Source organism: Ambystoma mexicanum, chromosome 3q, assembly GCF_040938575.1.
Source record: "Ambystoma mexicanum isolate Mex_15411 chromosome 3q, UKY_AmexF1_1, whole genome shotgun sequence".
Classification (NCBI taxonomy): Eukaryota; Metazoa; Chordata; class Amphibia; order Caudata; family Ambystomatidae; genus Ambystoma; species Ambystoma mexicanum.
The window spans coordinates 281033087-281105175 of NC_090926.1; the positions used below are offsets into that span (position 1 = coordinate 281033087).

At 45.5% G+C, this 72089-nt stretch overlaps 1 protein-coding gene across 3 annotated transcripts; it reads right to left on the reverse strand.

Moving 5' to 3' along the window:
* Positions 1-7189: 7189 nt before the first annotated feature.
* Positions 7190-34832, reverse strand: LOC138582459 (zinc finger CCCH domain-containing protein 10-like). Of its 3 annotated transcripts, none has more exons than XM_069653768.1 (2): positions 34741-34832; positions 7190-9025 (listed from the first exon to the last, which is right to left on the reverse strand). In XM_069653768.1, exon 2 carries the CDS (start codon positions 8969-8971, stop codon positions 7994-7996), a length of 978 nt encoding a protein of 325 aa, XP_069509869.1. In that variant the 5' UTR covers positions 8972-9025; positions 34741-34832; the 3' UTR covers positions 7190-7993. The 3 variants fall into 3 exon arrangements, with proteins under 3 accessions (XP_069509869.1, XP_069509868.1, XP_069509867.1); XM_069653767.1 differs by lacking the exon at positions 34741-34832 and adding an exon at positions 33949-34125; XM_069653766.1 differs by lacking the exon at positions 34741-34832 and adding an exon at positions 31045-33346.
* Between the last annotated feature and the right edge of the window lie 37257 nt (positions 34833-72089).

Here is a 72089-nt window from a genome sequence, read left to right on the forward strand (position 1 = left end):
TTGTTGCAATGTAGAGAAGTTTGTGCGGTTTGTTGTGCTATAGATTTTGGTTGTGTTTGGTTTGGAGTTCGAGAGGTGTATGCAGAAAGGGAAATTGTTAGTAGGGTTGGTTAGTTTGCGTCTCGATGCTGAATTCAGGCGCTTGGCTTGCGCAATCTCCCTTTGTGCGGCTCTGTCCTGATCTGGGTCCGACTGGCATATAAGGTTCCTTACTCCTCTAGCCCCCCCCTCTACCATGCTCTCTCATAGCTCCCCTTATCCTCCCTTCATACTCCTGTGGCCAGTGCACCTGCCAATGTCAACCTCTCGGGTAGAGTGGTGATTTCCAATATCTCGACAATTCCACACCACTGTGGTACCTGGCGGTAACTAAGGGACGGGCGAAAGTGTTGGTGGGATTGTCTGGGGGAGTTGGCTCAGCCTTCGTGCGAGCCGCCTGTGTTCCAGTCTATCCGGTGTCACCCGTCCAGGTGCCGTGGGAGCTACCCTCTCGGGTCGGGGATGTCTGTGCCCTTTCCGGATTAGTCATCTTTTTTCCAGTTTTGGTTTCCAGATTTAGTCTGTGGTGTTGAAGAGCCAGGTTTTTAGTGATTTGCTGAATTTTAGGTGATCGTCAGTGTTTCTTATTTGTTTTGGGATGGTGCTCCAGGTTTTTGCGGCTAAGTGGTAGAAGGAGGTGCCTCCAAGTTTTTTCTTAAGGTATGGTTTGAGTTCCAGGCGGATTTCGTTGCTTGATCGGAGGGGTCTCGTTGGTTTGTAGACTTATTTTCTTTTGTAGGAATTCTGCTCCTTGTCCGCCGATTGCCCTGTGCGTTATGCACATTGTTTTGAAGGTGATGCGAAGTTTTACTGGGAGCCCTTTTAGTGTTTTTAGGGCTGGAGTGATGTGGTCTCTTCTGGATAGTTTGAGGAGTAGAAGGAATGGAATGTTTAAAGGTAACACATAAATGGGTTTTAAAGAGTTGGGTTGAAAGGAAAGAAATTGACAATAGACACTTATTTTTCAAAGGAAACTCATTCAGTTTTATATTACAGGCGGGGAGAAAGAGAACCCTATATATATATATACCCGGAGAATTGGCAGCACTCGAACCTATGAACAGAGAGAAGGGTCAAGGGACCTAACCAGATGCCCATACACAAATGTGTCTGCTGTGCAGTTTTGACAGTGGACAAACTCCTGTGTAAACTCCCATATCGTTGAATGGACTAAGTGGCCTATGCAGTGAAAGTCCCAGGAACTTGCTGCAGAGCATGCCTACAAAGAGGACAAATACGACCGGACAGACGATTTATGGAGTCCAAACCAAGATGATGCGGGTGGAAGAAATACACAATGAATAAAGAAGAGAGGGAAATTCAACGTGTAAAACTGCAAATGGGGAACCAGGAAATGTTATGGGACGGGAGCGATGGAACAAATGTGGAGTACAAGCCACACGTGAATAAAGTGCGACAAACGGGCTGGTAGGTTACCTGAAAGCGTGGTGATCTTCAAATTCCCAAAGTGGCTGTAAAATTATCTGAGGCATATAATTAGTTTAAAGATAACTGGGTAATAGTGGTGGGATTTAGATAAAAGTAAACAAAAAGGTATTCTTTAGGGACACATACATGTTTAGACTAGGAGAATATAATGTGTTATTACTGACATTGTAGAAATGTTGTAGGATACCTCCCGGGTGATTATATTTTTTATAATTAAAAAAAACATAACATTTGTACGTTCAATTACAAATGTATATGTCATCCATCATAAAAGTAAGAAAAAATGACACCTAAGAACAAAATACAGTGATTCCAATGCATTTGCGTTTGATATCTGAACACCATGATTACAAGCTATTTCCTTAAACTGTATAAAGTATAAGACAGAGCACATCATTTCCCACCTGCAGCAGATCATGCCATTTTTCCCAATTTCAAAATTTCTAACAAAACATACTGATAGTTGTTTGGATCAATGCCACTGGAAGCCCATGATTTCGACTAGTGGATCTTGCACATGTATAGGGAAAATGCAAATTATATATACTTCGGTTCTAGTTCATTGGTGTTCTCCAAGGCCAGAGCCATCAAGAAGTTTGCAGTTGCAATTCTAATGCTGATGGAAGGTTAGGCACGCCTCAAGTGGAGGAAGCCTGAATGGTGTTGTCTTTTCCAAGACACAAGTAAATTGGGTGTTGCATGAATCGAGAGTCTATGGGTCACTTTGTAGGAAAGAAGAGCATTTCAGGAAATCACTCGATCTCCCAATATTTTTTCTTTGTATGATACAAAGCAAAGCAAGGTTTGTGCAATCTCAATGTCACTGGGCCTAGTAAGATCGTTTTCTTCGTCTTCCCTCTGTCCCCACTCCCTTGACTTGCCGCACCTTGAAACACTTGTGCATAGGCGAGTTATAAATGCCATATCATAATTTGGAGGATGATCACATAATGGAGCCAGTCCTTTACTGAGTTCGCCTCTGGTCAAATACCAAGGCAACCTTAATGCATTTTGTCATTAACAATATGTTGAACAAAACTGGGGCTCTACCCACCCCCCGATTTAAGCATATTAAGTATTCCCTAAATGCTATATCCCTCCTTTTTACTCCAATATTACTAGATCTTTCAACAAGGCTAACCATATCTAAATGACCGTAACTATCTATTACGGTTTTTTAGAGCGCAATATCGCCCATAGGGCTCAGAGCGCTCACAGGGCCGAAACAGAAAACATATGGAGTGGTACTATAGCAGGAATATAGAGCACCGAAGAGGTTCACAGGGTTTTAGTTTTCTTCCTCATTACAAACAGGTGTGTCTTGAGTTGTTTCTTAAAGACAGTGAGGGACGCATTATCTTTTAAATCGTAGGGCCGTGGAGTTCCAAATCATGGTGCCCAATAGGCAAAGCTGATATCAGCTACTCTTTTCAGATTTGTGGTTGATAGTCATGTTTATCATTAGAACGAAGGTCTCTTCAGAAAGATGCTTTTGTTAATTTCTTGACAAGGTAGTTGGGTGAGGTAGCAGCTAGGCATTTGAAGACTATGAGGGTACACTTAAACCTAATCTGTGTTGGACTGGCAGCCAATGAAGTTTTCTCCTGGCTGCTGAGATTTTCTCCTGTCAACTCAGTCCAAAAACTGTCCTAACCACTCCATTTTGTATTGTTAGCATTTTTGCGATGTTGCTCTTAGACGTACCTTAAAACCTGTTGCTTGGAGAGGTGGGAGAGCTTAGAAATGCAGAAACCAGACAACCGTAAATATGTACTGTTTGCCTCAAACGAAATGCAGAACTGTCAGTTATGGAGCAACTTGTAAGAGATGCGTAATCACAAAGGCTTGTTTTAATTGCTAACCTCTCAGATCGATAACAGCAATTTGGACACGCAAAGAATGTGTTGACAAGTGCAATATGTGCCCAGTCTTATCATAAGATTTATTACACTTCATATTCTTCTGTACAGCATACCAACAGCCTAGTGCAAGAAAAAGAAAACCAATTTTGATGGGTGCTGGCTTTACACAATGCCACCCAGCTCTTCATTATTTACCAACAACTGAACCCAGTTAGTAGGTTGGGCACTGTTTTCGTTTCTTAGACAGGCCCCAAGAATAAGGAGCAGAAAAGCAATAGAACAGAACTAATGCTTAACATTGATTTTGACTGATTTGACCACGGATTGTTTTCAACATTCTTATACTCTGTATGTAGTATTATTGTTAATGTTTTATATGTAATTTTTTATGTTTAATGGAATTATTTCCCCCCGAAATAAACGAACAAAATGACATTGCTTTGATAGTTTGTACCATTCGACCCACAACATGTACAAGGGATCTATAAGGACCAAATTGCTTTCAAATCATTTATTTTGCACAGATAGATGAAAGGATACTGTGGTGAATCCTATGGAGTCATCACTGATCCCCAGGTCTAGTCTCCTCCTATGTGGCCTGGGCAAAGCAGCCACTACCTGATCCTGACCATGGGGTTGGTATTATGAGGGAGTATCACATGGGGAGGAGATGGCTGTCGGGGAGATGTGGTAACTCCATTAGGAGCGGCACAGTATTCTTCTCTTCCCTGTGAAGAGGACTGTATAGTTCCTAGATTCCAGATGGCATGTAATTTTTCCAATCCTTCCAGTGGTAAAACCCCAAGACACTTGCTTACCAGACAGGCACCCTAAGAAGGATATCCACTCACACCTCACATGTACATAGCCAAATTCATAGCATGCAACGTGGGTTCTATCAATATAGATGAGGAAATGTTATGATTCGAGGTTGGTTCGGGAGGCAAACACTGGGGCATTTTTCTAGAGGGTCGGGCAATATAGGAAGAGTCAAGGAATAGATGCATTCTCTGGTTGTATAAATGAGACCACAGGTAAATGCAACAAATCATCCTTATTATAACCATTTGAAACAAAGGACGAATTTGAATCCAATTCAATAATTGCGTGTTTGCATGTCAACCCCTGCATTAAGTTGTTCATCGCTATTGGAAGGGCAGGCGGTAGGAGCTTACAAGGAGTTTTAGTACCGGCCACAGCGTCAGAATCTAATTTGCCGCCATGTGCCGTGAAACCGGGATTCCTATCAATATTCACCCGAGTTGTCTTAAGAATTCCGCCCATTGGCGGTTCTTGTATGACATCTATAACTCTAGCAATAGTTTCCGTTTTTTTGTAAACCCGTCAAGGACTCACAACCCTTAATCAAGGTAATATCCGAAACACCAGCAATGTTGGTGTTTAACACGTGTTTTGTTATATGGTGGTTACGGATTGATTCATTCGAAATATGTAAGAATGTATGTTCCAGGGGTCTGGCGTCCTTGAATAAGAGTGGTTTAATACTGCCATAGTGTGGAGTGTCTTTACTCATTCTTCACTACATTCTGAGTCCGGCCAGCAGAGCGCCGTCGTGGCGTACTGTCCAATTGTTTTCGTTTGGGTCAGTACCCGCGGCAGTAGCGCGTTCAGGCATATTCAATTTCAAAGTGTATAATTCAAATTGCATGAACAGAATATAGTTTTGTTGATCATTCAATCCCACCTACGGGTCAGGATAATAAAGAGGACTTCCAGCTACGTTCTCAATCTACAATTCGTTTTTCAATCGTTTTCAATCCACTTTTTAAAACCTTAGTCAATATAAATCACGCATTAAAACATACATCATAGATAGATCTAAACATGGAGTGCAATTGCTAAATACCTCAGAGTACCTCCACAATTATGAAGGGAAGTAGGTCAGATGTGCTTGGTGCTGTGTGGTGGCTGTGCGCGAGCAGCGGACAGCACCTTACAAAGCAACTTCTAAAGCTGCTACTGAAGAGTGTGCTGAAGCGCTTACACCTGGTTGATATGGGCAAGCCCAAAAAGAGGTGGGCTCCCAGTGGAGTAGCCCTGCAACAAAGCAACACCACAAAAGGAATAATTAGCTAACGCTAACATAAGAAAAAGTCTACAAAAGGTCCATCAGCTTTAAGGGCTGGGTCATATCACATTTTGTCAAGATCCTAGGTTCCAAGGTAGCAGGAGTAAATCCGCTAGAGTCTGGACAGCAAACAGCACCATACAAAGCAACTCCTAAAGCTGCTACTGAAGCGCGCACACCTGGTTGATATAGGTAAGCCCAAAAAGGTGTGTGCTCACAGTGGAGCAGCCCAGTTTGTCAAGATCCTAGGTTCCAAGGTAGCAGCAGTAAATCCGCTCGAGTCTTGACAGCAAACCGCACCTTAAAAAGCAACTTCTAAAGCTGCACTTTTTATTCAAACATCCGTGCCTAAAACGCTTGTCTAAAGGAGCGTTATAAATGACATTCACCACACACCTTTAATTGTTCATTTATAGTGTGTGGGTCAAATACATTTTGGACACAAGGACGGCTAGTATAATTTTGAAGAGACACAGACATCTTTAGTTTTAGTTTCCTCGGCAGAGAAGCTCTTGGATAGGGCAAGCAAGGCCTTCATCCAACCCCTTTTATTTCAATAAAGATGTCCGATGAAAACATTACAACTTTGTGTCCCCCTCTCATTTCTGACCCCTCACAATAGTCAGTCACGTGGCATGCAACTCGGCTCTATTGGCCTTCGACATAACTACATTGGACGAAATCTCCCATTTAGTATTAACAAGCTCCAGCAAGATTACAAGTTGAGTAAACCACATCCAAAATGTGACCGCTTCTTCCTCAGCCGTATTATAATCCGATATATCAGCGGGCATTATTAAATCTTTCCCTGCACCATTGCCCTCCTTTATCCAAAGATAAATGGCAGAGCAAGGCCAAACTGACAGGTGACTGCCTCTATCCCAGTATTTCAATGGTACAACCTTATGACAAAATCCTACCGCTAAAAGTGTGCATTACCTAGGATTAGCCCTACCCAAACCTCACCCTGCCCATCTATTAATCGTGTGCTTCAGCATCGCTGTTACACTTTTGTCTGTCTGACCACCTCATAATTTGTTCTCTGCCCGTGTACGAACACTACATGCCCAATATCCAAAAAACAAAGCTTGGTTTTGTTGGCCTTTATGGCATGCAGTTTGGGTCTAAAGCCTTTCAAGTTACAGGAGTTTGGCACCAGCAAACGGAGTAACATTACCTTCAACTGTGTGTGTGTGTGTGTGTGTGTGTGTGTGTGTGTGTGTGCGTTCATGCTACATTCTGTGAATAGTAGAGATTTAATCGTTTTGGTGAAGTAAAGCCTGAAAATAGAAAAACGAAACCCTCTACATGCCTCCTTAGGATATTGCACAATGTTGTCTGCCTCCTATCTACTTTCATGGACCTTCAGTATGTGAGACAAACAGCATTACGGTGATTCTACATCCTGAAACTATGCAAATAAGTAATCAACAAAACAGGAAATACGTCCTAAGCACATTGTTGAATTGTAAGTCTGATTTGTTTTGACTGTATCTCCCATATAAATGAAATACACAACCACTATTGCAGACTGAGTTTACCTCTGTTCAGATAGTTTTGATCTGAGCAAAAAGGGAATGGTGGTTATATTGAGCAGTAAAAGCGTTTAAGAACACCCTCACCGCCCGTTACCAGCTACTGTTGTCTGTATTTGCAGCAAGTAGACCCAACTAGTACATATTTTACCAAAGCATTACAGTTGTAAAAACAAATTTAAAAAAAACTCCAAAAAAACGCACACACAATATAATTAAAACGGACAGATTTTTATACAGAAAAATGTTTAGAAACGTGCAGTTACACATCCAGGGAAAAGTTTGATGAATCTTAACTGTAAGAAACTATTTCATTTTTCTAACCTTTTAAAAGCAAACCGCAAGGATGTGAACTGCATTTTAGGTCAACATTAATTTGGATCATTAGAGGTCTTAGAAAGAGAGCAGAGCTTTGAATGTAGACCAATACAGTGAATCACTCCGCAACCTAAGCACAAGTTTCAAGATTGAAGAACTGAAGCAAAACTCCGATTACTGGTGCATCACAGGGTAGAGTTTCGTTTTACAAAACACTAACACAGCGGCAACACAGCGGCTGCATTCATTGGTACAGACGTGTCTCTTGAAGGCTGTTCGGAAAGACACTGACAAATGATCACGTTCTGCTTCGTGTAGCAGTGACCCCCAGCACATGAGCAAAGCGAGCAGTTTTTTTTTTAACAAGATTAAATAATAATTGTCACAATGTGTCTGGCAAAAAGCAAGATTTATAAACGTATTCTACAAATAATTCCCCCATATTAAACTGAATTGGTTACTTAGCACACAAACCATATCCAAGCGACCTATGGTCACCGCTCACAAAAATTGCATCAGAGAGAAAACCAAGCAAGTGTCCTTAGTCTTCGAATATTCATTGATCCACTCAATCATTTCTTTGATATAGCTATATTTCATACAGCCTTGAGTGCAAGGGGTAGGCTGTGCAATCGGAATAGTTAGTCCCACAGATACAAGCCTGCGGAGTGCACGGTCCTGCAGAAAACCGTAATGTTAATTTAGTTTGCACCACCAACTTGGGCTACTGTTTGTACGCTGGAAGACGCCAGCCGGTTGTGCTGGGAGATAAGGTGCGGCTGGAGGGCATGGCTGCTTAATGTGGTGTGCATCTGTGCAAGCCCATGGTTGTAATTTGTGACAAGGGGCGACATTTCACTGGCAGGTGCTACTGAAGTTAAAGCTATAAGTTTGGCCTGGTGCTGGCGGAACTGGGCGTTCTGCACCAGCAGTACTTCATTGGTGGCTTGGAGGACAGACGCTTGCTTCTTAAGCTCCTCCACACGTATACGCAGCAGGATGGCCTCCTCTTCAAGTTGGCGATGTTCCTGGGTATGAAGAAGAGGGGTCATGCTGTAATCACACATTTCCATCTGGGTGCCCTCCACTCGCCTCTTCTTCAGCATGTTGCCCAAATCCTGTAAGGGGGCGCTCAGGTAAGGGTTAACATATGGGTCATAGCGGCTCACAGCAGGAATAGTGCTCTGAATCAAGGCCGTGGTATCGATCCCCTGAATTTTTGCCTCAATTTGAAAGTTGTACTCCGATTTGAACTCGTAATCTCGCTGGATATGGCGGAACTTGCACTTGGCCCCTCGGCTGCACCCGCCCTTCAGGAAGTCCCTACAGATAGGGACCTCCTCTTTGCTGTTTGGAAGTTCGGTAGGCAAGAGGCCCAAGTTCGCAGCAACTTTTTGATGCAGATGGGGAGGGAGCTCTCCTGATTTTTTATAGTACTCCTCGTCTTGCCTGTTGCCATGAATGAATTTGCAGTTGAGGCGTCCGCACTCCTTGTTCTGAAAGTCGTGACAGAAAATAAACTCGTTCTTACTCACACCAGGGTCTGGCACGCTGGTTTCTGGGTGGCGGAAACGGCAGCGTAATCCTCGCTTGCAAACGTTGCGCAGGAAATCTCGGCAGACGTCATCAGTGTGGTCTCCGGCCTCATCGCTGCCACTTGCACTATCCCTGTCTGGCATTTTTACCCCCCCACGCTCTGCGCAGCACGGGCAAACGAAGCGCTCAGCGAACAGCTGCAAGAAAGAAAATGATTTCCATAAATTATGAACACCACCACAACTGTCAAAAGAACTTTGAAGGGAATTTTGCAAATCATAATACTGAGACAATTTCTTAAGAACAAAAGTCACGCTAAAACTATGGCTAAGGTTCCAGGCACCCAGAGGCCAAATTTACGTTTGGACACTGGTAAAACGCATCCTAGAGCAGGGAATACATGGGCGAAGCTTCAATCCTGATGTGTCAATTCCCAAAACAATATCTTGAAGTCTTGTATTCATGGCACGGATTTTGTATTAATATATTGTGATTCATTTTTTTTATATGAACATGTAATTGGATTTCGCCATTAGAACACAAACAATATTAATACACTATCGGTACCATATTCCAAACCAATCTTTATGCATAGTGGGGGGCAGCAAAAAATGTGCCTTTAAAATTGAAGTACATATATAATTGATGAAATTGTAGTGTCGAACAGGCAAAGTGCGTTTTTTTCACCAAAATATATCAGGACATAAGTGCATCCCTTACATACTCACGCACATTAAAAATGAACGCTTATCACTATAGCTCATTATAAAAAAGAAAATAATGCTTCTTGATCATTTTGGCCGCCTGAAAATGACGCTTTTCCATTGGTCTCAATAATGCTTACAAATTAGCAGAAAATGCCACAGGTCTTCATCGGCTCCCATTCCACATTTTGGGGATGCCCCCCCCCCCACTCCCCCCCCCCCCAATCCCATTTCAATTATCACAGGCATTTAGTGGGAGCCTGCCAAGTCAAAGCATCATTTCCTGCAATCAAGCGATTTGATCTGGCATATTTCAAATTTCTCCCTCTACTTCAAGAGACAAACCAAGTAGCTTTGTGCAGCTTGAGTGATGATAGTGTACCCAACATTACCGTATCCAATTCTCTATCATAGCGAGGGCTTTCCTAGATGGGTCCTTTCTAATTTGTGTAAACTCTGGTGGGATTAATTCTTTCACTTCATAATGGTATTGTATTCATATTGTGTTTGAGAAATCCAAATTAATAAATAATTAGTGGAGGTTATGGTTTGTATACCGAAATAAATCTTATACCAACAACAAAAAGTATTTTATTTTTTGTAGGTCTGTGCTTCTGTGTCGCTGACCACATCAGCCATTATAACAAAAGGTTAGACATAACGAGCAGTTTGTGAAACAACGTGATACTGAATTCTGAATCAATTAATTGGATTATGTGCCAACATCTTGCATAAGTACTGAAAAGAATTATAGACGTTTGCAAGGCCACAGCTCCCTTAATAATCAGTTACTTAAAATTCCTTAAAATACCAGTGCCTTAACAGCACAAGAAACGTCGGGTTTTTGGCACCTGTCCTAGCAACAGTTTAAAACCAAGTTATGCGAGCTCGCCTATAAGATTTGTTTGCAGTGTATTTTGGTTATTGTTCTCGACTATTGCACTTTTATAGTTAAGCAGACATCAAATTGAGAGCTCAAAGTAACAGATAATGTTAATAAAGGCGACCCGTGTGTATTGCAACAGATAAGGCAGCAGTGCCAGTGTGAAGCTGAATATCTATCTTAAGATTTAGAAATCATGCTCAACTTTTGAACAGCTACAATGGATTTCCATGTTGACAAAATGGTGCTTCCTATGATCTAATTAAAACACCCTATAGATTTGACAATGCAAAAGAAGAGATTTTAATACAAATGCAACATGAAAATTCTAGTAAGCATGTTCTCAAATTACAGTGCAGAAGGGAATCTGAACTGGAATCTGAACTGCAGGATAAGATAGACAGGCATCACGGACCACTGAACACTAGGACCAACAAAGCATTAAAGCCTCCTATGGAAGGAACAATAGTTAATGCTCTCAATTTTTCTTAGAAAGCAAGTTTTGAGAAATCACTGCCCTTTCTCCTTAAAAAGTGAGAGCCACACCTTCGATGGAAATGCCAAGTGTTGACAACAGTCTGGGAGCAAATTATGTCTCTTACGGTTGAACTAAGTGGCAAGTGGATATGTGGCTCCTGCTTGGCTCTGCCCTATACCCTCACGTCGTAATCACAGGCCATACATGTTAAGGCAAAATTGCCCCCATTAACGCAGGGGGGAAAGGGGTGGACCTACTCGCAATACTGTTTTGTTTGCGTTCCTTCCACACAGTTCTCCTGATGCAAGCTTGCTGGGCTTGACTTCCTTCTAGGTCATGTCTCCTATGCTAGCCTCGGTTTCCCAGATGCAGCCGATGAGTAGGTGTGGCCCATCGGCCAACACATAGCAGTAGCCTGCATCCAGGGTGAGGTTCTACCGCTCCACGTACTAGCGTCGGGTCTCTGCTGCTATCGCCGCAAAGGTTTTGGGTAGGGCGGACACAGATGGACTGCACAGGTATCACAGCACACACTTTGTGCCAGCCACATTCTACTTTCAAACTTGCTCATATTTTATAGGCAACAAAACTAGATGACCATTGGAGACTTCTTTTTACCATATGTTCGCCTACACATTTGGGAACATGTGAGGGAGCATCAGTGGGGTCCACTTATCAGGAGGTACCAACCACCCATGACACTGTTTACTAAGGAGCATCTGTTCCAAGACACAATCACACAACAAATTAATGGTTTTTAATGCACCACGAGCACTATTAAGCAAGCATGGACAATGGGACCGGGCACAGGTTATTGAGTGCTTGATACAATCTTTTCCCTAAAGAGGTGTTTGAACAAATAAGGCCATTGCCAATATGATGGACACTAACATTTGAAGGACATGTGTTTTGTCTATTTTTTCCTCATGTCATACCTACCCTTAAATGACAAATTTATGTACATTTATTTTCTTTTTAATATTATAAACTGTGTGTTACGTTTTTGTTGCGATTCTGTTCAAATTAACCTTGAAAACGACCCCGTGTCTAAACATGTGTCGGCTGTAACAAGAGAAAATAAATCTGGAACAGCAACATGTATGACTTTTCTAATTTATGTATTGTTAAGTAGATTATTGTGGAACACAGGGAGAATCAGCTAACATTATTTAAAGGTATAGCGCGAATCACCAGCACAAACAACCAGCTTGTACTTATCGCAAGAGGTTTAGGGTAAAACCTTGCTGTACTGGAGACGCAGCTTGCCACACTGCAAGCCTTACGGCCTAAGCACACTCGCATACGGTTTTTACCCTCACAAACCCCCTTATCATTTGTAGGGAGGCTGCACAAAGGTGTTTTGGGAGGGGAGGGGGCAAGAGATCCTCTTCCCCTACCTGTACGATATGCTGATTCCAGGTCATTTTACAGCAAACAGATAGGACTGACATGTTCTGAATTGCTTGTAGATTTCTGATAAACAACAAGAGGTTTAAGTCGGATCATTACCAGAATCTCCAGGTATCGGAGCCTTGTTTTAGACTAGCAGAGTCTGGTGCTACTGCCTCAGAACAAGAGCATCCTCATTAGTCAGGAGGTGTCAAGCTAGTGTCAGGTGCAGAACACCATGGTGCTGAGGATTCTAGGTCTGATGGTGGCATCAGTGTTTGTCACCCCATGGGCAAGTCTTCACCTGACCTCCTGCATCACACCTTAACGGCAATGGTCGCTGACATCTATGAACTAACAGGTCCCTGTCAGCACACAGTTCAGATCCCTTCTCCAGTAGCGACTCAGCAACAACAAAAATCTACTGAGTGGTGCCCCATCCACATTTCTATGCTGATCACCACGGATACAAATGCCGGATCTGAGCATTGTGCTTCAAGTCTACACCTAGCAAAGGCAGTAGTCTTTCCAGGAATCCCTCTGGTCATCCAATTGGTAGGTATTGCAAGTGATCAAGAGGGCCCTACTGTTCAGTCAGACAACACCAGGACAACAGCTTATGGTAACTGCCGGTCGGCAAGATAGCATCAGCCATCGTGTCTTGGGCAGAAAAAAACCCACTATCCTTCACCACCTGTGACATCAGGGGGTTTTGAAGGTACACACCCCCAGGGTCTGGAGATTATTCCAGGAGACCAGCACCACGAGCCATCATGGTAACCCCCTTATTGGGCCAAGAGAGGACCGTTTCCTCTATTGCTAGCCACAGTCACTCCTCAACTTCCCAGATCCACTACACTGGAGCCCACTCTGGAATCAGCCCACCAGATGTGTTGGGATGGCCTGGTCAACGAAAAGGAAGGGCCTTCAATGACAGGGCCACTCTCCAAGCAGACAAGAGTTGAGGAGGCCTTTAACCATATGCACTTATGCAAGAGTCTGAAGGGCCTTTGAACTTGGTGCAGTTCGACTGCTGGTTTTCTCCCCACAGGAAGGTTTCTTTATCTAATTATCTGTAATAATTTGTAACTTTTTGTATGGGGAGGGGCCATGTAAAACTGTCTCTGTATTAATCAGTGGCTGGCTCAAGAGCACCTGACCACCTGTCGGACACCTCGCCCCACTGATCGCTGGAAGAACCACGAAGAAGACGATGGCTCTTGGGCAGAAGTGATGGGAGATTCCATTTTACACACATATGGGGCAGCCACCTACGGTTATGTGCCATCGGTTATGTGCCATTATCAGCTCCATCTGCTAGGCCAATGACAACTTTCCATCAGCTGTTCTAGGGTCCTAGTCTACAGAAAAAACAATCTCCTCTTCTTGGCAAATAAAGGTTCACCAGGTGTTTCAACATGTGATGGATCTGGGTTTCTTCTTGGGCAGGCAGGTCGATCAGAGATTCTTTTCACATATATGGACAGGGGCGAGAAAATGGCAGGAGTAATGCACGGATTACTAACCAGAAATCAGCATTCCTGCCAGTCACTTCCCTCGTCACAGTCCTAAAACCGTCATCTCGCATAGCATGGTCCTCAATCGCCCATTTCCTTGGATATTTGGAGGCAACTTAATGTTAGGAGGGAATTCAGGGGGAGGGACAGCGGGAAGGGGGAATACCTTAACATGTATAGATTATAATGAGGTAGAGTGTGACTAGGTGTTCTGCCGATTACCAGTAAGTAATCAGAACAGAACATGCAGACCCAAGTAGCACTGGCAGACCTTTTAAAATCAGGCAATTACCGGGGGAACTAGTTTAAAGTTTAATTCTACTAGCCAGGGGTTAAAGGTGCTCCCCTGCTGGCAACAATGCCAGTTCTTTGCATGAACAAAGGATACTTCTGCATGAACAAAGAACACTTCTTCACCGCGTGAATTATCACTTGCCAATTGCTAGCGAAGACAGCAAACTTTGTGGCGTATACCATTAATTCTGGGACATTGTTGCATCTCACACAGGACATCCCATCGGTATATTTTGATCAGTTGATACACAGGGTACCTTTAATAATCTAGCAATCCCATTTCTAGGTGCATCTTAGTAACATTCCCCACTAAAATAACATGCGTTTGCTGCACGCCTGGATGAGGCCCATTGCCCCTCAATCCTTTTAAAAAAATGTCTTTTACACCTCTGCCGATTCTTACATATATTTTTGGCATTTCAGTTTTGAACGAAGTAACAGTGCTTAAAATGTTTTGCTTGTCAGCCAAATCCGGTCCAAACGTTCCAGAAGAAGAGCAAAGTTCACACTTTCCTCTCAGGAATACTCTGTGCTTCAAATGCACGTAATTACTAGTCATCCAGAAAAGAACCACAAGTGGTGGCCACATCCACCACAGCAGAGCAACGAAGCAAGAGCTCATACAAACACAAGTAAAAGGGAATGAGCCTAAAACTAGATACAACACCACATTAAAGAGCCCATCTGACCCAAAGATAAGGGGAAACCCGGGAGATGAAAGCTAAAGACCAAAAAAATAAATAAATAAAACGCCCACCAAAAAATATGCCTAATGGCACTTGTCACATACTAAAATCATAGTTATCATAGCTTTCCTTCAACCCGCTTTAGAATTTTTTTTGAAACATTTAATAACGTTGCTGTGTGTCCCAACGACCCACTACTAGCTTGTCCCCACCCCAAATATTATAAATCTTCAAACATCAAAAACGGTTACATTATGCACCGTACTGGTTACATAAAATGTCAAATGAAAAAACCTACTACATCCCGCTCAATCAGGGTTCAGACCACGACACAGAACTGAAACCACTCTGGCCTCAATCTGGGATGATCTTAAGATCACCGTTGCCTCTGCTTTTACTGGGAAGCTATTTCCATCTGTTTTTTGTAAGCGGAATCTGGGAATTTGGAGACAGTGGGAGTTGACTGTTCTAGTTTGGCGTGTGGAAGGTTTTCTGGTTATTCTTTCCTTCAGGTATGGTGGTGCTGCGTTATTTAGGCACTTGAAGGTTAAAGTAACCATTTTGAGGAGGATCCGATCGGTAATTTTTAGCCAGTTGTGATTTGTGAAAAGTGGGCTGCAGAAGCTAGGTGTTTGCATAAAACTGCATGGTCTACCAAGTCAAAGGCTGCCTACAGATCAAGGAGGTGTAGCATAGCTGTGTTTCCTTTATCGTTAAGTTCATCAATTTGGGCTTTAAGATCCATTAGGGCTGTCTCCGTGCCATGTTGGGGTCTGAACCCTGATTGGCGAGAGCCTAGTAGTTGATTCTTTTCAAGGTATTTTTGAATCTGTAAGTAGGCCACCCTGTCAATTATCTTCAGGAGAAAAAGGGACAGTGGTAATAGGTCTGTAATTTGTTGGAATAGATGGGTCTAAAGGTTTTGTTTTTTAAGAAGGGGGAAGACCCAGGATTCTTTTAAGCTACTTGGGACAGTACTTGACATAAAGGAAGCGTTAATGAGTTTGGTGATAAAGGGAGCTAAATCCATGTTATTGCCCCGATCATGAGTAGGACCAACAATCAGCTGAGGAAGATCAAGATCAGATAGAGCCGAGGTCAGGTGGGTTGCCTACAGATCTAATGGATCATTTGGATGCAAATTAAAGTCACCAAGAACAGTAAGGTCCGAGAAGCGCAAATTGAGGTCAGCAATGGCCTCCAAAAAAGCCAGGACATAAGTGGGATCATGTACAGGGGCACAGTAGACTAAACATAAATGGACTGTTCTAGAAGAAGAATTAATATGCAAAAGAAGTGCCTTAATATTAATGTTATGAGTAAAAGGGAAAGAGACACAGGAAAACAGACCCATAAATCAATGCCACACCACCTTTGGGTGGGGGACGGGAAGACTTATCCATCCACAAGATACTATAATCCGAGGGGAGGGCAAGAACCAAACTGGGGCCAGAAGCTAATTGTGGTCTCGGGAGGATAGCTCAGGGGCAACGTGCTCACCTTGGAAGCAAAACAGGTTAGATCCCCGGGTCCGCACTTAGAAACCTCTGGTTATTAAGCGCGTTATAAATAACCAATCATATATGTTCTGAAAGCAACGAATAAAAAACAGAGGCATGCGCTAATGCGCACTAAGAAAAAAAAACCCAACAGAACCCAAAATAGGGGACACTGGTAAACAAATCCACCCAGGAGTCGCAGCCATCGCGAGAGGTGCAAGATGAAGTAAAGTTTCACGAGTATACCTTAAAAGCGAGATAGAAGTATTCAGAGCACCGCCTGGAACACGGATAGACAAGGATGGGCTGGAATTGCAGATGAGCAAAGAGTGCTTCCGATGCACCCATCCACTGCCCTGTTGGGAGAGTGCCTCATTCGAACGACACATTATGGAGCCAATCGACTCAGACCGAAAAAATAAAAAGCAAAAGAGAGACTCTTGCTGTGTATGCAAGTTAGAAATCAAAGTCTGAAAGTAAACAAGCAGACACGAGACCCCGGGTAGCCAATGAGGTCAGGAGATAAAATGATCAATCTTCAATTGCCTTTAGAAAGGCTGATGTGCCCTGACATGTTTTGGTTCTAAAAAGGTCAGAATGTTCATGGGGATACAATTGAAAAACTGGAATGTGGTGGCCTAGGATAAAAATAAAAAACTTAACTAGCATGGTAGGGCTATTCATGAAAACAAACACACAAACACACACCCCCCCCTACTGTAAAACACAGAAAGGAGTACCAGTAGATATTCTAATAGTGGCTGTGCAAAGAAATACCCATTTCCTCCACCTTTTAATTTTAAGGGGGCCTGCAAAAGTAAATACAAAATCTTTTTGCTTACTGTCTCACTATTCAGGACAAAAAAAGAATATTTTAAACTCTTACGCCAAACTACAGCCACCGTGTAATGAGGGGAAAGTGTGACAACAGTGGCTTCATTCCATATTGGTAAAGGACAACATCTTTTCAGAATTTGTGGGACATAATAGTCATCAAACGAAAAGAGGGATATTCATAATTGAACCCAACAAGCACCATATGTGCAAATCTGCAGATTATCTGTTGTGCCTCTAAGTGAATCTTGACCCATGGGCTTCTCCGATGTACCCCTATGGGGACAAATACAATACAAGGCATAAGGTCACTCAACAAAAAAAGGTTACATCAATCCGTGGCGGGTGCGGTAAGAGGGGGGTAAAGCTGCGTTACATGCAAACCACCCTCAATTATTTGTATTTATTTATACAGGAAGGAACATTCCTCGTTTGACCACAAAAGAGTGTACAATAGAGAAGAAATCAGATTTGACGGGAAGCAGTGAGCTTCATACAATCTGGTGAGTTTGCCCGACATCCCGACCAGATTGTGGGGAGTAAATGGAACAGTACCAAAATGTAATAATTTTTAAGCGCAGGTAGGTGGTACAGACAATGGTGTTGAGGATGTGCCCATGATGGTTGAAATGCTACAATGGAGGCAGTAGAAAGTGAGGCACAAAAGCATATAGGCAAGGGGAAAATGTTAGCTAGAAGGTATGTGCATAAAGTTTTAGAATATGTATGCTTGCGGTGAGGACACGCTAGTGGCTGGTTGGGACACTGGGCACATTTAAACAATGTTCACAGTTTGTTTTCTAAAGGAATCAAAAGATAATAATGTTACCATAGTACTATATGCAAGATTGAGGCCATTGTTCCGGCCGATCGGGCAGGAAACTGATTTATCAGAAACCGAGATTAAGCGTCAAACGTTTCTGGATTTACAACCTTACACTGTATGTGCATTGCTCTCAATGTGTCCTGTCATCCAGCATTCGTTTTTACATTGCATTTTGGAACTTGTAGGTGTTGGTTTACAGCTAGAAAAAAAAAACCTACAAATCGCAATCTACAAAAATTCTAACTAAGAAGTAAGAATGGAAGAGATTAGTGCCTGATGCTAGTCACCTGACGAGCCCTGCAGCTATCATGCATAAAATAAAATAACTTTACAAATAAAACCGAGCTACATTTTAAAATATGCTGCACATGCACTTTGGCTTCACAGTTCCCACAAGTTTTGTGCTGTACTACTCGTGCTGTACATCAAAATTGACGCCGACTTTTCAGCATGGAATTGAGCTGGTATTCGATCAAGATATAGATGGGTTTTCATTTCCGTTAACCAAGTGTGTGTACGCTGCATGGGAAAAAGGGAGCTTAATTGTTGGGGTTGATGAGGCAGACCAAAAGGGAAAGGCCTCCCAATGAAGCAAGTCTTCCTAAAAGCAGTGCTGTCAAATCTGCTTAGCCTGTGCGACATAGGGCTCATTTTGGTCAAATGTCAATTTCTGAAAGTGGCTTGTCGCTTTTTTCCTTTTCGGTCCGAGGGTTTTCTGGTTATTGGGGACTTCTTAAAAAGCCTAACAACCTACTAATATGAATTGCGAGAGGCTACAGAAAATATGGTAGCCAATAAGCAATTCAGTTGAGAGGGAAGAATTGCAATGAAACTATACAGCTTACATAAAAACATGTTCGACCACATATGCTTTTATCCTTTAAAGGGGTATGTGTTTTGGGACTGATTTCGATTGTTTGTGGCGGCTTGTTCCGGAATCGAAAGTCAGGAGTCTGAAGTAACTGAATAGCAGCCTCAAATCCACAAGCAACTTCGTCCAACTGGGTGCCCTGGCATGTAGATAGGAGCCTCAGCGGAGAGAGGGTGGGTCTTCCATTGGGTCCATTCAGAGTTTTTCCCTGTAGATTCCAGCAGTATGGTAAGGGCCCATGGAAAGTGTGTGGCGATAGGGTTACTCGTTAAGGAGAAGTTGCCTCTTCACAACTTGATAATGCAGCGATTGGTCACCTCCGCAAGTTGCCAATAACAGATGGTGTGACCATGACTCAGACAATCCAACCGACAGACAAGCCAGGCGTTAGTCCTGCTTGAGTCTCTGGCTCCAAGAAGAGACATGGGGCAGAGAATGGACTGGTGGCTGCAGGGTTCGAAATAGGGGGGAGCTGACATTTATTTAGCTCCTGTTTCTAGCCTAAGCCAGACTGGTTAGCTTGAAGGCAACAGCTAGCAGGCCCAGAATTGCACCTAGTGATATTCTATTTAATGTAATGCACAGTCACAGGGTTCAAAAAGATCAGATGAGCAGGAGCTAAAACCAGCTCCTGGGTGTCAGACATCACCCAGTGGGCAGGAGCCAACACTGGGGAACCAGGCGCAAGTAGCTACGTTTGGCTCCCCGGGAAAGTAGTGCCAAACAAACATGCATATGTGACATTAACTAGAAGCATTCGAGAATGTTAATAAGGAACAATTAGGACACATCTAGTACACATTTAAATGTAATAAATCAAACATAATGGACAAAAAGTTTGAAGTGTGCATCTTGTCATATGGCGCGTGCCTGGGTCTGCGAGGTCACAGTGGCCTTTTGTGGAATGCAGAGTGCACGGAGTGACGGTTGGGAGTGGGCGATAGAGAGGTGGCCTCAAGGGGTGTGGGGAGCCCAGTGTCTGGTGTGGTAACTGTCCTATGTCTTACTGCGTTACCCTATGAACTTGGTATGAGTACTGAACTATCGCCTCCCCCTTCATTATGACACATCTCATACGGAAGTTAGATTTGCTGTGCGCTGGGTACTTGCTGCTGGTTCCCCAGCAGTAGCTCCTGCCTTCTAGGTGATGCCCGACACCCAGGCACTAGTTTTAGCTCCTGCGGGCCGGATCTTAATTTTGAACCGTGACTGCATTAAAACACAGAGAATAAAGCCATGTGCATTTCCCAAGCCGGTCTGCTCTAGTCGCCCAAGAAACAGAATGTGACTGAGCCTTTCTCCTTAAGGCCCGTGTTATAAGTCCCCCAACAAAGGCACGCATATAACGGTGCCTAAAACTCTTGCATTAGCAGTCAGCCCACTTGCATAACAAAACGAGATACTGCTTAGCCTGACCAGAGCCCAACTAACTAGTTTGTTACCCTCGTGAAGAGCTCTGGTAAAGCAGCTGTGTTTTCTTCCAGCCTTGAACAACCTCAAACCAAAATGGGAATTATTAAGGGTAGAACGGACACCTTTCTTATAGGTCATCTAAAAATGACAGACCTCCCCCAGAGAAATGAGCAGTTAGGGGATGCAAATTTGAATTAATATGACAAATTGATATGCCAAAAAAAATGCAATATAGTTTGTGCGTATGGTCATTATTTAGAGGTGTCCATTTTATAGTAGTTTTTATAAAGATGTGCAGATACAAAAACCTGGCTTACAGCCATCATGAGGGAGAGGCACGTGTGCTGATAACTTCATTTAGGGTTCATGTTCTCAAATTACATACCCTGTATTGAACCAAGGAGAACATTTGTGCACAGAGGGGGATCAACTAGGTTTGTATTTGCACTTACATGCATTTGCAATCCAGAGAACAAAAAAACATGTAATCAGGGGCAATCACTGTCATACATTTTTAGCACTTCATATTGCAAAAAATGCTATTGCAGCCTGCCATGCACAAATAGCAGGGGATGTATACAAAGTAAACCATCCCTTTCAGTCACCCAGGACCCTGCGATTTCTTAATTTGTATTTCTTGGTCATTTAGGACTTTGTGGGGCACCACCCCTCTTCCATCACCCTTTGCCAATTTCGCCCCATTGGCCTCCGCCCACTCCCTCTCTTCCCTACACTGCCCCGGTTCCTCTTCCCAGTCACCCCCCCATGCCATTAATTATGCAACTCCCAAACACCACACCGGTTGGTCCTCTGCACCCATCCCACCCTCATCCACCCTTAAACCATGCCCATCATCTACTCCACCAACTTCCTTCTCCACCAATACTCCCTCATTTGTCCTCACCCAAAGTCTCTGGAATGCCCCATCCACCTGAGAGAAAAAAAAAACTTCTCACAAATAGTTTGGATTCCAAAGGCCCCAAACTCTCTCTGGTGGGTATCTGGGAAATCTGGACTCCCGCCTTCCAGGCAATGCCAACCTTACAGACAGACTTTCCCCCTCTCGCTCACTCCCAACAAAAAAAGGTTTCTGTCTCTCGTAATAAACAAGAACACACTAGTGGGACCTCTTCAACGCTCATTGGATATTGGGCACCTATATGGCGCAATGAGCAGACTCAAAACAATGACTTCCTCCTCTGAGCAAATCTTGATTCAACTTCTCACTCACACCTCCTCTTACTATCCTCGCCATCTACTGCCCACACTCACATCTTCTCTGATCTTTACCCGTTACTTGAAACGCTGCCAGCTGATGTTCCTGCAATCATAATGGGTGCCATCGACCTCTCAAATATGGCTACGGCCCAACAGATCCTGCCGGACTGCACTCTATACACTAGTCGGCCTACATAATCTTCAAAACTTCTTCAATGGCAACTCCCTCACGCTCACATTCACATCTTCCACCCTCGCTTCTTCTACTCCCACAACTGTCTCCTCCATCTCTGACCACTCATTCAAATCACCCTGTATATCCTCAGCCCACCCACCCCCCTCACTCATCTATCACTAAACAAATTCAAGTCTATCTCCATTGTCCCCTAGCTCGACCAAATCATTTTTTCTCACCTCCACTGAACCCAGCTTTATTGAATTCAACTCTGCGCTGTCCATCACCTTAAAATCCCAACAAGGTCTGCTCCTTTAAACGTACTCGGCGTATGCCAGAGGGGTAGTCACTTGGGTAGCACCACATGTCCCCTTTCAGCTGCTACAGTCCATGGCCGAGGCAGACGGGAGGATGGTAGCCCATTTTAAGACCTTATATTGTAAAATGAGCCCGTACCTAAGGTGCGCGGTTATCTGGGGTGGCGATGTCAACTGCACGCTGGATCCAAGGGTGGACAGGTCAGATAGGAAATTCGGCAAACCTACCCCTGCTGCCAGAGCCCTGAGGACCCTACTGGGAGACCTTCAATTAGAGGATACGTGGAGGTTACACCACCCACATGATAGACATTACTCACATTACCTGGCCCCCGCAAAACTTGTACACACGGCTAGACTACGTGTTCGCCTCACAAGAGATAATGGGGGCAATAGTGCAATCAGAATATAAAGCGAGAGTCCTTTCTGACCATTCGCCATTGGTCTCAACATGGCAATATGTGGCTCCGAGAGCCAAGATCCCCACTTGGCGACTTGGAGCAGAAGCATTGAAAGATATGGTGTTCAGAGAAGACCTAGGAGGAGAAATTATAGAATACTTTCGTAATAACACGGGAAGTGTAGAGTCTGCTGGAACCCTATGGGAAGCATTTAAGGTGGTGGTGTTGAGAGGAGCAGCTATAGCCAAATCTAAAGGGCTACAGGGAGGCATACTATTGGAACTACAGAACACAGAGGCGAAACTAGAGACAATCCTAAGCAGAGGAGGTAACTCCCGGGAGGATGCTGAAAACATCAACCAGCTGCAGCAGGAATGTATGGGACACTGGGAGAGATTATGCAACTTAACCTATAAGAAATACATAGAAAGGCAGCACGCTGGGGGAGACAAGCCGGGGAGATTGCTAGCATGGCTATATAAAAGTGAGACCCCCAGACAAACCATAAGAGCGTTACTGGGAGAGAGTGGACAAATATTAGATACCCAAGGGGGTGTGAATGAACGACTGTATGGCAATGCAGGAGGTGAAGGGAGTGAGATAGCAGAAACACTAGAGGATATCAGCTTACCAAAAATAAGCGCTGAAGAGCGAGAAAACCTAGACGCCCCAATCACAATGGAAGAGCTATAGACGGTGGTTGAGCAACTACCTATCAGTAAGACCCAGGGAGCGGATGGTCTCCCTAGTTTGTTTGTTTTATTATTTGTAATGCGCGAGCGTACCAGAGGGTATCAGGGCGCAGCTTTATCAAGAATATGCGAAGCTTAGTTACAATAGTCATAGAATATACAGAAAGACAGGAAGGTACACCAAAATTATATACATACCAACAATGAGTTACATAGATAATATATACATATAGACAAGTGGGCGCATGTGGTTACAGTCTGTGCGGGTCGCTTGAATATTTTTGACGGCCTACGTTTTCAGCCAAGAAACTAACTTATATCGGAAGTTCTAGTAGGGTAAGTCCGCTCTGAGAATTGGCGGTAAGGAGTTCCACAGTTTGGCTGCTTTGACTGGGAAACTATTGTCCCCTATGGTGGCTCGTTTAAAGTTAGTGGCAGTCTTTGTAAGCGGTTCTGGTGGGTCTCAGGGAAGGTTATCTGTGGAATCTATTTATCAGGTAGGTAGGGGCAGCGTTATTGGGGGATTTGTGAGTGAGCGATGCAGTTTTTAAAAGAATTTTGTCGTTGATGGATAGCCAATTCTGTTCGCTAAATCCTGAGATGTGCTCTCTTCTGGAGATGTCCAGAGCCGCTCTGAGGGCATTATTCTGGAGAGTTTGTAGTTTGCTAGTGGTAGCCTTGGATGATCCCAGATAGAGGGTGTTACAATAGTCTAGGCGGGACAGAATAAGGGCTCTAGCGAGGCTAAAGCAGCTAGTATCAGACAAATGGTTTAGCTGTGCGGATTAATTTACAGGTATATGCCATGGAAGAGGCTAGGGAGCTCACCAGTCTTCTGAAGGAGACAGAGTCCAGGTAAAAGCCCAGAGTTTTGACATATTGTCCAACCTTAATGTTGCCATCGATCATGAAAGAGTTGTAGACAGGGCCAAGTTTCTTTAGGCTGGATGTGGTGCCTAGAATGATGAGTTCAGTTTTATCATCATTCAGGCATAGTCCATGTAGGGCCATCCATGCATGGATAATGATGTAACACCCTATTTAGCAAGACCAAATCCTTTCCATAATCTCCAGAAAGAGGAAGGAGGATCTGGGTATCATCTGCATAGTTAGTGTAGGTGATACCGAGATGATCCAAATCATCGAAAAGGGGCTTGGTAAATATGTTGTATAAGGTGGGGGGGACACAGGAGCCTTTTGGGACGCCACAGGGGATGGCTATGGGGTCTGCCGCTGCAGTAGGTGAGAAGACCCTTGTGGTTCTACCGTTGAGAAAAGAGGTAATCCAGGTGATGGCCTCGGCCGAGAAGTGAGCTATTGTGTGGAGGTGCGTGCATAGGACAGAGTGATCGACCAGGTCAAAGGCTGCAGACAGATCGAGGAGGAGGAGTAGGGCAACTTGGCCGTTGTCTCTGAGCGTATCGATCTGAGCTTTCAAGTCAATGAGGGCGGTTTCGGTTCCATGTTGAGGGTGGAACCCTGATTGTCTAGAGCCTAATAGATGTTGTTCTTCCAAATGCTTCTGTATTTGTACATAAACGACATTGTCCAGGATTTTTAGTAGGAAGGGAACGGTCGTTATGGGTCTGTAGTTCATGGGCGTGGCTGGGCCGAGTGTGGTTTTTTTAAATAGTAAAGTACCCAGGATTGTTTCAGATTAGTGGGGATAGAGCCAGTGGCGAAGGAGGCATTAATCAGTTTCGTGATGAAGGGGGAGAGGTCACGGGCGGCATCTTTAATGAGCTGTGCACAGGTCTCCGACAGTTGGAGGGTTTCAGAGACAAGATGATTTTTTCGACTTCGAGAATCGTGACTTTAGAGAAGTTAAAGCGAGGGAGATCTGTGAGTGTGGGAGTGTCTGGTGTTTTGGAGCGAAGGGCGTCGTTGAGGGACACTTTTTTGTGTGATATTTTACTTTGGAGGGTTGCAATTTTTTCAGCTAGGCCACTTTGAATTTCTGAACACCAGTTTTTGTCTTTAGTACAGGTGTCAGGAGGTACTATGGAGGTTTCAACTTCTTTAAGGATGGAGAAAAGTTCCTTCATGTTTGATTTCGCTTGGGATATGCGAGAGTCAAAGGAGGTTTGTTTAGCCAGGTAGATTTCTTTTTTGTACAGTGTGGCTAGTTTGGAAAGTTTGAGTTTATTCACGGCTGATGGGGATTTTTGCCAAGTGGCCTCACAATTCCTTTTTTGCTGCCTTAAATGTTTTAAGGAATTGGGTGTACCATTTGTTTAGGTGCGTATTTGGTTTGCTGGGTCTCAGTTTGAGGGGGGCAATTAGGTCCAGCGAGGTGGCCATGATCTTTTTATATTCTTCAACCAAGGTCTCAGGGTCTAGGTTGTCTGGGAGTGAATTGAGTGTAGGGAGTAGGTTCGGGATGAGTCTTTCAGCGGTCATGTTCTTCTTATGTCTTGTGAGGGTGGGCGGGGCCCTGATAATAGGTGGGGGTCTGTGGGTAGAGAGCAGGAACGAAACCAGGTGGTGGTCGGTCCAGGCTAGGGGTGAGGTGTTTGTAATGTTCGCTAGACAGTTGTAATCGGCCATCCAATCGAGTGTTCTGCCTTTGTCATGTGTAGGTGCCATACTTCTTTGAGTGAAACCTAGTTCAGAGAGAATGTCGACTATGGTGCTGGCGGAATGGTCTTCAGGATCATTGTAGCCCAAGTTGAAGTCACCCAGGGTGAGGACTTGGGTAGAACTGGTAAGGTTACTGGAGAAGATGGTATTAATATCTTCATCAAAAGTACCAATGGGGCCTGGTGGGCGGTAGATCGGGTGGATGTTGAGAGTTTGGGTGTTGGTAAGTGGGATTTTGACTGAGAGTCGCATGATGGGACGATGGTGGGTGTTGCTAGTCTCATGTTAAGACTGCATTTGTGGATAATGGCAACACCTCCTCCTCTGGAATTAGGACGATCTTGTCTCAGGATGGAGTAATTATCTGGGACTGCCAACATGAGCATGGGTCCTGCTGCTGGGTGCAACCAGGTCTCAGTAATGGCAAGGAGGTCAAGGTCTTCATTGAGGATTAGATCGGCAATATCTGTAGCGTGAGCTACTAGTGATCTGGCATTGATCAGAGCTCACTTAATTTTAGGGCTGGTGATGTTTTTAGTGGTAGTAATGTGGCACTTGTCCTATGTGCACTCAGGAATAGCCTGGATAGGGGAGCTGAGTGAGGGTTTAAGGTTAAAGTTTTGGGGCAAGTTCGATTTTTTTAGTGGAGAACCTAGGTAAAATTTTGGAATTCTGTATGGTACGCAATGAGTGGGCTAAGGGCTCGTAAATTTTGGCTAGTCTGGCTCCGAGTCCTAGGTTCCTATCAATAGTAGAGCGAGGGAGACTGGTACGTTGCAGTGGTTGGGGGGTCATTTATATCTAGGTATGAGGACTTGGTGTTAGGCATGGTTGAGTTTCGCGCGTTAGGTGGCCGAGGAGCCATACTGGGCTGTAATGCAGTGTTCATGAGGTTCAAGGTGCAGGCAAGCAAGTTGGTGGTCGACATACACATGCTCAGTGGTAATGGCGAGAGCGTTAGGTGATCAGGAGTTGACTTAGTTGACACTGGTTGGGCCGATAAACATTAATGTGACACCTGGTTAAGATAGCACAAATAGGCTGAGTTACATTGAGGTGACACTTCAATTAGGATAGGACAGTGTAGCTGATATGCACTAGTAGTACCCCGATTTGAGATAAGGCAATATAGCTAGAGGCAGAAGGTAACACCTAGATTAGCATCAGGCGGTGTGGCAGAAATGCACTAATGACACCTAGATTTGAAATGATACAGTATGGCTAAAGGCGGCGAGTAACACCTAGATTTGACATCAGACAGAATGACTAGAATGCACCGGTAACACCTAAATTAGATAAAACAATATGGCTAGAGGCAATGAGCGACACCTAGATGTGACATCAGACGAAATGACTGGACTGCATTCATTGGTGACATCTAGATTTGAGATGGGACAGTTTGTCTAAAAAGCGTTGAACCTGTGTTCGGCCCTGGGGTATTCTATGACATTGCACATTGTGTTACAGGCCCCCAACAAATAGTGGCAAGGTAGCAACTACGTATGTTATAGGATTTGATTAAGGGCAAGCTAGGGTAGGCTAAATCTGGTCAGCAGTGATTGCAGTTATGTTAGCACAGGTAATAGCGTATTGATCAGGCGGTGTGTTCGGGCATGTGGAGAGTAATACGCAGGGACAAATGTCGTGGCTGAGAGGTACACAGATGACAGGGTGTCAGCGGAGTAATCCAAGTGGAACATTACACGAGGAGTGAAAGTAGCAGATCATGCGCGTAGCAACGAGTGTGCAGCAGGGCCTGATGAACATATTAGATATATAGTAGTATAGTAGTGCAATATAAGCAAATGTTACTTTGTAACAAGTCAAGAGGTTTTCTACTCACATGTGGTAATGGAGATACCCAGGATGGTGCAATAAGCATATTAATCATGCATGATACAGCAGCAGATTAATAAAGCAGTTAGTGTCAGGTTTGTGAGTCTAGAGACAGCGTGCCTATAGCTGTTTTCGTCACAATGTTCTTAAATCGGGCGCCAACAGGATAGGGCAGGAGCACGGAGTGAGCAATAACAGAGGGCTCACATGCAGTCAAAGAGGCGGAGACAATTAACTTCACTGTATTAATCACTAAAGTTAACGAGGATGCTGGCACTTAAATGCAAACGGTAGTAGTGTTAGATTTCAAGTAGGCATGGAGTGCCTTGCATTAAGAAAGTAGTGTTACCTTGATAGAGGGCTGGTGCAGGAGCCAGGGGGGCTGGCAGACTGCAACCACGGCAAAACAGGCGCTGGCCTTGCCTCCCGTGGGCCTTGAAGGGAGTGGGCCGGCTTCGCCTGCGGCGACCAATCGGCTCGCACCAGGGGCCTGGATTAGGTAGATGGTGTTGAATACGATCGGCCAGTGAATTCTACAAAATGTGTAAGGAGGAAGTGCTCCCCCCACTGCTGGCAATGGCAAACGAAGCATTTGAAATAGGCACATTGCCAGAATCCCTTAGAGAAGCGATTATCATTCCTCTCCTCAAACCCAATAAGCCAAGCATGGACAATGGGTCGTACAGACCACTATCTATGCTGAATCGGGACAGCAAAACACTCACGGCTGTGTTGGCAAATAGAATGAAGCATGTCATTGGCAGACTAAAACATCCTGTCCAGACCGGATAGGTTCCACACAGAAGCATATCCGACAACCTCAGACGGCTTCACCATGTCATAGAGCAAACAGAAGGGGCCTTGGGCGAGTTGGCTATTGTATCATTGGATGCAGTGAAGGCCTTTGACTCTGTCAAATGGCCTTGGCTGCTGGTGGCCCTGGGGGAATATGGGATGGGACCTGGGTACCTGAAGTGGGTGAAATTACTGTACAGCTCACTTAGCCAGAGTCAGAATGGGAGCGACCATATCGGAGAGGTGGCGACTCAGCAGGGGCACTAGACAGGGATGCCCTTGGTCCCCGATGCTGTACATTCCTCGCATTGGAACCTCTAGCGATATACCCGAGACAACAATATGAGGAAGTGGCGATCTACACAAAAGGGGGACCACACCCAATATCGTTATATGCAGATGACATATTGTTATACTTGAGGTACCCGGAAGAAAACCTGCAATATGTCCTAGAAGTGATGGAGCGATTTGCATTGCTCTCAGGCATTGCAGTCAGCCCTAAAAAATAGTGCATATTCCCCTTGGGGAACATGGGGGTCCCGCGAGAACAATTACCAGTACTACCAATACCCTGGGAGACCAGTACCTTTAGATACCTGGGGATCGACATTTACCACACAGTGGAAGCAGAATATACATATAACACAGAGAGCATTGAAAAACGTCGAGAATAGCATGAAGTTTTGGGCTAGACCCCCCCTGGCCATGATGGGGAGGGGGGCGCTGCTGAAGATGGTTTTATTACCCAGGCTACTAAACTTCTTTGGGAACATACCATACACGATACCTAGGCGCTTCTTCGTTAAACTTCAAGGCATATGCAGAGACTTCCTATGGGCTAAAACTAGAAATAGGGTAGCCCTATGGAAACTACAGAACACATATGACAAAGGGGGTATTAAGCTGCCTAACTTTGAGATCTATTATTTGGCTAGTCAACTACGATATGTGACCGAGTGGTTAGCGGAAGACACAACATCAGATTCCAGACTGTTGAGGTCTGAATGTGCCCCGTTCTTCTTTAAAGAATGGGTATGGCTACCTAAACTAGAGATAAAAGGGTGTCCGGGGATGCTGGAACTAGGATGGAAAATATGGCGCAAGGCTTGCCGGACCATAGAGAATCTGATCGCGCGTTTCCCGCAAGTGCCGCTAGTGGCATTAACCGGAGGAGACACGCAACTGAGGAAGACGATTCGCAGGCATTAGGAACTGGTGGGGATTGCAACAATGGGAGACATATGGCAAGAGGGACGAATAAAGGAATTCAATGTGCTGGTGGAAGAAATGGGTTTGCACTTGGGGCAGTATATTACTTACACTGGACTGGTACCGAGAGTAAAGTGGACATGGTCGGAAATAATTCTAGACGAACAGACACAGCCATCGAAACACTATGACATTGCAGAGGGAAGGCACGAGGTTTCCCGGATTTACGAATTACTGATGTTTAGGGTGGGAAGTGAAGCGACCCAGCTGATCAGGACTGGGAGGATTACGTAGGGGAACTGATGCCAGATGGGTTGTGGGAGCGGGTAAAAGGGTGTCATAAAAAAGTGTCTATGACCCCACAGAGAATTTCCAGATTCAAAAATGTGAACAACAAACATGCCCCAAGTGCGGAGAAGAAAACGCAGGGCTGATACACATGTTCTGGGCTTTCACGGAAATTGGGAGGTTCTGGTGTGAAGTAGCCCACCGATTGAATGAGAAATGGATCACTTTAAACATGTCGAATCAATGTGGGCATGCCTGGTGGGGCGGGGGAGGGGTTCCTAGACCACGCCAATTGAAACATGTCAGTAAACTCAAAGACCTGGCTTATATACTCGCCAAGCGCAGAATTGCCATGGGGTGGAAAGCATGTAATAGACCTAAAATAGGGGTCTGGTGGAACGATCTCCGTAAATGGACTGAACAGTAGGGAGTGCGGCAGCCAATTGGGTGTGGGGGGGCAACGGGAAGAAGCGGAAACCCCGACGGCCTGGAAACATCTAGTGGCCACCTTGTTGGGGCCCACTCAGGGCGGCCCAAGCGATGACTCCTGAGAATACAGATGAGGAGATACCTCCAAAAGGATAAAGGGCAGGAGGGCGAAGTGGAGTAGGCTTGAGTTGGAGGGCGGGATAAGGGTACGCAGTAGACACTGAAGATTTTTTTCCACATAATACTAAAATGCTATGACAAAGTAGTACTGGGGTTGTTTGTTGTTGATTCTTGTAAAAACGAATAAAAATTGTTTTACATTTAAAAAAAAAAAAAAAAGGTGTGCTGCTTTACATCTTCACGCCCACATCCTCAGCCATGGACCTCCCCAGTCTTCAAACTACTGAGGACAATGTGTCAACGCTCACACCGTTACAAAGGGCCCAATTCATACAGTGCAAAGTCATTGCAAAGCACTATGCGCGTAAAACTGCTTTGAGCCTATCCAGCGCAAAGCACAGTCATGAAATTTTAACCGCAAAGTAACCCTAGTGCAAGAAGCACATGGAAAGCCCACGACACGCCACCATGCATAGAAAAACCAGCAACACAAACAAACATTTGCGCCTACCTTATCCACACCATCAGGCACTCTGGCAATACTGCAGCCACCCCCCCTGCAACCAAAGCAGCAGCCCCTCGACACTATGTGCAAGCCTCTGTAACCCAAAACTGGACCCTGTAACAAGGCAGCGGCCGGTAAACCTGTGTGTGAACCCCCGTAATTCAAGGATAGACCCCGCTAATCTGCATACGGTCACCCCCAACTCCAAGGGACACCAACTACGTGAGGTCATCCCTAAACTGCTATGTAAGCATTACCTTTGCACGTTGGATCCAATATGCACAGTGCTCTGCGCCGCTTATGTGGCAGTGAGCCCACAAGGTTAGCGTGCAACTTTCCACAACGTGAAGTTGCGCGTTGGATTCCATGCGATTTCACTGCATGGCCCATCACTCAACACACCCACGTTCTTCCTCATTTTGCCAGGAGACTGAATATGCATGTTCCGCCCCCTATTTATTTCTCTCCATAGGCAAGTCACATGGAGTGTCACGCAATGACGCAACGGACCCGCGCAGAGTTATGAAAATACACGCAAAGTATTATACAACAAGAATCGACCAAAAGGACATTTGCACGCTGAAAAGTGCGCAGTCACTTTTCAGCTCGCAAAACATTCTGTGAATCAGGCCCAACGACTGGCTAATCCCAGTCTTCTCCCGGCTTACAAGCACAGTACTGACCCAGACCATAGCACTCAACAGCACCAAATACCTTTACCAGTGGTACAAAATTCAAGTTGTAAGCTTCTAGACAGCCACAAAGTCACTTGCCACCTCAATTCTATACAAACACAGCACACTACTTTTGTACTCGCCAACAGTTAATTATCACTGGAGAGTGCTCTTATTACATGAATCATGTTTGCTCCATCTTCTCCCACCCTCACAAACTATACAGGACCTTCTGAGCCATGCACGCACAACTCCACCCACATTTCCTTCTCGATCAGCAACGATTTGTGCCTCCTACTTCCCTACTAAAATACAAGACATCTCTCTTTTCCATCGCCTCCCTTATCAGTGCCTTCCAATCTTAGCTCTCCTCCATTCTCATTCTTCAAGTCCTTTAAGGTGCCTTTGACACTGTAGATCACAATTCCCTCCATCAAACTCTTACCCCGCTATACTTCAAGAACACTGTACTCGAGCAGATGCCGTCCCAACTTTCTGACAACTCCTTTTCCAAATCATGGCACACCAGTACCTCCTCCCCAACAATCCATCCCATAGGTGTGCCTCTGGGATCAGTCCCTGGCCTTCGTCTCTTCACTCTATGCACAGCATTTCTAGGCAAACTCATTTTCTCCTTTGCATTTGCATTTATATAGCGCACATGACGGACTAAACCGTATAGTGGCGCAAATTCACACGATGCAGAACTGAGCACAGGCCAGAGGCACGTGCAGGGGAGAACAGAGAATAACTATCTAAACAAAAATGTCTTCAGGGCCTTGCACAACTGATACAATGATTCAAGAGTCCCGATTTCCAAGGGAATAGATTTCCACAATTTTTTACCAAAAACTGCAAATCATCTGTCACCCCCTTGTCATATAAGCTGAGTGGGCGGATAGACAGAAGAAGACAGTTTCTGGATCGCAGGGATCTTGACGGTTGGTAATATTGAATGTTATTTTTCAAATATGAAGCAAGCCCATTCAGGCATCTGAAGATAAGACAAGCTACGTTGAATCAAATACGTTTTACCACTGCTAGCCAGTGTATAGCATGACGAGACGGTGAAACATGGGCAGATTTACCCAACCTGAAGATCTTTGGTTTTAACAATCACCTGTTTACTGATGAAACTCATATATTATTCTTCATCACCACTGCAATCTCTGGGCGCATAAACAACTACCCAACTTTCCATCACCAATGGATGACGCCACACTGCCAAATGATCAACTATGTATCCCTGCCTCCAATGTCAATCACCCTCCCCCTGGTGACCTCATCCCTCCTGACAAGGATATCACAGCAACTGCAGCAATACTCAACCTCCTTAACATTAGAAAAACCTGCCCAGACCTCATACACTGCTTTACAATAACCGCTCTGTACTGTGCAACCCTACTTCTCCGTCTACCCGCCTGCTCAACTTTGCAACACACATACTCTGCAACCTTCCCAGACCTCCCTCCTCTAACTACTGGGCTGGACAGCTATTGATGCAAAACATTTGCTCTAAACCCCTGCTACTACTCTATAAATAAAGGCATGCTGCATACTACCTCACTAAATGCATCTCATTGTACACTACCTCTCCAACACTTCACTCCTTGACCCTTTACATCAGTCCCCGATCAACCTGGCCTCCTCACGCTTTCACTCATTTTCCCTACTGCACTGCAATGCTTTCCCCCAGCCATCAAGACATCTCTTCTGTGGAATTCCAAGGCTCAAAATATTCAAACAATGGAATGAGCACCCCAAACCCCTCCAACATCATATCCAAACGAACGACCCAATTCACCTCGCCTGCATTCTACCCTCAGTTTAGATAATATAACATATGTAAATAATGGCCTCAGATTCCCATTGTTACCGTTTACTGTCCAACAATCCCTGCTTAGCTCCTGTACTTAGAAAAAGGTATTTACTCAAAAAATGACTGCAAACATGCAATGTTATTTTACATTTTGTAGTTCTTTTCTTTCGTTGAACGCCATCGGGCCCATTTTGGTGTTTTGAATGATGGTAACAGTGTCTAAAGTACACCGTTGATATGGTGTAAGGGAACTGCGACCTTCAATCGCTCTAACTGTGCGCATTCATCATAAAGCAATCCAGAGTGCCCGCCCAAACAATCGGAACTCTGGCAAACGGGCAGGTGACCCCCCAAAAAAAGGACGACATCAAATGGGCGATTCCTGTAAGAAATTGGGTGGGGACCAGGGTGGTGCGACGAAAGGGCACTTTAAGATTACTGCAACGTGTGGCGTAAACGGAAAGCCAGTGGGTAAAGGAAATACCTAACGAGAAGATAACTAGCGAACGCGCTTTCCGCGTGCACGAACGTTCGCCACAAGATCAGTCATGACGCAGAAGCATTCCGTAAAATTATCCAACAGTCACACACCGTCATAATCGGCCCAAGTTGTAGTATGACCCCATCACTAGCTCCCTGCCCCACCCTCACCGAGACACAATACTCGCCTCGCGCCTCCCTCTCTTCGAGCCACTCCGTACTCCAGTACTCTACTGCCCGGCCGCACACTGACTGACCCGACCCCCACCCCACGGAACACGCGTACAGACCAAATTCCGAACGAACGGCTGTTACAGACACAAACAACGCACGTCACGACACCGGATGTCCTGAGCGACCAGACCCAGTGCAGGAAAACGACACACGGCGCCATTGACACAGACAAAGGACCACATCGGAAGTGGTGTTGCTACGGTGGCTGTTTTAGAGCGGATGTGTTAGAATCACAGTTCTAATGTAAAAGTTGCCACACCGTGTGCCACAGCAGAGGGTTTGAGTGGCACAGCACAGGATGCCATTCACATAGGCACTAACGGTTGTACAATTCGCTTTCCAATGCGGACAGCCTTACATGTACTGAAAAATGGCTCCTGTCTGCAATGCTCCCATTGATAGAAGAGGAACCGAATAGGCTGTTTCTAATCGGGGACTGAAATACTGAGACCATTTGTCTTGTCTCCACAGAGCGTCTCACTTAGGCGGACAATCCACAATAAATCCGTTCAAATTAACTTCTTTATTTCACGAGCCCTCCCTGTTATGGGGTGGAGCTGGCCATGGGACATCGTACCAGCTCACCCGTCGGATGCTATGGGACACCAGCATCAGGAGGCTCAGGGCCTCGGAGGTTGCAAGGGTGGGGGCTTGCCATGGACATCGCACATGCCCCACCATATAGTGCTATGGGGCACCAGCACTGTGGGCTTCAGTGCCTCGCTAGGCAGCCAGGCTGAACGTACCAATGCATCCGGGCCCGTTCTGCCTGCTGGGCAGGGGGCCCCATGGCAACGTGGCCTGCAGGCCCTGTGTGTTCAGGGCTGGCCTGCATGCCACAATAAAGGACACACACACACCAATCAATTAGTCATGGTCAGTGTTGCCAGGTCGGAAGGAAAAAATAAGCTGAATGCCCTTCAAAAACAAGCCCAAAACAAGCTGACTCCCATCCAAATAAGCGGAAAAAACAAGCGTGCACCTAAAAAGTTGTGGAAAGGTCTCAAAAGTAAGAAACATAACACAACAAGAAAAACATAAATAGACAGAACACTGACAGTGTGTTAGAACAACAATATTGTATTGCATGGTGACTAGAAGTCCCAGATTGCAAAATAATACGGCCCTGAAATATTTGTATTTATTGTTTTATATAGCGCCTTAATCCAAGGCGCTATATAATATTGTAACATGGCCAATTGGAAGCTGAAAAGAAACATGGCCTTCCTGAATACATCTTTCTGAGAAAATGTTATATATAGATTCCAATAATCATCTAACCTAGTCTTGCAAAAAAAGTTTTTAAAAAATAAATAAATAAAGGATGTTAGTGGATAATGCGTTAGCACTGGGGATATCACCAGGATAATATTGCTATAGAGTGACGCTTGCTAAACTAAACCAATCCCCTTCTTTACATCTTTACATGTCAGTGTGTCTGCCTGCATGACAAAACTTTTAAAGTGCGCTTTTTTGCATATGTTTAGGCATTTGGCATTGATGGGCCACCTGGTGGGCAAGTAACGATCCCATCAGTGCCAAACACTTAAGCATATTCAAAACACAGGGCGCACCCGAGAGCAAGACAAAGCAGCAATTGCCGTCAAGTGCTGCCAGCAGCCCAGTGCAGGACCCTCTGTGCGACGTGTAATGGGCTTAACAGCAATATAAACAGGCCCAATTACACGCGCACAGACGGTCCAACAAGCGGACGAAAACCGCGACAAGCGACCTCCAAATATTATAAGCGACTTTGGGCAAAAACAAGCCCAAAGTCGCTTATAATAAGCGGACCTGGCAACACTGGTCATGGTGTCCACAGCCATTGTCCTGCATGTGCCTGCAGGACTCCCTTTTATTAATTTGGGCCATGACGACATCATGGCCCATCTTAAAAGGGTAATACATGGGGGAGGGACCCAACCACTTAAAGGGGCGATACACCACAGAGGTCTCACTACACAACATCCCTCCTTTTTCATAGGGAACAAAACAACTTGTCATATAACATAACTCATGTTCCCACACCCTCCTTTCCCAAAGCAGAACATTATTTCAGAGGTGAGGTACCATCTTTAACAGGACGTACTATTAGCACCTCTGGTCTCACCTAATTGTCTACTAATCAGTGACGGGCACAGTGGGGGGTCACTTCACGGTGGACGGTTGGCCGATGGACCGCAAACTATCAACCCTTTATTAACCTGGGGTGCGGATCTGCCATCATTGCATGACACTCACGGGTAATCACTGGTACCAAATAGAGCATCCCTACCACATGCAGGAGCACAGCTTCACGTTGCTGTCCTTTACTGAGGCCACTTTAGGCATGTGCATACTCTACAGGTTTACAGCATCAAAATACAATGTACTGAGTCCTTTTACAGCTAGGGTAGGACTTGCTGGAGGCCAGTTTGTTACCCATGAGCGACCATTGCGGACCGATGCAATGACAATACAATACCCAGCCGGCAAAGCCACACCTGGCCGGTACCAGGGGCCACATCGGCACAGTCCCTTGACGTGGGCGGGGCAGCGATCCACATACCTATGGGCATCTCTGGGGGGCCAAGCTGCTCCACGTGCTGCCGACAGGGTGTGGGTTGACTAGACCTCACTCACCCCTTTTCCGGCGGTGTTCCCCCCAGCCAGGAGTGTCTATTTCCTTCCATGGCACGGGGGGGGGCGCACAAGCACTCGTCCTGAGCTGCACCCCAGTGCCTGTCGGATGCGCCGCTTCTTGGTGTTGGTTCCGTTTTGTGACGGCATGGCATGCGGGGCGGCACCAGTGGCTGGCAGTTCAGGGGCCTTGGTGGTTCGATGTCAAGACCCCCTGTTGTGGTGAAATGCCGCTGCCTTGGGTGTGCAGAGTCCTTCCTTTACTTCTTCTTTCCATGCCAGCCCCCACCACCTGGCCCAGGAACTGCACCAGGCTGTGAGGCTATGGCCCACCTAGGTCCTTGTCCTTGCGTCTTTTTGCCCGGTTAGTTGTGCAGTGGCTTACTTGTCACTTTTCTATTGCACATCTATTGCAATATTGTATTCGCTCCACTCTGGAGCATTTCCCTTTTCCCGCCGTGGGGCAGAGTGCCCGTAGCCAGATGTGGCTTTCCCCACTGCGGTTTATGCCGCTTTGCCTCTGGCCCGGCCCGTGGTGCAGGCATGCGGGGGAAGGGCAGCTCAGGCTTCCTCATCTGGGGGGAAAGAGAGAGGGAGGGGCGGGCAGCTCACCTCTTTCCCGGCTAGCCTTGCTTCTTTTCTTGTTTTTTTTTCTCGTTGCGGCCGACGCCACTTCTATTTCACGGCGGGTGGGGGAAAGGCAGCTCCCTCCTTTCGTGCGGCGGTTGCCGCGCAGCTTCCCCCTCTTCAGCGGGGTCCGCTGATTCCTTTAACTTCGTGGCAAGCACGCCACTTGAGGACTCTTGGTGTGGCATTGACCGCAGGCATTTTCTTTCTTCTTGGGGGTGGGGGGGGGGTGGGAAGCACATGCGGCCTCCTCCTGACGACGCCTCCATTACGATGCGGCTGATGCCGCACTTCACTGCAGGGCACGGGGCCCTTTCTCCCTGGCTTGCGGCGGGTGCCACGGGGGACTAGGAGAATCACTTTCTCCCCCCTCCAGGAACCATCGACTTCGACTGTGGCCGCTCAGCTTCTCTCCTCCTTTTCTGCAGGGCACCGGAGGATACACTTCACTGCCGGGTGGCCCGGGCCATCACCGGAATCCATGCGGTGGGGCGCGGGTCCATCCTGGCTGCAGTGGGGTCGGGTGCTGTGGAGAACTGCAGAGATTCCTTGCACTTTGTGTGCTTGTGGTCCTCTCTCTCATTTTCCTTCTTGAGAGAGACGACTTTCTCGTCACCAATGTTATGGGGTGGAGCTGGCCATGGGACATCGTACCAGCTCCCCCTTCGGATGCTATGGGACACCAGCATCAGGAGGCTCAAGGCCTCGAAGGTTGCAAGGGTGGGGGTGTCATGATCTCTGCTTCCAAAAGGTCAGGGTTTTCCCAACTCCCTTGGAAGCAGATCCATAACCCAGGTTCCGAGTGCCAACCAGTCCCAATTGGGACCTTTTGGACCCAGTCCTGGCGCCAGTGGCACCAGGCTCATAAATATGCCCAGTCCCAGCGCTGAAAGCGCCGGGCTCATAATGCTTGGGTGGACTTACCTGCAGCAGACCATGCTGCTTACTTGCCTGCCAGTTGAGCCTCTGATCCTCTTCTGTTTGGAACTACTTTTCCTGTTGGGTGGGGCAGGAGCCACTCCCTAGATTCAGAACACTGGAACTCTTCTGGAAAGCAGGAACTCTTTTCTTACCTAGGCGTGGCTGTGGAAGGAGATAACTTAGCACTACAGGAGGCTATTTAAACCACACCCGATGGATGAATCTTGCTTTGCGTTATTCTGCATCCTCTGCAGCAGAACGCTCATTGTGTCTTCTGCATCTGATCCTGGGCCTAAGGAAAAAGGCTTACCATCCTGAATCCAGTCTTCAGCAACACCTATAAAGACAAGAAAGAACAGGTTAGCATTACGGTCTTCAGTGACAGCTCTTCACTTACCTGGTCCATCGGCTGTCACCAACGCCTCGCGCTGCATTCCGGCATCTGAAAGACAAAGGCTTACCTATTCTTCGTGCGCTCCGGAGGTCTTCACACTGCATTCCGGCATCTGAAAGACAAAAGCTTACCAACTCTTTGCACGCTCCGGAGGCCTGCGGCGCTGCATCCCGCATCTGAAAGACAAAACAAGGTGCGTTTAAAGACATTGGGGAACTTTAATACTCACGTGCCATTACTCCTTTCCACATCTAACCCAGTGGGTATTGCGGCACCCTGCAGCCGCTCCGAACTTGTACCTGCAAAATAAAAAGACAGTTAGAGCGCATCGTGAAGCAGGCAACAAGCGCTTACTTACGTGCTTCCAGGCGCTTCTATTCATCACACGGGCTCCATCTTCAACTCACTTCAGCCCGTCATCCGCCATCGCCGGAACCCTGCAAAACAAGAGACATCATTACTAAAGACTTTAAAGACATTAGAATTACTCGAAACTTACCGTTCGTGCAGTAAACGACGGACAGCAGTCCTCTGAAGTCAAGAGGCCTGCTCCCCTTATCCAGTGAAGAAACTGGTTACAGCACCCTGCCCCGAGGCAGATGGAGAGCACGGCGTTCACTTACCTAAGGTGAGAGCGTTAACCTTTGGGGTTCTACAGGAGAAGAGAAAGGGAAGAAGAGAGAGACATTCAATAACCCAGTTCCTTAATCCCATATTTTCTATCTGCAGACATCTTACCCTTCGAGTCAGACATACAGTGCACAGAGGTCCAGCCCAAAGAGCCAGCCGTGTGTTACACATCACCTTTGAAGATACGGTATACGCCCAGTCAAGACCGGCGCCTCTACGGGAATCAGGTGAGCGTTACAGAACGCAAAGCCTACCACAAAACTCCTGTCCAAGCGCTATGGAAACCTCGGATACCGACCAGCTAGCCCAGTTACTTGGGGAACTAAGGGCAGAAGTGCATGCAGCCCATCAGGAAACGAACGCTCTAAGAAGGGAACTGATTATTTCCAAGGAGCGAACAGATGATCTCGCTAGACAATTGCTACAGTCACAAGCCGGACAGACCCCGTTACCCGCATCTGGGGGAAATCTTCCTTCTACATCCTCCATGAATCCAGTGCAGATCAACCTACCTGGGAATGTACCTCTGGCTCTGCCCGAACGATTTTCTGGTGACCCAAAGAGGTTTGCAGTATTTATCAATCAGTGCCGGTTGCATTTCTTATGCCGGTCAGCAGCCTTTCCAACTGATCAAGCTAAAGTAGCTTTCGTGCTTTCGTACCTTAGTGGCAATGCGGCAGATTGGTCGATCCCTCTAGTAAATCAAGATGATCCGGTCCTCCATGATTTTCAAGCTTTTCAGCTCAGTATGGAAAAACTGTTCGCAAGACATTCACAGGGGCAGGCCTTGGACAATGAGCTTCTTTCGTTGCGACAAGGTAATCAAGATCTTTTGGCTTATATTGCGTCTTTCAACAGACTGATAGTGGAAACTCAATGGCCTGAGGACAAAAGGATTACGCTGTTTTATAGAGGTCTACGTGGAGAGCTCAAAGATATGTTAGCCCAAGTAGTGAATCCCCCACAAGATTGTTCGGACTATATAGACTTAGTCGTTCAAATAGATCACAGACTGCAGAACAGGAAGGCCGATCGTTCCAAGTTTGATGCTCGAGTATTTTCCAAACCGCCAACTCCTTCCAAAGGAGTAGACTCCGGGGAACCCATGCAAATAGGGGGTCTGAAAGGTCCTCTAACACAAAAGGAGCGGGAAAGGAGAAAACAGTTGCAATTATGCCTCTATTGCGGAAACTCAGGGCACTTTCTTCGAGACTGTCCGGTGAAACCTGCCAAGAAGGCAGTAGGAGCTGCAGTTACCAAAGTTACAAACTCTGAACAGGGAAACGACCTCGCCCGACAAGAATAGAGGTCCTCTTGCCGAGCGTGAAAACCAGTTCCGTGAACTCGCATTTCGTGATACCTATGGTCCTCATTAGCCCTGATAATCCGGATCGATTACATGCAATTGAAGCTTACGTCGACAGCGGTGCCATCGGCAATTATGTGGATCATGAAATGGTTTTGAGGATGAATCTAACTCTTTGTCCCAAGGCTCTAAAGGACGTCATTACTACGGTGGATGGTACGGACCAGTAACGCATACCACTCAAGAGGTGACGCTAGTAAGTCAAGATGGACACCATGAGAAGATCGTGTTCGATGTGATCAAGGCCCCTCAGTTTCAGATTATTCTAGGAATACCTTGGTTAGAGAAACACAATCCTCTGATCGATTGGCGAGCAAGAACGGTCCAGTTTCCAGAATGTGTCTCTACTTGTCACCCTCCACCGGGTGTTGCACTGGCAGCAATTTCTTCAGAGACTCCCCAGTTACCTCCCGAATACCTAGAATACCAAGATGTTTTCCGGAAGGATCAGGCTAACTCTCTACCTCCTCATAGGTCCTATGACTGCCAGATAGACCCGATACCTGGATCTACTCCTCCTTGTGGTAGAATTTATGCCCTCACCGAGCCTGAGAACCTTCACCTTCGACAATACCTGGATCAATACCTGGCAAATGGGTTTATTCGTCCTTCCAAGTCCCCTGCTTCTTCAGCTTTGTTCTTCGTTCCAAAAAAGGAAGGAGACCTTAGAACTTGTATAGATTATCGCTCCCTGAACCAGATCACCGTTAAGAATAGATATCCGTTACCTTTGATCCCTGAACTCCTGGGCCAAGTCAGAAAAGCATGCATATATACAAAGCTGGATCTTAGAGGAGCTTACCACTTGGTACGAGTAAAAGAGGGCGATGAATGGAAGACGGCCTTCCGCACCAAGTATGGGCTATTTGAATATCAGGTCATGCCCTTCGGACTTTGCAATGCCCCGGCCGCCTTTCAATATTTTATGAACGATGTCCTCAGAGAGCTCATAGATGTGTGTGTTGTTGTTTACATTGACGACATCCTCGTTTATTCTTCATTGGAATCTGAACATCGGAAACACGTGAAAATCGTCCTCGAAAGATTGCGTCAACACAAACTTTTCGCTAAGTTGGAAAAATGTGTTTTCAACGTGACTGAAGTTCAATTCTTGGGATTCATATTATCACCTGGCAGAGTGCGTATGGATTCAAAGAAGGTCGATGCAGTTCTCAAATGGCCATCACCATCCTCCGTAAAAGGTGTGCAAAGCATGTTAGGCTTCGCTAACTTTTACCGCAAGTTTATCCCCGAATTCTCTCGAATAGTCCAGCCCATCACTGCCTTGTTAAAGAAAAACAAACGTTTTGAATGGTCTACCGAGGCGGAACAAGCTTTCCAGGATTTGAAGACTAAATTTATCTCTGCACCAATCTTAAAACACCCTCGCCCCGAACTCCCCTACATCGTGGAAACTGATGCTTCAAGCCTTGCCATGGGGGCAGTTCTATCACAAAAGGACCCGGTAACTAATCAGTTGCATCCCGTGGCATTTTGGTCCCGCAAATTCTCGCCTCCTGAAATCAATTACACGATTACTGACAAGGAACTTCTGGCTATCAAGTCTGCCTTTAAGGCTTGGCGGCATTATCTGCTGGGGGCCCGACACACCGTTACTGTGATTACGGATCACCGAAACCTGCAATATTTGAAAACCGCAAAAGCCCAATCCTCTAGACAACTCCGTTGGGCATTATTCTTTGCCGAGTTTGACTTCATAATTACCTATCGACCTGGTACAAAGAACGGTAAAGCTGATGCCCTTTCTCGGATGGGAGTGGAAGAACACTTGATCAACCCTAAACCTGTACCAATCATTCCCGAACAAAGAATTCTGGGTTTAATCGCCACAGAATCCATAGAGGAAGTTAAGGATAAAGCCAGGCAACTTGTAACTCCAGCAGACATACAGAATTGGCATCTGCAGGGAAAGGACTTTGCAGTAAAGGACAACTTATTGTATTTCCAAGAACGATTATACCTACCCAGCACAGATTTACAGAAAAAAGTAATCTCTTGTTATCACGATTCTTTAATGGAAGGACATCCCGGTATGGCCAAGACCTCAGAAAAGATCAAGCGCTACTTCTGGTGGCCGTCTTGGAAAAAAGATATCAGAGACTTTATAATGTCCTGTGGAGTATGTGCCCAAAACAAGAGTCAAAAGGAAAGACCAGCAGGCCTCTTACGCCCTATTGACATCCCACCTTGCCCTTGTCATACGCTTTCTATGGACTTCATCACCGATCTACCTCCATGCTCCGGATACAATACGATTCTAGTAATCGTGGACTTATTCTCCAAGATGGCGCATTTCATTCCGCTCAAAGGCTTGCCAACAGCAGCAACTCTGGCCCGAGAATTTCTCGAAAACATCGTCCGACTGCACGGTTTTCCTTCGGTTCTAATTTCGGATCGAGGTAGTCAATTTATTTCTCATTTTTGGCGAAGTTGCTGTCGGTCGGCTCAAATTGATGTGAGACTATCGACCAGTCACCACCCTCAGACCGACAGACAAACCGAGAGGACCAATCAAACTCTGGAACAGTATTTACGCTGCATGCTGCAACAAACTGAAAAAAAACTTGGAAAGACATCCTTTGGATAGCCGAATATGCCTACAATAACTCTGTCCATTCGGGAACTGGGAAAACCCCGTTTTTTCTTTTGTACGGCAGTCACCCTCGAACCTCGGAGTGGGATCCCCTCCAAGATCTTGAAACACCAGCAGTAGACTACCTGCATTCTACAATCACCCAAGCCTTTAAGGAAGCTGTTTCTCACCTTCAAAGGGCTAAAGAACAATACAAGAAAGGAGCAGATCAACATCGGAAGGAAGCCCCTCAATATCAAGTAGGGGATCAAGTCTGGTTATCCACCAAATATCTACCTCTAAAAAGGGCCACGCACATTCAACCCAAGATACCTTGGTCCCTATTCCATCACTACCATAGTAAACCCAGTAGCGGTCAAGTTGGACTTGCCCCCGCACATGAAGATACATCCGGTCTTCCACGTCTCTCTATTAAAACCCGTGCAACCTCAAACCCGACTAACTAAATCTCCAAAACCTATCCTAGTTGATGGAGAACTCGAGTTTGAAGTCAAAAGCATTCTGGACTCCAAGATCTCCAAATCTAAACTATTTTACCTAATTGACTGGAAAGGCTACGGCCCCCAAGAGAGATCCTGGGAACCTGTTGAATATGTCCACGCTCCTCGCCTAATCAAAAGATTTCACCGAACATTTCCTGACAAGCCAAAACCCACGGAGACGCCCGGTTTGGGAAGGGCCTTGGGGGCGGGGGAGGGGGGTTGGGGGGGGGGGGGGGTACTGTCATGATCTCTGCTTCCAAAAGGTCAGGGTTTTCCCAACTCCCTTGGAAGCAGATCCATAACCCAGGTTCCGAGTGCCAACCAGTCCCAATTGGGACCTTTTGGACCCAGTCCTGGTGCCAGTGGCACCAGGCTCATAAATATGCCCAGTCCCAGCGCTGGAAGCGCCAGGCTCATAATGCTTGGGTGGACTTACCTGCAGCAGACCATGCTGCTTACTTGCCTGCCAGTTGAGCCTCTGATCCTCTTCTGTTTAGAACTACTTTTCCTGTTGGGTGGGGCAGGAGCCACTCCCCAGATTCAGAACACTGGAACTCTTCTGGAAAGCAGGAACTCTTTTCTTACCTAGGCGTGGCTGTGGAAGGAGACACCTAAGCACTACAGGAGGCTATTTAAACCACACCCGATGGATGAATCTTGCTTTGCGTTATTCTGCATCCTCTGCAGCAGAACGCTCATCGTGTCTTCTGCATCTGATCCTGGGCCTAAGGAAAAAGGCTTACCATCCTGAATCCAGTCTTCAGCAACACCTATAAAGACAAGAAAGAACAGGTTAGCATTACGGTCTTCAGTGACAGCTCTTCACTTACCTGGTCCATCGGCTGTCACCAACGCCTCGGGCTGCATTCCGGCATCTGAAAGACAAAAGCTTACCAACTCTTCGCACGCTCCGGAGGCCTGCGGCGCTGCATCCCGCATCTGAAAGACAAAACAAGGTGCGTTTAAAGACATTGGGGAACTTTAATACTCACGTGCCATTACTCCTTTCCACATCTAACCCAGTGGGTATTCCGGCACCCTGCAGCCGCTCCGAACTTGTACCTGCAAAATAAAAAGACAGTTAGAGCGCATCGTGAAGCAGGCAACAAGCGCTTACTTACGTGCTTCCAGGCGCTTCTATTCATCACACGGGCTCCATCTTCAACTCACTTCAGCCCGTCATCTGCCATCGCCGGAACCCTGCAAAACAAGAGACATCATTACTAAAGACTTTAAAGACATTAGAATTACTCGAAACTTACCGTTCGTGCAGTAAACGACGGACAGCAGTCCTCTGAAGTCAAGAGGCCTGCTCCCCTTATCCAGTGAAGAAACTGGTTACAGCACCCTGCCCCGAGGCAGATGGAGAGCACGGCGTTCACTTACCTAAGGTGAGAGCGTTAACCTTTGGGGTTCTACAGGAGAAGAGAAAGGGAAGAAGAGAGAGACATTCAATAACCCAGTTCCTTAATCCCATATTTTCTATCTGCAGACATCTTACCCTTCGAGTCAGACATACAGTGCACAGAGGTCCAGCCCAAAGAGCCAGCCGTGTGTTACACATCACCTTTGAAGATACGGTATACGCCCAGTCAAGACCGGCGCCTCTGCGGGAATCAGGTGAGCGTTACAGGGGGCTGGCCATGGACATGACATCGCACCAGCCCCACCCTATAGTGCTATGGGACACCAGCACTGTGTGGGCTTCAGTGCCTCGCTAGGGAGCCAGGCTGAACGTACCAATGCATCCGGGCCTGTCCTGCCTGCTGGGCAGGGGGCCCCATGGTAACATGGCCTGCAGGCCCTGTATGTTCAGGGCGGGCCTGCAGGGCACAATGAAGGACACACACACCGATCAATTAGTCATGGTGTCCGCAGCCATTGCCCTGCACGCGCCTGCAGGACTCCCTTTTTTTAGTTTGGGCCATGACGACATCATGGCCCATCTTAAAAGGGCAATACATAGGAGGGACCCAACCCCTTAAAGGGGCGATACACCACAGAGGTTTCACTACACAGCACTCCCTAGCCTTGCATCCACCCCCCCCCCCCCGCCTTGTTCCATCCCAGCCCTGTTCCGCCCACATAACGAGACTAAAAGGGCACACCATTACACCGTTCTTATTGTATAATTGGTTATTTATAACCCGCTTAATACCCAGAGGTTTCTAAGCGCGGCCCCGGTGATCGAACCTGTGTTGCTCTGTGGCCATCCTCCCGGCGACCACTCAATTCACAAGATTTTGGCAGGTGACACTGGTCATTTAAGCAGTTCTCTCGCCGCCAAGTCCACATTGGGTTGCCAGGGAACAAGCAACAGCATAGATGTGACTGGGCACGCTGCGGCCCCGGGCTAGTGCGCCTGGGGCCACAAGGATCAGCAGGTCTTTATGGTAGAATGCCAGTGGGGCTCGCACCCTGTACTGCAGGGCCGTTAAATGCAAGCCCTCTGCTCCCTAAGTGGTGCGCGGCAGTCGATGGCTGCAATAACAGGCAGGGGAACAGGTGTCAGTGGTCTTCTTCTTGCTGATCGATTTGATCCATCAGCAGTGATTATTGGATACAGAGGCTTGAGCCTCATTACTCAATTTTCTTGGGTTGAGTCTGTGTGGACTTGTCACAGTAGGGCTGGTTTCACAGGGTCTTCGCCATAATGGGCTGCGGGTAGCGGTCAAAAGGGTTTGCAGTGGTGGCAGTGAGTCTTCTGATCAGAGGGCACCCCTTTTATTAAAAGCATCATGTGGTGTGTGCACCACACGTCACTTTGTACGACCCGAGGAGGAGCTCAAGCCACAACACCCCATGACAAGGGTAAATGTTCAAACATGATTTTTCACTCGATACACGTGTTAATACAATATGATTAGGTAATGGGCCACAGGGTGTAAAACACCAATCCCAGACATTTCAAAGTCAGCCCACGTAGCACTGGGCATCACACACCGAATAATTAATTAGTCAAGGAAAATGGTGCATCACGAATGTTGCATTTACTGAGCCCAAATTAGGCCCATAGGTAGTCCATAGTCTCACAGTTTCTGGACGACCCTTCACTGTGTCCATTTTAAGTGCGCCACCTCGTCGGAGGACCGGTTGTCAGGCATGGCCTGACCAGCAAGCATGCACCCTGAAGCGGGTGCCCACAGTGGCATGCGCAGCACGCTGAGTTCGTACTGTTCCTCGTTGCCAGATGTTGGTTTGTGGGGGGACCAGCAACAGCATAGATGTGCGCAGTTGATGACCCACTCCTGGCCCAGGCTAGTGCACCTGGCTCAACGAGGAACAGCTGGTCTTTATGGTAAAATGCCAGTGGGGCCAGCGCCCTAGACTGTTAGGCCGTTAGATGCAGGTCCTCTGTTCCCAAATCACAGCACGCCACAGCAAATGGCTGCCATAACTGGCAGGGTAACAGGAGTCACTGGTCTGACTGGCACATGGCATGCGCTTCTTCTTTCTCACAGATTTTATCCAGCAGCGGTGATTATTGGATACCGAGGCTTGAGCCTCATTACCTCATCTTCTCAGGTTGAGTGTGTAGTCGTGGGTTGGATTTCTTCCTGGTCTGTGTGTGCTTGTCACAGTAAGGCTAGTTTCACAGGGTCTTCGCTGTGGTGGGCTGCAGGTAGCAGTCAAAAGGGTTTGAAGTGGTGGCACAGAGGCTTCTGATCAGAGGGTTTGGGTTCTGATCCAATCCTTGGCAAAAGTTCTTGCTCAGCGTCGCTAGATGTTCGTCCCTTTTATTGAAAGCATCACGTGGTGTGTGCACTACACGTGACTTTACACAAGCCCAGGAGGGGCCTAAGTCACAACAGCCCATTACACACTGATATACGTGAATAGGCTTTCACCGGCCAAAAACAAAATCAGGTGTTTTCACCCACCCTCGGTAGGGTAACCAGACATCCCGGTTTTGCAGGGACTATCCTGCAACTGAGCACCCTGTCCCAAGTGTATTTTTAAATTAAAATCTCCTTCCTGGATTTGGGGAAATGGGGGGGAGGCGGGGGGGGGGCAACACTTTAATATACTATGTATAAAGCTTTTATTTTAACAGTTCAGTAATTGTACACGTTTTGGGCTTTGAAACCGCAACGTTTGAAGTAACAGCCCAATGGACTAGCTGATTCTGCCACAAGACTGGCTGGGTGATAAATATGTAGATAAGGCCTCTAATAGCATTTCACATGCTTACATTTACAGCCAAATCCCACCAGTTTATATAAAGCAGTGCTCGAAATGGAAATTATTGTTTACTGTGTGATCACTAGGGTGGGGGAGCTGACGAGATGGGTGGGAGCGGGTAAGGTGGGTAGGAAAGGGTTAGTCCTACTTTTACGTTTGTGGGCGTCCCAGGTTTTTTATTTTGAAAAGCTGGTCACCCTAACTCAGGGGCAACAAAACGTTTAGAGTTACGCTACACACATCTGTTCTGGATGTACACAGTGATGGCATTTGTGACAGATTTTGCAAGGTCCAGGATCCAGCAAAATGTTTTTTTTTAAATCCACTTGCACCCTTCATTTAATTTGGTGCGATTGGACTGCTTTACACCCCACTGCTGAAGCCATGATTCAAACAGAGAAGGTTAGGATCAGGGGCCAGGCACTCAAGCGCATGACCACTACGCACCTTATTGGGGCTGCCTGTGAAATTGCTTGTTAAGATTGTACTCTGCCAGAAAGTGGGACTGTTGCAGTACACCCCAAGGTGTGTATGTTTTAAACTTTGCTTGCAACATTATAGGAAACAATCCTCCCTTGAGTTATTTCCTAAGCACCTAATTCACAGAAGCATTTTATAATGGCAAAACCCCATTGGAGAACATTCTCTGTGAATTAGGCCCCAAGTGTTCATGTTTAGCCTTCTGTAAGGCAAATATGGATGTGGGGGTTAGTGGCACTGGTCATTTTGCTGGATTTTCCGAGATCCGGCAAAACATTTCTCACCGGGTCTTGGATCCGGGAAAACGACTTGTGCCCGTTAAGGTAACCAATCTGCTTTTGGTCCAAAGACCAGGATTCGGATTCAGATCACCAGGACCAAAGTCAACTTTGCAGAAGCTATTCAAGAACAGCTTTGTAAACATGTGCACCTTTTCTAATTTGCTTGCAACATTACAGGAAACTTCTCCTTTCTTTAATAATGTATTAATGTCCTGGAAGGTAAATGTTGAATTATGGAGGGTGGGGGTGCTGAGAAAAATCTTAAGTTCTTCTGCACCTCAACCCCTGCACGTGCTCCTAAACGCCCTGCCCTCCACACCCCCGCAGCTGTTGGGATCCCACTGTTAATAATTTCCATTGCCAGCACTGGGCCCAGAACAATCCTTGACCGAACCCCTCCTGTAATCTGACCCCTACTACCCAGCCGCCACCACCCCAGGTGGGATCCCACAGTAAAAACACGTCAATTTCCAGCAATGGATGTCCAAGAGTGAGGACATCACGCACTAGTAGGGATCAAACACCTGATATCCAAGGTGATGGCACAGGTTACACCAACCGAGTTCCATGTGAGTAAGACCAATGATACTATGAAACAAGTGGTCTTCTCTCGAGTAGGCACCAGATAAACTAATGTGGCAGACCGGGCCAGACATGAAACACAGGACAAGCGGTTTTGAGCGCTAGTGTCCTGGCCTCATGACAAGCAGTGCTGTCAGGCTTCATAAGAATATGAAGTTGGTCAAGGAGAACAGTTTTGACAACAGTGGGGCAGTATTCTCTGCTTAAGAGGCAATGCTGCAACTAGGGGCATGCACTGTGCATTGCAGTCCATTACCTGCACGACAGTAATGGTGCAACCGGATTGTTGTGTATTCTTATCCATACTGCAGGAGTTCTACTCTGAACTTTTGGCCCTCCTTCAACAGCCAAAGGATTTGGGAGTAATCATACAGCTATAGTTAGGCAGGTTTTGGTGTCTGTAACCTAAGTTTCCCTTTTGCTCCTGTTTTCGGCCTTTAGTGGCCTCTTGTTACGTTTCGGGTTTTACTTCCCTCTAAACAGGTGTTGTGTGTTCCAGGGACCTGTACATTGTATTTGTTATTGTCTCTGGGTAGCAGCCTCAGGTCAGCTGTTTCTTTTTTTTGCGGCTGCAGGTTTTCCTCTGTTGCCAGTTAGGTAGTCTGTAGCAGGGTTGGTCATTGGGGAGTGCCCATGCAGTTTTGCATACATTTCCCCATTTTGGGACTTCACTATGCGTGGGACTGTTGGTGATACTGGGAGTGCATCAGTTGTCCCTTTTTTTGTCCCGTCTCTCATTGATTTGTTTGAGAATAGCCAGGCAGGTTTCCATATATTTGGAATTGTTGAACATGGTTAAGTGGAAATTCTGTAGTCTCATTGTTGGTCAATGTAATTGTGGATTCTTAAGGTATGGAGTGCCATCCACCTCCTGTTCTAGGACTGTTGTAGGCTACCAATTCTAATGTTATGCTTTGCAGCGTTTTGTTCATTTTGTTACAGGTCCCTGGAGTTGGGGTAACATCCACAGCCCTGGATTGGCCAGGCCAGCTTCAGAAATAGTGTTCAACTGCACAAATTGTGATCTATTTTTTTCATAGTGCCGTTTTGATTCTCACCTATTGCTGGTGGGTCCGTGAATACAAGTATTTTACATGAATCAGGGTGGTCTGGGGCTGCACGTATCAAAAATTTAGCTTTGTGTTTCTTTTAGTTTTCGGTCGTTCCCTAATCCTAGAAGGTCTGGGGTGCAAGATGTTGGATGCCGCATGGTTGGTGCTGCAGGCTTTATGGCTCTTGGTGTGCATGTCAGTCATGTCACCCACTCTGGATCCAGACAACAACCAAGGTAACTATCACCCCAGGACCTATCTTCCCATCCTAGTGAAGATCATTGAGAAAACAGTAGCCGCACAACTGCAACAACACATCGACACCAACAATGACATCCAAACCCACCAGTCCGGGTTAAGACCCAGATGCAGCATGCAGACGGCAACCATACAGGTGGTCGAAGACACCCCTGCCTCCTGGTTCTACTCGACCTCTCAGCCACGTTCGACACAGTACACCACCAGGCGCCCACGGACACCCCACATGGGGACCAGTGACCTTGTCCTACGCTGATTCAAGTACTACCCCTCAAACACCAGCAGTTTGTTCAGATGGACATCTCTAGAACGCCAATGATACCAGTCACCTGTGGAGGCCCACAGGGTTCCATCGTCTCCCCAGTGATCTTCAATCTATACACGGAGCCGCTGCAAGCCCTCCTAGCTACACACATCATCCACATCCACCAATACGCTGACAACACATAGCTGTACCACACCTCAAGATGGACTCCATCAAGTACATCTACAGGCTCAAATCCTGCCTCTCGCTGATCCAGTCTTAGATGTCCAGTGCATACTGGATGCTCAACTCCTCCAAGACCGAATTCCTACCCCTCTCCAACAACACTGAACACCCAGACATACAGACCTGGCTATCAACCGTGAACCCCGAAGTCTTCACACTCGAGCTCACCTCCTGCGCCAAGTCCATCAGGTGCACATGGACAAACACCTCTCCTTCAAGACCCATTTCTATGCTTCCCTATTTTCTAAGCTTCTTGAGCGGCTGGTCTATTCCGAGGTTTCTATCATGACCACAGGCACAGTTTCTAATTCTAGTCCTAGGAAAATACAGCTCCAGGAAGGCTCTTAAGGGAATTCGGGTTTGTCCTAGCTGTGTTGTTGTTAATTAAATTCCCTATTTAAATTATAGGTTCTGGGTTCCTTAATGGCCGCTAGTTTGCGACTCCTCAGATTGTGAAGCCAGCGGGTCTAGTTGTTCTCCTATTGCAGTCTATATAAGCCCCGCCCATCTGGAGGCTCACGCTTCGCGTCGTTCGTCTGTTGTCAGATGGAACGCTCGCCGCAAATTCTTCAGCCCTCAGCTGTTTCCCTTTTCCACAGATATTTAGCCTTCCGTTCCATTTAGTATTTGCAGTATATTTAGATAGTTCTCCTTTCCTGCTGCCTTCGACCACTTCAGTTTGAGTTAAGTTTTAAATCCTGTCAGCGCAGACTCCTCTCCTCTCCGAGAGAACGCGTTGTTCACACGCAAGCACTATTTTGGTTTTGAGGGATTAATCAATACATTGTCCTCGCTCAATTGCTTTTTATTACTCTTTTTATGAAGGGTTGATTGCTTGTTTAGGAAATTAATTGCAAGTGGACCGCATGCGTGTTTAGTCATTCTTTTGTGACACACACGCACTTCTGGTTTTGCTCACTTGTAAAGAAAAGAAGGGAATTTCTACATTTGTTGCCAAGTTGTTTTTCCTGTGTGACTTGTTACACCTTATCTCAGTATTTACTGATTTGTCACGCATTTAATGAAGATGTTTTACACTGCGCAATTTCCTCCCAGTTGTGTGTCATAATTACACTCAAAAGAACTCTGTGTCGATGAATTAGTACAGAGGCTTACCCTTATTTTCAGTCACCTTTTTAGTCCACTCACTACACAGTTGGGCATACAGGTTTCCCCCTTTTGGCGCTTCTTAACGGCCTGTAGGTTTATACCATAGGGCAGATTGTTTTTTCTACAAGTTTAGTGACTCTTCACAGCGCCATTTGTCCATCATGGTTAGTTTAGGTTGTCACTCTCTTTTATTTACAAAACTCCACAGTTTCTTTTTTCTACTGTATTAAAAAGGAACTAAACCCCTTAGTATAATAGTCCCTCCTCCTGGGCTACCATCTTCAGGACATGCGCCCCTGTAAGAACAGGATGGATAGCTCATCAAATTAAGCACTAAGGCGAGCCACAGTAGTGTTGGAATATCTATATAGGTTTTCCTATACTAGGAAGTTAACTAAGGAGGGAACTTTGTTATTTTTTCCACAGAAGTTCAGTGTCCTGTCCTTAAGGGAAGGTAGAAGTCAGTCGGAGCTCCAGAGGGTCCCCGCAGAGTCCAGGTAAGCGTTACAGTTTCTACTTTTGTCAACTCTATTCTTCCTTGTTCCCAGTCTGGCTTACGCCCTCTCCACTCTACTGAAACTGCTCTTCTTTCTGTTAGTGATTCTCTGATTTCTGTTTGTTACTCTATACACTCTTCTCTTTTGATTCTTTTGGATTTATGGGCAGCCTTTGACACCGTGGATCACACTCTTCTTTTATCGTCTCTTTTTACTTTTGGGATTTCTAGTTCTGTTTTCATCTTGGTTTCATTCATATCTATTTAACCAAACGTATTCGGTATCTTGGGCTGTGTCCTCTTCTGACACACCACCTCTTCTTCACAAGGTTCTCTTGGGACCTTTTCTTTTCTCCCTCTACACCTCTCCTCTTGCTGCTATCATTTCGTCTTTTGGTATACCCCATAGTTTCTATGCACATGATAACCAGCTTTCTGTCTTTCTCCTCTTCTGTTCATAATAATCTTACCTCTTGTCTTCTAGCTATTAAATCCTGGATGTCGGATAATTTTCTTGCCATGAATGCTAAAAGTTAAGTTCTCTTTTTTCTGCTAATACTATCCCTTCTCCTCCTTTGGTCTCACTTCCCCCTTCACAACTTCCTATTTGATCATCTGCTCGTAACCTTGCTTTTTATCTTGATACTGACTTATCCTTTTCTCAACACATTTCTATTACCTCACCTGCTTGTCATTTAGCATCTGTTCAACATCTGCAAATCTCACCCTTTTTCTTATGTTTGATGTCACCAAGCTTTTGATTTCTTCTCTTTCCACATTTATTCTATTGCTCCGCTACACTCTTTGGACTACTTGTCTCTCATTTGGCCCCTCTCAAGTCTGTTTTCAATTCTTCTATTCATCTCCTATACTTTCTTTTCCCTTGTGATTCAATTTCTCAGCCATTGTCTTCTCTTGGCTGGCTTTCTCTTCACTTTCGCCTCAATTTTAACTTTCCTGTCTTCTTTTCAAATCTCTCTATGGCCTTGCACCCTCTTATGTTTCCTCTCTTGTCTCTTTGTATTCTCCTTCTTGTGTTGTTCACTCTCAGTATCAATTTCTATTATCAGTTCCTCGCCCCTCCTGCACACAGTCACGGTTTCGTTCTTTTACTTTGCTAGCTCCATCTCACAGGAATGTTCTTCCTCTATCTCTTCGTTGTATTACCTCTTAATCCCCATTTCGTCCGACTCCTAAGAATTATCTTCTTTTATAACAACTATTAATACCGTCTTGTAGTTTTTAACCCTACATTTTATTGTACTGTAAAGTGTGTTCTCTATTCAGCGTTTTGGCACAAAGCACTATATAAGTTACAATAGCTAAGAAAACTCAGACAGCTTGGTATCAACTCTCCCTCCTGGAGAAAGTCAAGCCATTCCTCCCCCTGGACAGCTTTAAATCCACCGTTCAAGCACTGGTCCTATTCCTCCCGGATGGGGACAATGCCCTCCTCGAAGGACTCCCATCAGTCTTGTTCCCCTGAGAAGTGTCCTACACTCATCCACACACCTCATCAAGGGCCTACTGTTATAATTCACCGCTGCAGCCCAGGCTGACCGCTTGGTCTCTATGGAAAAGCTGCTGATACTTTCCACATTCTCACAGAGTTCCGCATTGCATCACTTTGACGTCATCCACCCCGAAGAGACTGCAGATCTGTATCTGCTCGGCCCTCCAGGTAGTTTACGTGTCACAATAGCTCCCGTACTGCATTCACGCTGCCCTCCTTGTCCCTTCCTTAAACTTCCTCCTCCTTGCTTCCTCCTTCTCCTGTTCCCTTGACCGCTCCTGTTGCCTTTCAATCCTGCTCTGTTCCTACAGACCCTTGGTTTGCTGCCTTTCATTCTGCCGGAGTATCCTGCCTGATGTTCCAGTTGCTCCTCCCCGTGTTACTTTACTTCTGCACTTGTATAATATCCGACAAGCAGTTTCTCCCCCCTCCCTAACTCTGGGGTTTTCCAGTATCTGGGGTTTTCCAGTATTCTGGCTCTGTGCCCCCTGGGCAGGGCTGAGAACCAGTGTTTACTCTCTGGGTCGCTGTGGCTGCCCAGGGGACCGGACACCCTGATCAACACAAGACCACATCCTCTGGTACCAAGGTAAGACATGATCTTAACACCTACACAAATACAACCACATCACCCAAGCTCTCATTGACCTTCGCTGGCTCTGACTGCACACACAAATCACCTAAAAAGTCTTGCTGAATCATCTATAAGGCCATCGCCCTCAAGTCACCCAGCCACCTCGCAGAGAAACTCAGCATCTCCGGCAGACAGCACACCACCAGAAGCCAGAACACATGCAGACTTGAAATTCACTGCTGCAAAAAGGAAAGAACCAGAAAACAAGCCTTCTCTGCCTATGCGCCAAGACTATGGAACCTCCTCTCCATCATCACCCGACTCGCTCCTACAATTCAGAGAATAACTGGGGGGCTGCCAAATAAAAATAAAATCTGTTTTCTCTCTGTATTTTGGTTGCTGTGAAATGTACCATCTGAAATTTGCTTTGGGAATATCACATATAACCAGAAAAAGAATATCACACTACAAGCATCCGGGGAATAGGCAACTTAACAGACCAGGGTTATGTAGACACTGTATTCACAATCAAAGATATTTGAAAGATCTCAAAGAGTACTTCCGCCAACCATAGATGGGTTGAAGGCAGAGAATTGGAGGGGAAAGTACTCACTGGGCCTGAATAGACAACCATGCTTTAAGTCTCCTTTTGAATTTATGGAAAGACTGTTAGTCTCATTTTTTCACAAAGAGTTTTTCAACCCAAAGATTGCCAACAGTCTACTGCCTTGATGGTTAATTTTGAACAAGTGGCACAAACAAGAATGCTCTCAGGGTTGTGTTTGATGATTCTACGGTTAGGGTAAAATGGTCCAGCAGCTGCTGGGTTATTGTGGATGGTGGTACAAAAGGCAATGTAATGTAAAAAGCATTTGTACAGCACACCTACACCAGCAAGGGCATCATGACGCTAAGAAGTTTCATAGTTGACCAGGGAAGGCACCGGCTAAACTGTGAAGCGGTATGTTTTCAAGGCCCGGTGAAAGGAGAGGTGATCCTCAGGCACCCGTAAGCACAGAGGGACAGAGTTCCACAAAGGAGCAGCCACCACGGAGAAGGAACAGTCCCCCCTCTCCCCCACACGGGCTAGCCTGAACCAGGACACAAGCACTCTCAAGGATGCAACTGAACGGACATTCCTGCTAGGAAAGGAGGGATGAAATTTAGCCTGCAGAAAACCAGGACCATGCCCGTATAAGGGTTGGTGGACCACACGCAAAGCTTTAAATTTATTTGATGCACTTTGCCACCGGGAGCCGCTGCAGTTTGACGTAAATCAGTGTAGTAGAACTGAATCAAGGGGCAGCAACGGCAAGACGAGCTGCTGAATTATGCAGCACCTGCAGCTGCAGAATAAAATAAACTGGCTGAGCAAGGTAGAGAGCGTTGCAATAGTCAATAGATCCCGCCGTGAGAGAGGATACAACCATAGGTCGTAGATTAGAAAAAAGGTAAGGAAGCATCATCCGAAGAAAACAGTGCACAGACTGACAGACAGCACTAACCTGGGACTGCATGGAGAGGTAATCGGAGAGCTTAACTCCCAGATTCTTCACCACCAAAGAGGGCGTGGGCAGAGGACCGAGTTCAGAGGGCCAAAAAGCCATAGAACAACCCACAGTAGCCAGAGAGGAGCCCACTATTAACACCTCTGTCTTCTTGCCGTTATGGCAGAGCCAATTCTGACCCATCCAGGGGTGATTGGCCAACAGACAAAAAAACGAAATGGCTTAGCGGAGGCGGCATGGGAAAGATCCAATCTCACCAGAATCTGCGTGTCGTCAGCATAAAAAAAACACCAAAAACCAAGAGTGAATCAACTTAACAAGCGGCTGGATATAAAGATTGAAAAGAAGAGGAGAAAGAGCAGAGCCCCGAGGGACCCCACACTGGTGGGGTTTTGCCAATGAAATAAACGGGGGAAGACAGAGGGACTGAGAGCGATCAATTAAAAAAAGACGCAAGCCAGCCCAGGACTTAACCCAACACCCCAGCTGCAGACAACCATTCCAAGAGAATACCATGGTTGACCGTATTGAAGGCAGCGGATAGGTCCCGCAGGATCAGGGCGGTACTGAGGTAGATTGTCCACCACTGCCACCAACACGGACTCTGTGCTACGGCCGGGACATAAACCGCACTTCAAGGGGGGTCCAGACAACCACACACTTCAGGAAAGGAACAAAGGAGGGGAGTGACCAGAGATTCCAGGAGTTTCACAAAGAAAGAAGGGAAATCAGACGAAAGTTACTTGGGACCAACGGGTCAAGACTGGGTTTCTTAAGAATTTAAGCATTGACAGGAGCAAAAGGAGTAGAGTGAATTTAAGACATGGAAGGCCTTACAAACACAGTGAAGGCATAAAAACAAATGCATGGAAAATAGATGTTAAATACTACTTTTTCTTAAGAAACAGTTCATGATCTAGAGACTGGACTTCAGAAAAGGTATTCCATAGACCTGCCAGATGCTGGTGACATGGACAGACCGTGAACATGTCAGCCACAATCTGAAAAGGGTCAGAGGGCTGCACTCTATATCCAGCACAGAAACACACAACGATAGCCTCCCAGGCAGATGATCCATGTTCCATGTCCCAGCTGGTCCCTGACAATTCTGGGACGTCCAGCCCAACACACTGCAGAACTTCTTCCCTGGCAGAACTTAGAGCTAGCAAAAGGCAGGCCGAACATACCTGGCAGAAGGATAGATCTATTGCTAATTTGTCAGTTTGGAAATGCAAAGAGAAACAGTATAAAGCAGAAATTGTTGAGGCTAAGAAAACCTTTTACAACAATCAAATTAGTTCAGCTGGAGATGAGACCAAGGAACCTTTCCGCCTTTTAGATCCTGGGAGAAACCTACTGCTCGTTGTCCTCCTATAAAACCGACAGATGATGATTGCGATCGGGTACAGAAGGCTTTCGCAGATAAACTATCAAAAGCCCAAGATAAAATCAAATTAGAAGCACTAGCAGCCCCGTCGCCTATACCAACACCTACTCCAGTACCCTTTGAGACACATCATACTTGTACAAAGACGTCACAAACCCAGTCAGCTTCCATATCAAGTAGTGATACTCTATCAGGTTCTGTAGCAGGTTTTACTTTCCGAGCATCTACTACTGCTGACATTTTGAAAATTCTCAAGTCTATGCATCCTACCAACTGTCCGGGTGAACTGCTTCCCTCCAAACATATTTTGGAACATAAGGAACTCTTTGCGTCTTTTCTTTGTAGATTTGCCAAAGCATCCTTTCGAAAAGGTGTAACTCCTCAATCAATAAAGAATGTAGCAGTTTCACCGCCACTAAAAAAAAGTGGGCCTTGATCCCACTTATGCAGCAAACCTTAGACCAATCACCAACACCTCGTTCTTCATCAAGCTCATAGATAAGATAGCAACTATCCAGCTTCAGGTCCATGTCCAGATGGCAGGCATGTTGCATGCCAAGCAGTCGAGGTTCAGAAGTTATCATGGCACAGAGAGTGCTCTTCTGGACCTACAGACTTATATGCTCTCTAGGCTGGAAGATAGCAAGTCAGGGCTGCTGATGTTGTTGGATTTATCAGCAGCCTTTGACTTGCTAGATCATAAAATCCTACTTGAAAGAATGCAGACTGTTGGGGGCCTCTCCGATCATGCTATGTCTGGTTGAGAGCAATTTTGGAGGGCCGTCGGTCACAGGTGCATTGGGGGGACAGTGCCTCTTGGTCACAAATTATAACGTGTGGAGTGCCCCAGGGGGCATGCCTTTCCCCATTGTTATTTAATATCTACATTTATCCACTCTGCTACGAATTAGATCTTTTTCAGACCTTTTGTTACTATGCTGACAACTTCCAGTTGGTCCTCAACATCACAGGCGATTATGATACGGATCAAATCACAGTAAATGCGGTTTATCAACTGATAAAACTGTGGACGTCCACAAATTGGCTGTGCCTGAATGCCACAAAGACCGAGCTCATGATTTTTGGCCCACGTCGGGCACAAATCAAGTTGAGCAAGGAGTATACCGGCTTCATGATTGATGGTAGTTTTATTAACGTCGTGCAGAAAGTTAAAACCTTGGGCACCTTCATGGAAACCAGTTTAGACTGTGAAGCCCATGTTGCAGCAATTAGTAATAGCACTACCTATCATCTTAAAGTGCTCAGGCAGGTCGCCTCATTAGTCTCGGTCGAAAACCGTATTAAACTCGTGAGCTGTCATCTTGCCACGGGTAGACTACTGTAATGCCTTTCTAGGCGGTGCAGGTAAAGCCCAAATTCAGGATCTACAAAAAATCCAAAACAAAGCTATCCGTATCATTTTTCAAATGAAGCGTTCTGAACCCACTACTGCAGCCAGAAAAAAATTGCACTGGCTCCCCGTGGAAAGCAGAATTCAATTTAAACTGATAACAATATGTCATAAATGCATCTTTGGAAATGCTCCTGCTTACCTAAAGGATGTCATTGGCATCTACCAGCCTAAAAGGAATCTTAGGTCGGCTGAAGGCTATTTACTGGTACAGCACCGGGTGAAACGCTCCCGAGGTTCTGGAAGGACTTTCCACACTCAGGGAGCCAAAGCATGGAATGCATTGCCTGCATCCCTGCGTAAGACAGAAGACCTTCTTGCCTTCCGAAAACAACTAAAAATGTATCTTTTCAATTAGTGTTAGTGTAAACTTCTGTGGTAATCTTTTGCTCACTGTATTCTGTTCTCTCTGCGCCTGGGTGCCTATGGGCTTTGGCACGGTACAAGCACAATAACATAACATAACTGCCTCAGTGCTGGAGGCCCTGGCTCGCACAAGTTATCACTGAAGTGCCCGTGGCCACACAGGTTCCTACCTCAAACTGCATTGCTGGGGGCTCTGGCTCATGCCTTCAAGCAAACCTGCGGAGCGGACAGTCCCAGATGGACAATGCCCTGCCTCACTGAAGGTCCAGGGTGCCAGGATTGCTCTTAGCACCCAAGCGCTGGGCGCATAAGTTTGCACTCAGCAGCAACACTGCATATATCCCCACTCACGTCCTCCATACAGGGGGCTCTGCCTGACTGGGAAGTGTGCGCTTTGGTGTTCGCCCACTGCAGTGATCAACAGATTGGTACAGCAGATCATGCACCTGGTCCATCTGAAGGTTTATTGCCTCACCCTTCAGCAGTATCCTACAGCAACCAGAGACGCTATGTAAGGGTGCCTCACTAAAGACCAATGACAGTCCCCATAGAGCGGTGCATCTGCAGCCAAACTCTGGGTGTGCTGCTTTAAAAAATTCTGGAATTTAAACGGCACAACCAATCTCCTACGCAACTAACCTCCACACGAATTTACCATGGCCAAGTACAACAAGAGCAGCAAGGCAGCTGACCACCTTTCACTAATCAATGCAACACTGAATAAAGTGAGGAAGCAGGAAGTCAGAACTGAGGTGAAAATTCACTCCCCATCTTCCCACAATCATCTCCTGGATACTCCAGCCATCAAACTCGATGTCCAGCTCCTGCAAGAATTGAAGAACGAGACCATAGCACAGCGGAGCTATTGCAGAAGATCACCGCACTAAGCAAACGAATCTCAGGGCTGAAGTCAATGACCTGGAAAACTCAATATGCGAACAATCCTACAATCTAGCCGAATTGAACACAAGGGTATAAACTTTGGTAGTGTCGGGATGCATGCCAAGCTCCTGTTTCCCCCCCCCCCCCCCCAAATGGTCAAGAATGAGAGCAATACACTAGGAGTGTTTGTAAGTAAGAACACAAGGTGGCAGGGAGGAGGTGTACACAAATGACAATGAGATGCAGGAGTGTATAAGAAGTGTAGGGTTTGTAGAAGTCTGGAATTTTGAGCAGCAAAATATACAGAACCGCCATCATTTTGGAGGCTAGGCCTAGGATGGCCAGAACCCAGTACCATAGAATAATAGATGGAGGCCTTAGCAGTAGCATGCATGCCTGTTCCTGTTCTCATCTCAGGCAGTAGACAAGAAGGTCACTATCAATTAGGACATAACCCTTGATTGTTACACACTGCAGGCCCATGTAATTCGAAAGGAATCTGAACAGCAAAGCGCAGGCAAGGTTGTGCCCGTCTCTGAAGGACACCTCATGGGAGGCAGGGCAGAGGTCTGGAGCTGCTAAAACCCCCATCCCAGATTTAGAGCACCCATGCCCCAGGTTCAGTCTATTTCAACAACAAGACACCCACTATTGGAAACTCTAAATCCCTCAGTGTCCAATTGATTAGTGTCTCAGTGGGCAACCCAGGGAGGGGGCAGATGCTGGGGTAAGGGGAGTACAACCAGGATGCCCTGTGATTTGTACTGGGAGGTGCGCAGGGTCAGAGTAATAGTTTTAGGTGAACAATGGGGCAGCATAGAGGGGGCACCAGAGTGTCTGGGATTGGACAAAGTTCCTCCCATTCCAGAAAGCTATCTTGACCTCAAGTGTATCCACTGGGCTCATGTCCAATTACCCGGTGCACACCACGTGGTTGATATGCAGGGAGAGGAGCCTTCTCAACTAACAAACCAAAACGTGTTGCGAGGGATCAAAGTCAGCAAGGACCACATGGAAGAAGATCGACACATGGAACTGCAGCCAATCACTTTGTGTTCACTAAGGAGCAGACTATGTGTATATAGGGATCCACCAATGAGGATGATGCAATAATACTGTCTATTGTTTGCATCACAGGTGACGCTGCTGCCCTTTAAACTTTCTTGTTTGCTTTGAACCAGTGCACTCTGTGGCAGTAGGGTTTGAATGCCCCTGCTGGCATGCATGTTCTTTTGTGAGAATTAAAACCTTGTTATCCTTGCAAAAGGTGTATGAAGCTTCTTTCCTTAGAGGGTTGTTCCATATGGAGGTGTGCCCTACACCTGCTTCCAATGAACAACTAACTGTTCGCAAAGCAAGAAGACATATAAGATGCAGGGAAGAAGAAAAAAAGAAGAAAAAAAAAAGGAAGACCTTCCCCTTAAACAGACAGCAGGGTCGTTGTCCTTTTGGGATAAAGCACAGAAGCTGTGTGGCATTAAGCCAGGCCTGGGCCCTCCATCAGTTCTTGTGAACCCAGATTGGGGCATGGGGGACTTGCACAAGCTTCTCCCAAAGAAGCCCATGTTCCTCCGAGTCAGTTTGCATTACTGCCAGATTCACCACTGGATCTCATACCCTAAAATTTGATCAACTGGAAACAAGGAACCCATGACCCTAAAACAGTTAATCTTGAACCCAACAGGCAAATGCACAAATCTTGCAGATCTAGATCTGAGCCAGAAGAAAAGTTACCATACATGGCAACTTGGAAGGGGGATGGAGGTGCGGGGGGAGGCGAGGGGGAATCACTAGTCTGAGGCTCCCCATGAACCCACTCATACTGGGTGGTAGCAATCAAAGGCACTCACAGGGGTACTTCGTTTTTGCTAATGCTACTTTTCAATGAAGCCCGACTTTATCTGGCCCAGTCATGGAAGTCTCACAATGGCCTAATTTCTTTTTTTACTTATTAATTTCCCCACCAACATTTTGAAGAATATGGCTTCCGTGGGTTGTGTACTAGCAAGATACATTGGACAGCCCCCCTCACCCTCAAGCACACAACATTATGCAACCCCTCATCATTTTAGCCCCTCCACCCAGCCTTATAATTGATAATGCAGGGCAAAACTGAAACCTCATTTGTGCATGTTGGAAGGGGAACGAGAAGCAGTTGTCAAAATAGGGGAAACCTTTGAATGTTCCTTTCTCAGGATCTCATGTTAAAACATAAGAGGCCAAACCTAGCCCGGTAATGCACATGAAACACAAAAAGGGACATGACAAGCGGTTTGGGCTAGTTTTGAAGATATCTAGAATGGCCATGGAAGAGGTCCGTAATGGATTTGGGGCCCTTAGCTCCAAGCATGCCATAAAAGAACTCCCATTCACACAGACGAAGGGAAAGGTCACTTAACTATGCAATACAAGACAACTGGTCTGGGAAGTTTACAGAATGTATGTCCTGCAAACACCTGCTCTAAAGACTCCCTTTTTTGTATATGCACCGCCACTGCCAACTATAGGAAAATATCAGAAACCCAACACTAGAAAACAGATTTGTTTACATGAGGGAAATCATACATTAAATATGCAATCACTAAATTGAGTGCTGAAATGCAAGCTTCTACACACAAAATGTGGACAGTTTGTAGACTAGATGTTCTATCAGAATGTGTAAACAAATACATATGGTGCCATGTAATGAATAGCTGGAAAATAGCAAAAATGCATGTGTGCAAATTCTATCAGAATGCAACCATTGAAAGGATCAAAATCTGCACACCAGATGCAGAATCTATCATTCTCAAATATTTTTGTCAGAAACAGTCCAAACACAAACGTTTTTTTTTTTAACAATCAGAGCAGTCCCCACCCCCTTTCACCCTATCACTTGGCTGCGAAAACCACAAGAGAGAGGTGGATCAGAAAGATATATATTGCAGGCAGACACGACATAAGATTAATAAGGAAGCATTACAGAATATTAGGAGATGGACATGACGAACTATTAGCAAAGGAGGGAACAGAATTTGAAGGACTGACCCCAGGAGAGGCAGCAAGTCCATTGGAAAATAATTACCACTTTATGTGAGATTGATTTCCAAATAGCCACCTGAAGTGAGGGTTTGCTGAACGTATGATTATGTATGTAGGTATTATCAGGCTGTTCCTGTCCAGTCTCTTGCCTAGCTGTCCAAAATCAGAAGCCATATACATTAAGTTGAAAACCCTAATCAACCTCCAATTGTCCAGATACATTGAAAAGAGTAACATCTGGGTGGACAAAGTTAAGGGAACTCAGGGGAAGACAATTAAAAAAAAGAAACAGGCAGGATATCGCATGGTCTGTCTCACCCTAACCCCCATTTATATTGAAGACAAAAGTGAGGTTTGAGGCCCAATTTACTTGGCATTGAAAAACAAAAATGAAAAACGCAATACATGTTGGTGCTACTTTAATGTGGAATTGCTGTTGTCCAGTTAAGTGGTATTTGAAATAGAATTAGTGGCTTAAACAGGCGGGAGTCCTTTCATTCATAGTATTGTTGCAAATTGCCATCACCTCTGGTGATAACATGCATTGGTGCAGCCAGGGAAAGTCGGGCCTAGTCCAGATCTCTGTGCAACAAAATGCATGGAGAGAATTCTATTTATTAATTTATTAAAAAAGTATGTGAAGTGCAAAACCATGCATTCTTTGATCGTTAACACAGATGCATGTGTAAGGTGACTGAAAAAGGTGAATTTTTAAAACTGTACAGGTTATATCTTCAGCCCAGAATTACATGCAGGATGGAAACCACACACAGGTGTAGACATTAAAGTTAGGCGGGCATTTACTCCGAAACAGCAAAACCCACTATACAAATGTAAGATAACATACAGATTGAAAAATTGCACATTCAAGTAACTTGAAAACTGTACATAAACAAGGGAATTTAAACTGCATACACAGCTGTAACTCTACTCTTTTTCACTAAACAGGTGTGTGATTGTAGTCCATATGTGTGTGTGACTTACACACCCACACGATAGCACATCACACCTGCATAGAGGAGATGGCCGATTATGGATGCATTATCAAGTAATGTGCTCCAATACCTATGGCAGAGTTTTATCTCATTAATATCTATGACCCACCCATCCCCCAATAGAGATACCACTGTCAACAATGTCCTATCTGTAAAAGATATTCCTACTAATCATTAGGACTTCCCCATTTGGATAGTGGGTGATTTCAATTAATATATACAACTAACCCTCGCTGCCCAACGTGAGAATCATCTGGTCTATGCCAACCCAAGCACGTTTCTCGACTAACGCCCTGCCAAAGCATTGGTAGAGCTCCTTGAGAGTTTTGGCTTTATACGCCTTAATGGCCTTTGTCCAGAAGATGCAAAGTTGGGATATACGCGTGTCTGTGGCAAAAGTGCGTCAACACTCGATTATATATTTGTGAATCAAAGAGGGATGGCTTTTGTCAAGGACATGGCTATAGTTCCTAGAGATGAAATTGAATCTTCCATTGTGCCTCCTGCTTACCAACCTGGATGGCCCATCTGAGAGTATATTTTATGACCTACATGGTGACATATACGCCAATCCTAGTGGCAATCGTGTTCAATGGAATGCCAAAACGAACAAAGGCAAGGAGCACTGTTGAGAAGGTACTACCAATATTTATATTCGAATTTAATGTCCCTGACATTCACACCACTTCGACTGATTGCAGATTAAGAGAATCCATCTCACTTCCTAGGAAATATAAAAGTGTTGCTGAGCAGACAAATAAGACTATCACTAGGCAAATTAATTTTGATCTACTAATGGGAAAGCTAAGAAGGAATTACGATCCACAATCTGAGCTGTCCTATACACTCTCCTGTTCCTGCTGACTCCACAGGAGACCAACAGTTATATTAGAGGGGCCAAATTAAACTATCAAAAATGGCTAAAGAATAATTAACAAAACTGCCTGAAAATGGAAAGACATTGCCTTCCTTGCTACCCGAAAAGGTAACTTAAGTATATGGTATGTCTTGCGGGGCAATGAAAAGCGAGCCTTGCCTATAAATGGGGTCACTGAACCCAGTTAGGTTCATCATACTGCTGCAACTTTCGGTACGAGTGTCCATAATGACACTTTCCAACTGACCAAGTGAATAATACATTTTTTCTTTGGTTTGTCAGAAAAAAATATATGGTTCATACATTTCCTGACTAAAAACCGACAAGACACTGGGTCGAACCAGACAGGTGTTGAATAAAATAAACAGCTAATGGTACCATGCCTTTGCTAGAACAATTGTGATTTAGTTCCATATATAAATAACTTTTCGGTTGGGACAATACTTTGTGTGATAAGCCTGTATATTTCCCCAGTCCCAATCAAAGTAGGGGATAGTCCTTCATTCATAAACACTTTCCCACTACCGGTCACTCCTTGGTAGTGCAAATTAACAATTTTAGATCTAATAACAATCATTGAACAGCTAAATAATTCACCTGCCTCGGGCCTGATAGGATATGCAAGTCTCTAGTTAAAGCATCTCCCAACCTATGGTCTCATGTACTGCATCTTCTTTTCACACACGTAGGGGATCATACCAGAGACATGGCGTGAAAGTCATAGCTTACCGGTCCATAAAAAGGGTCAGTGGAATGTGCCAGCTAATTATAGGATGTTAGCCATGTTAGATCCCGGCTAAGATTTTCGCTAAAGTTCTCCTATTAGAGCGAAATCAATCGATTCGCAAAAACAACATCCCCCACCAATAAAATGGGGTTCATTAAGAAGGCGTCCACATCTCACAATCTAACGATCCTTGTGTCCTCGGTTGAATATGCTTGGACACATCGAAAGACCCCAGTGTACTGTGCGTTCGATTTCTCTGCAGCATTTGACTGTCATGTTCAACAAACTATGGCAAAAACTAGACCAATGAAAAATCCCCCCAGGCCTTCTCCCGATGTTGATGCTGCTATATACGACAGAACGGTTAACATACGGTTGGACGCAGAGGGAAAACTGTCCAACTCTATGCATACACAACGTGGTGTGAAGCTGGGGTGTATGGTGGTGGCAAAGCTTTTCAATTTATGTAGAGTAGATCACAAAATGGCCCTTAAGAACCTGCGTAGCATCCCCGTTAAAATGGGCCGCCATCAGGCTAGCTGGTTGGCCTACGCTGATGATCCCATCTTAATAGATCATACTCCTAAAGGGTTACAATGTTTGATCACAAAATTGGGGGAAATACGCCGAGATAAATGGCCTTTCCGTGAACGTCGAAAAAAGGCAAGACGATTATATTTTCCCTGGCACCTCAGTGTAGGAATGCAGTATGCAGCATAAATAGTCAACAACTTGAATGTGTCACCTCCTATACATATTTGGACCTTGTTGTTCAGAACACCTTGAAATGATCTGTACATTGGACTGAACCCAAAGCAAAACGTAATAAGGTTGTCAGAGAAATCAGTTATTTTATTGGACGCCAGGGTGGCTTTTCCATCACTATTGTTCTCCTTTTATACTTGCAAAGGTGCTTCCGATCCTCTTGTACGGTATTGAGATATGGGGACATCAGTTTACAGCTGCACTGAAAAGTTTTGAAGGGTCAATGCTGCGTAGCATGTATCGCTTGCCCCAAGCTCTGCCGATTGAGTATCTCCATTTAGATTTTAACCTCAAATGGTATCAACTATGACTTGATCCTGAAAACGTATGTTTTATGAACATCTTCGTGTGTTACATTACGGCTTATCCTACTAGCGCGCAACAGTCAGAAAATATCTGCTACTGAAATGTAGCATTAGCAATGCTCTGGTCACTAAAGGAGCACAACTTGGTATAGGACGAAAAGCACAAGTGTGTCGCCTATGTGGCACTGAAACTATTGAAACTGTAGAACATCTTTTGATCGAATGTGAGAGTTTGCAACAACTACGGCACAGCTATCTCAAATCATACAACAATGGTTATAAGTGTACTGATTTGTCTGCCCTTTGGTATTTGTTTTTAGAAGGTAATGCTAGATTTGACTTTTATGGACTTCTTTGATTCATGGTGCGTCACCCTTTCTCATGGTGGCCCTGAATCATGCTGTTCCCATCTTCATCTTGTATCCAGGCTTGCAACATTATGTGTTACTACTGACTTCTGCAATTGTATTCGTCTCTCCCCTCTTGCTTCTCCACTCTTTTTGACTGCTTACTCTCCGTTCTCCACTCACTTTCTTCTATGCACTTACTCCAATTGTCCCTGGACCTAGTATGATAGCAACCTCGTCTGTCCCTCCCTCCAGCACTATCTGAAATGTCGCCAGGTAGAGTACAATAGTTAATTTCACATCCTTACTGTTCATGGCCTGTAAGAATGTCATATTTTCCGTTGTTCCCTCCCTTGCCTTGAAGCACTTTGAAACACATTGTGTATAGGCGCTATAAATAAACTATCATATCAATGATCACAATTTGGTTTTTTAATATGGTGAAGTTCTACTGGAAATGCACAGAAATTCTTAAACTCTTATTTTAACGATTAGATTAGTTTAAATGCACTCTTAAGGTTGATATGTTTTAGTAGTCGTTAGGTAGAAAACGTAACGTCTATTTCTGGTTTTTATTCCATGTATTTTTATGGCTTCAAATCGGAATGTTATCTTTAGGTCTATACTGTTTTGTATGTTTTTAATGGCCGTATGTGGTATATATAAAGCCATTTGGCTGCTGGTATATAAATAAATACCATAGTTGTCTCAATACTGAAGATAATGTTTAATGATAATGATTAAAAGTAAATACACATGCACTGGCCATGAAGCAGCAATTCTATTATTGAAGTAAAATTATATTTCTGAAATCAAAGAATTTATAGGAATAATTATAATGCTTAATATTACTCAGAGTACAATATTTCTAAATGAAAGTCAACGCTTGTGTGCACTGACCATGGTGAGATATGCTGTCGCAAGCCTAGAAATCAAGGTTTAAAAACCACAAATGTGGCTGCAATCAGTATGTTTTTTGTGTTGGAATAAGCAGTAGCCGGACATCGATGGGGAAAGAAACCTGAACCAACAGTATAGCATGGCTTGCAAAAAGCACAAGTCACAAAAACATGGGGCAAAAGCCTTAACTGTAGTTGGTGTTATCCCCCGCCCCACTCCTTGAGCTCCTACCACTAGTCTCTTGCAGGCAGGCCCCAGTTCACTTCCTCAAAGATCCAGACCATGCCTCCTGACCCCCACCCCACTCTCCCGCAATCAAATAGGCACATTTTGTCCTATCTGACAATGATCAGATGAGAGGGGACAATCCTGACGCAGTACTTACCATAAAATAGGTGCTAAGGATTATGGGACCCACGTTTTTGATTCAGAGAAACAGCTGCTAGGGATATGAAAGACCCCAAGGCATCAACTTCAATCGTATTTATGTTGACTGGCTGAGCACCATTTGAAACCTCACTGTTCAGTGGGAAGCTTGAGCATTTGCCCAATCAGTTGGCATTAGAGGCAGGAAACCTGTAATCCCCTTTATTGGTCCTTTGTTTCACCAGAAGGCTACGCCACTGTCTCCCAAAAGCCTCTATCTCCTCTAAGTGCAGACAGCTCCTCATCTTCCAACAGATCCTCAAAGTGCAACGCCAGTGGTCTATATCCTGAACGAGCTGCCTGGGAACTCCATGATCATCTTCAGCACCTGTAATAACACAGCTTAAGGTGCTACCACTGTACAATATGGGCTTCACGGCATGGATAGATGGTCCAAGTATGGGAAGTGAAGTGTCTATGTTTTCCATCAGAGGGTGGGAAAGAGCGTTGTCAGTACCCATCTGTATAATGGTATATGGTTGGGGTATGTGTGTCCAAATGTTCACTCTGGGTTCTGCAGACTGACCGGCCCTGCAATGACAACCTTCACCTTGTGTTTGCACAATGCTTCTTTGAGAAATAATTTTCACCCACAGTAAATACAAAGGGCATATTCCTGGTTGCAGCAGCCCATTTGATGGCTTTACAAATTCAGGACAAACCATCTGGTGGTGGACATAAGCAGTTACTCAATGGGGGCAGTACAAGAAAATTACTATTTTGGGGGCCAAGGACATTGCTGCATTGCTTTCCTTAAATGGCTGGTGACTCCATCTTGTGGGTATGAATGTCTTTGCATTGGGCAGAGGATCAGGTGTGGCAGGGACTGAGTCAGCAAGTGTGTTTGATTGGGGGTAAGGGGGGTCACAGATTGAGCGTGTGGGTAGAAACCAGGAAGGGTCTATTTCTAACTTCTACACCAAGCATTGTGGGGGCGGAAATTGAGCCAGGTTGTATCAGTGAGGCTCATGTGTTAATTCTAGTGAAGGATCTCAGTTGACCCTTTTGCTACTGGAGCTTTTGGCGTATGCTCAATACAGTCGTGATTTGGTAGACTTGGACTTGATTCTTTTAAATGCAAACCATGGGAATTAATATCTGGAAAGATGGCTGCCAGTTTGTTGCGTTTGCTACTGCTCCAAGGTTGGTGGGGGAAATGCAAGAATGATGTGCTGCTTTGATGCCTGGCCATCTGACAGTTTTCAGCAAGCCCAAAGTCTCAGATTCACGCACCAGCCGCTCTATGCTACGCTCAATTTGACCTGATGGTTTCTCGGCTGATCACTTTGCATAATTGCACACATCAGCTCCAGCGCCCTTGGAAATATGGACATTACAGTGGGCACGCTGACCCCCCCCCCGCCTCCCCAATCGCTCTTCCCTTATTTCAATTTTCCTTCCATATTTTATCATTACTTACTCTCCTACAGGTCCTTGCCCTGCACCACTTCTGCTCCAGCACACCCAGTTTCTGCAACCAACATGTGAATGGGGTCCCTCTCTTGGGGGTAGCAAACATGGGGAGGGGAGACCATGCACAGTTTTGGTTGCTGTGGGGACAGAAACATTGTTTTATTAAGTGGAGGTCTGCAAGGGCAGGTTAATTGAAGAAGGGGTGGAATTGGAAGCTGGCAGAGAATTTTGAGGCAGCAACAAATACCTTTTGGCTTGATGATCACAGATTCAGCTCTGAGCGAGGGTGCATGTCATTCAGGATGGACCTTTCTTACTACCTTTGCGCCCCCCCCCTCCAGCACGTCAGCTGGCAAATGTGTGCCTACCTTGGCAATCAGTACATCTCAAGCCTGCCTCACAACTTGCACGCACTCAAAAAGTCATTAACGGCAACTCCGAGTCCACATGCTCTGCTCGTAAATTATCTAACCCAGTCTCTCCATGTATACAATTTCACGCCTTGTAGACTCATGCACAGGCCAGTTACGCTGCCAAAGTACAACAAACAGACCCGAAGGAGTGAAAAATGCAACACAAAGGCCAGCAGGTGGTGTCTAGAAAGGTAGAGCAGTTGAAAGAACTTGGTGCGGGATGAAGGGCAGAAATGAAGCTCTTATCAGGAAGGGTTGGGGTTTTCCCATCAGGACCTCTGGCAACTGATCACTGCCTCTGCTGATTGTATTAAGATACAACTTCTTAAGAATTATAAACCTATTCCAATCTCATGCACAGTAAACCTATTCCAATCTCATGCACAGTAAACTAAAACAACCGCTCAAAAGCATTTCCTTTGTCCTGGTCGCCATGGTATCCAGCAATAATATTGCCAGAAAAAATAAAGATGTAATAATCAGTGGTGAATATTCAACAAAATGTTGCATCTAAAAATAATTTCATAGACATTGGTTAATTTAAATGTCCTTAAGTTTTATTTAATGTAGTTTCCTTTTCATCCACTGTAGGATTTCACGCTTGTTTCCAGTTTCCTGCACCCACCATTTTCAATCGTCAGCGTTTCCAAAAACAGATGCGACATGCCCATACATCAAGGCCATGGAGGTTTTTTGCGGTACTTGGTATTTTACACTTTTTCAGGTGACTCTCTCTCCACTCCCCTAAAGGGTCAGTGTTTGGATCGCTGGATCTTTATTTAGGATTACTTTTTGGAACTTTTCACATTTTTGGATGTGTTTTTTCTGTGCATTCTGGAAATGCTTTCTCTGGATGCCTGGATTACTTTTGCAAACAGATTATTTCACGTTATCAGATGTTTGTTCCTCAGATTCGCTGGTTCTGGAAATTTTTTATGGCTAGCTAGCAGCCTTCAACTTTACATTTTACCTCATTGCCTACCGTACGTTATTAGGATACAAGGCTATCCCCTTCAATACCTGTCCTCTTGCTTACGTTAATGTAAAATCTTCCAGTTGCCAATACTGTTGGGTAAGATTTCCATATCCAAGATAAATCTTTCTGACCTGTGTCAACCCCAGAGCTTTTTACTTTGACTACCTTATCTCTAGGTAAAGAAGAATCTATTTGCGCCCTCACCTGGTCTTTTACTCTTTATGGGTGACCTTTTTATGTCTCTCTATAGTGTATGGTTGAAGTTATAGTTGCCTACAACTTTTGGGATTAGGCTGGGTTGCCCCTATGGGGCCCCCTGTTAATTTCTCTTTCATGTACTTGGGTGAACTACAGTTGCCAGGGTGTAAAAGAGAGACTGTCATCCCCCCTTTTGATTGTATATAGTGAGCCAGCACACCCCACCTTATGTGGAGTGCTGGAGGGATACAATGGATCCCCTTTCTTACTTACGGGTAATATTTTGTTACAATTGCGAGTCTACATGAATGGCTGGTGGCAGTGGTTTTACCTTTATGACCGTTAGTCATTTTTACTGTTAATTCAGCCCCGGTAATGCACAGAAGGGCCACCATTTTGTTGGGGCTACTGTTTTTTTACCATTTCTTGCTTGCTTCTAGATCGAGGACTTATTCTAGGCAGAAACAACTTCGGTGGGAGTTTTGTCTTCGGCAGGAATCCTTTGTA

Coding starts and splice junctions, on each gene's coding strand:
- LOC138582459 (XM_069653766.1), bottom strand. CDS start 31,155: ATGGAATCCAACGCGCAACTTCACGTTGTGGAAAGTTGCACGCTAACC. Junction 9,026..31,044: donor ATTGGATCCAACGTGCAAAG/GTAATGCTTACA, acceptor TCTTTCTTGCAG/CTGTTCGCTGAGCGCTTCGT.